This window comes from Triticum dicoccoides, chromosome 3B, assembly GCF_002162155.2.
Source record: "Triticum dicoccoides isolate Atlit2015 ecotype Zavitan chromosome 3B, WEW_v2.0, whole genome shotgun sequence".
NCBI classification, from domain to species: domain Eukaryota; kingdom Viridiplantae; phylum Streptophyta; class Magnoliopsida; order Poales; family Poaceae; genus Triticum; species Triticum dicoccoides.
Genome location: NC_041385.1, coordinates 719,836,254 through 719,908,342, shown reverse-complemented (window position 1 = coordinate 719,908,342; position 72,089 = coordinate 719,836,254). Strand labels below are relative to the sequence as shown.

At 46.1% G+C, this 72,089-nt stretch overlaps 1 protein-coding gene and 2 long non-coding RNA genes across 5 annotated transcripts; 1 reads left to right on the top strand and 2 right to left on the bottom strand.

The window, feature by feature from the left end:
• Positions 1–29,536: 29,536 nt before the first annotated feature.
• On the bottom strand, positions 29,537–35,333 carry LOC119278088. Of its 2 annotated transcripts, none has more exons than XR_005137530.1 (2): positions 34,953–35,333; positions 29,537–32,916 (listed from the first exon to the last, which is right to left on the bottom strand). It is a non-coding gene; the product is annotated as an uncharacterized LOC119278088 (long non-coding RNA). The 2 variants fall into 2 exon arrangements; XR_005137531.1 differs by having other exon boundaries at positions 29,537–32,913.
• Positions 35,334–37,431: 2,098 nt separating this feature from the next.
• Positions 37,432–40,122, bottom strand: LOC119281951 (protein FAR1-RELATED SEQUENCE 5-like). 2 transcript variants are annotated; one of them, XM_037562340.1, is made up of 3 exons: positions 37,980–40,122; positions 37,796–37,897; positions 37,432–37,718 (listed from the first exon to the last, which is right to left on the bottom strand). In XM_037562340.1, exons 1-3 carry the CDS (start codon positions 39,981–39,983, stop codon positions 37,674–37,676), a joined length of 2,151 nt encoding a protein of 716 aa, XP_037418237.1. In that variant the 5' UTR covers positions 39,984–40,122; the 3' UTR covers positions 37,432–37,673. The 2 variants fall into 2 exon arrangements, with proteins under 2 accessions (XP_037418237.1, XP_037418238.1); XM_037562341.1 differs by having other exon boundaries at positions 37,796–37,894.
• A 676-nt stretch (positions 40,123–40,798) lies between these two features.
• On the top strand, positions 40,799–43,589 carry LOC119278087. Its single transcript, XR_005137529.1, has 2 exons — positions 40,799–41,341; positions 43,259–43,589. It is a non-coding gene; the product is annotated as an uncharacterized LOC119278087 (long non-coding RNA).
• Positions 43,590–72,089: the final 28,500 nt, after the last annotated feature.

The following is a 72,089-nucleotide window of genomic DNA, read 5'->3' as shown; positions in this document are numbered from 1 at the left end:
GTCGGTTACAAGGAAGGAAACACAATATCTAGATCGCCAAGCTTGCCTTCCACGCCAAGGAGAGTCCCATCCGGACACGGGCCCAAGTCTTGAGTCTTGTATCTTCACTCTTCAATAGTCCGGACGTTGTACTCAGTCCGGCTGTCCGAATATCCCCTAATCCAGGAATCCCTCAGTAGCCCCTGAACCAGGCTTCAATGACGATGAGTCCGACGCGCAGTATTGTCTTCGGCATTGCAAGGCGGGTTCCATCTCCGAATACTCCAAAGTACCTGTTACGACGAATAGTGTACGGCCTCCAATCAATGTTGTGCTCCTCGGCTTTAGTGCCTCAATAATGACCACCTCCACGTGTCGAGCGAATGTGACGAGCCGAGGCATTTTTGCATTTGATACCCTCAATCCTCCGGGCTGACCGCCTATTTAAAGGGACGGGGATTCTCAGATCCAAACCTCACTCTTCCTCTCTGAGCTAGCATCCGGTAGAGCACTCCGCGAAAAACCATTCCAACATGGCCGGCCGTCGCAGCTCTTCTGCTTGCCCTCCTCGTTCCAAGTCGAGGGATTGGGGAGAGTGTTCAGTTCCTCATAGCCGTTTGATAAAGTTACAAACCCAAGGGTTTCTCCCACCGGCGTTCATGGTCCCTGTTCGAGCCAGAATAGCCACTTATGACGGAGGGGAACAAGCGGAGGGATCTCCAAACCTGTCTCCAGAGGAGCGCGTATGCCTCATCCCGCATCTACTAAGGGGCGTCGGGTTTACCATCCACCCGTTCCTTCGCGGGCTCCTGGAGTTCTACGGTCTCCAGTTACAAAACCTTACCCTGCCTCCATTCTGCATATAGCGGGGTGCGTCGCACTTTGCGAGCTATTTTTAGGCTGCGAACCTCACTTCGGATTATGGAGAAAGTTGTTCTGCCTTGTTCCCCGCACCCAGGGAGAATCCCTATGTCAAGTGGGCGGGGCCGAAGTATGGCGCATTGCCGAAACTGGATACCTGTCCGGCACTCCTAAGAAGGCACCAGAAAACTGGCCTTCGGAGTGGTTTTACATTGATGACGTTCCCCTTCTGGATCCAGTCCGGACCGGTCTTCCCAAGTTCAGCAACGCCCCGGTGAGAGCACGCCTAAGCTAGCGCCCCCGGGGCCCTCAAGAAGAGGATACGAGGGAGATACACTTCCTGATGAGCAGGATAAAGTTGCTGGCCAAGTCCGGACTGACGACGGTCGAGGTCATGGCAATATGCATAATGCGGGGAGTGCAACCGCTTCAATATCGGGGGAAGCCCATGTGGCACTACAACGGGGAAGACGATGCCACCCTCCGCGGCCGTAAGGGTCCGGACTCCGCCACTGCTCTGGCAAGGATATTGTCCGATTTATACAAAGGGGAAGAGGAGGAGTTCCTGCGCATTAAACAGTAGGATGGATTTTCCATGTACAACACCCCAGAGTGGGTAGGTCATCATTCCTTTCCCTGTTTTACTTACTTTAGCGTTCTTCTGCTAAGATTGTCTGCATTGATGTTTCCGAGCAGGAACTGAGGAGGGCCGTGGAAGGGATCTTCAGCCCCTCCCCACAGCCAGAGGACCCCGGAAGAGCCCTAGATCTAGGACTCAAAGAAGATCCAGATATTACCGTGGACCTTGTCAACGGGGTATTTTATCAAGCAAGCTGCGACGGTGCCTCGATGGCCATTACAACCGACTATCCCGGACTACTCCCTGTGTCGCGTGTAAGCCGAACTAAAAAACCCTATCCTCCGAAGAGGACTTCCCACAGGCATTAAGCCTTACCCTTAAGGCGTCATGCCATTTGCACGGACGACGGTCAGAGCGCGGGGCCAAGCCCCTAGGGACTCGCCCACAACGGACGTCCGGATCGGGCAGGCTCAAGAGGAAGGCAGTGAGGGTCGACACACCGCTGCAGAGGTAAGGTTGTAACATGTCCTGCGATTATAGTATTTGAAATATAACAACGCCCTTTGTGTCTGGCAGGAAGAAAAGCAGCCGGACTATATCCGGGGATCTCGCCAATCACGCCTCCGCCAGCCGGGTTCTAGAACCGGCCCTGAGGGCGGAGACGAACACGGGGCCAGTACCGCATAGTTCTCCGACAGAGGATGCTATATGTGTTCGGCCACGAACTCCGAAGTGGAGAGCGCCATGAATCACCGGCGCCGGAGGGCCTAGCTTCAAAACAACATCTTTTTCGAAAAGGCTTTTAATGCCTTCAATTCGGCAGACGCATACGTCCGAGCTGCTCAAGGTGGGCTTGCTCAAGCGACGAACCAGTACACCAAAGATATATGGGTAAGAAATTTTGACAAGTATGTATAGCAGTAGCCCCTGAGACTTGAAATAGTTGGAACAACTGTTTGAAGGATCAATTTATGCATAGGTCCTTGTAGAGAAGAATGAACAGTTGACTCGGGAGCTGGAGGAATGCAAGGCCCAGCTGAGGGACACGATTGCCAAGTTAGAATAATCCCAAAAGGCCCCATCTGGTAACATTTGTATCAATTGTACGAAGATGCACCAGTTAGTAAATGGCTGGTATAACTAGTCTAACAGAAAATTCTGTAGACAATCCCGGGGTGAATCCGGAGGGCGTAACGGATGACGACTCGTATCTCAAATGGCAGCTAAAGGCTGGCGAGTGCATCCTTACGCAAGTGACGCTAGAGAAGAACAATCTTCAAGATGCCAATATTTGGCTGGACGTGGAATTAAAAGACGTCCGCGCTCAACTGGCGGACTACGTGAAGGAGAACAAAAGGCTTAGACGCGGCATCTATGGTGAGTGCCCTAACGAACTGTATAATAGTTTGGTGAGGAAGTGTTTTGAAAGAGTTTTGCTTGCAGGAATGGTGACGGGACGCCCTGAAGAGGAGATGCCCTCATCTGCAAGTGATTTACTTCAAGAACTTTCACAGTTGCACGAGCGACCTCGGCGGGTGATGCACGGCATTGCTCAAGCCTTGTGGCCATCAAGTCTCCTGCTGAATGGCATGGGGGAGCTTGCAGACCTGCTTCAAGGAGCCCGGCGGCGCTTCCGTTTGTGGAAGATATCAGCATGCCGGCAAGGTGCAAGATAAGCCTGGGCAATGGTTAAGACGCGCTACACCAAGCTGGGCCCGAACCATATGGCCAAAGTAGGACCGGCGGGGCCCGATGGGCTAGAAATTCCCGTAAGTCTGGTATATGACCAGGTAGCGTTAGCCGCTAAGTATTCTCAACAGGATTTTAAGCTAGATAGCTAGTTAGATGGAATAGAGGAGGAATATAGTCAGTCCATGTGACTGTGTAATTTAATGGGCATAAGTAGCCCCTAGCCGGATTAAAATCATTTGTCATGGCGGACCTTTTCGCTTCAGCCCTCGGATCCTACAGTCTGGGGTGTGTCCGAATACCCGCTCAGTTATACAAAACTAGGGTATGCGTGGAGACCAGGCGTAGGGGTCATAAGTGCTTGAACAGACAAGTACCCAACTAGTTATGTTATATTACATGGATAGTAAGAAACATCTTCCAGGGAGAATAGTTCCGTTAGGGGTTCCTTTCCCTGGGTATGCATGCGGCAATGCGCATGTCCGGACTGCAAACGATGGCGCGGGATAAAAGACTTCTGGCGTTTTATGTTGTAATAAACTAAAACATCTTTCGTTCACCAATCGAATATTCTCTTAAGGAAACTAGCTTTTGGCTTCACCTAGTCTAAGGTACACATCCGGCTTAACCGGCAGTAACAATCGCAGAGGTGCTCCCCTTATGCCCTAGCCGAATTAACGGGAACATAGGGCATAAACACAAGAGCCAGGCAACCTAGCTTTGCCACATCTTAAGTCATATCGATGCATATAATGGTGAAGAAAAGACACATATGAGAAAAAAAAACTCGTATGTGACGGGTAAAAAGCCATTTGCGTAATTATGTTTAGCTTCCGTATAGGAAGCCCCCAGGTATTGCTTACACACGGAGTGCGGCCAGAATAATCCGGAGGTCCACACTGTATCAAGTACTTTGTGTGAAGAGAAAAAAGGTCGAGAAAGGAAAAGTGGGGTGGAGCATAAGTAAAAGGCAGGGGGTAAGGAGACGAACACTGAGTTCGGCGTTAGGCATAGAATCTTCGGAGTCTGGCCGCGTTCCATGGGTTCGGCTCGAGTCTGTTATCGGATGCATTACGTAAGCGGTCCCTCCTCTGGTGAGAACTTTGTCAATGATGAAGGGACCTTACCACTTGGGTTTGAGTTTGTCCTTCTTCTTCTCTGGTAGGCGTAGAATGAGCTCGCCAATATTGTAAGTTTTTGCCCGCACTTCTCTACTTTGATATCGTCGAGCCTGCTGCTGATAGAATGTGGAACGGGCTTTTGCGACATCGCGCTCCTCCTCCAGGGCATCCAAGTTGTCCTGCCGATCTAACTCGACTTCCTTCTCTTCGTACATGCGTACGCGTGGCGAATCATGTATTATGTCGCAGGGTAGTACTGCTTCCGCACCGTACACCATAAAAATGGTGTATATCCTGTGGTGCGATCCGGCGTGGTCCGCAGCCCCCAGAGTACAGAATCGAGCTCCTCCACCCAGTGTGTATCCGATTATATTAAAGATCGCACTAGTCTGGGTTTGATTCTGCTCATTATGAGACCGTTTGCCTGTTCGATCTGGCCATTTGTTTGGGGGTGGTAGACGGAAGCGTAGTCGAGCTTAATGCCCATTTTGCCGCACCAAGTTTTCACTTCATCAACTGTGAAATTTGAGCCATTATCAGTGAAGATGTTGTCGGGGACACCGTATCGGTGTACGACCCCGGATATGAAGTCTATTACTGGTCCGGATTCGGCCATTTTAATTGGTTTGGCTTCTATCCATTTGGTGAACTTGTCCACCATAGCCAATAAATATTTTTTCTTATGGCTTCCCCCTTTAAGAGGTCCTACCATATCCAGCCCCCAGCCCGCGAAGGGCCAAGTTATGGGGATTGTTTGGAGAGCGGTAGGGGCATATGACTCTGATTGGCAAAGAGCTGGCAACCGACGTAATGTTGGACAAGGTCTTGTGCATCTGCTCGGGCCGTCGGCTAATAGAAGCCTGTACAGAAGGCCTTGCTGACCAGCACTCGAGCCGCGGCGTGGTGTCCGCCCAGTCTGGCATGGATTTCAGCCAAGAGTTGCCGCCCTTCCTCTTCAGAGATGCACCTTTGGAGCACTCCGGTCGCGCTTTTCTTATAGAGTTCCCCTTCGTGGACTTTGTAAGCTTTAGAATGCCGGACTATGCAGCGTGCTTCATTTTGGTCTTCGGGGAGCTCCTGCCTATTTAGGTAGGCCAAGAAAGGCTCAGTCCACGGGGCGATTACGGCCATGATTTCGTGGGTCGAAGATGTTATTTCGGTGGCAGAGCCTCCGATTGTGTCTGATGGTTCGGAATCTAGGGGTGTGTTCGGATCCGTGCTGGTATTGCCGGACTCCCCTTCCCATACTACGGATGGCTTGAACAACCTTTCCAGGAATATGTTAGGTGGGACAGGGTCACGTTTGGCTCTGATACGGGCGAGGACGTCTGTCGCTTGATTGTTTTCTCGAGCGACATGGTGGAATTCGAGCCCCTCGAACTGAGCTGACATTTTGAGGACGGCATTATGGTAGGCCACCATTTTCGGATCCTTGACATCAAAGTCTCCGTTTATTTGTGATATTGCGAGGTTTGAATCTCCGCACACTTCTAGGCGTTGAATGCCCATAGAGACTGCCATCCGAAGACCGTGCAACAGCGCCTCATATTGGGCTGCATTGTTGGAGTCTGTATATAGTATTTGAAGGACGTACTGGACCTTGTCTCCGGTGGGAGACGTCAAGACTACACCTGCTCCCAATCCGGCCAGCATTTTGGAGCCGTCGAAGTGCATGATCCAGTTGGAGTACGCGTCGTACTCTTTAGGGAGTTCGGCTTCTGTCCATTCGGCGAAAAAGTCAGCCAGTGCTTGTGACTTAATGGCTCGTCGTGGTTTGTATATTATGTCAAACGGAAGGAGCTCGATAGCCCATTTAGCAATCCGGCCCATAGCGTCGCGGTTATTTATTATGTCATTGAGTGGTACTTCGGAAGCCACCGTAATCGAACACTCTTGAAAGTAGTGTCGCAGCTTCCGGGATGCCATGAAGACCGCGTATGCTATTTTTTGATAGTGTGGGTATCGGGATTTGCATGGGGTGAGGATCGTGGATACGTAATAAACCGTCTTTTGAAGCGGGAATTTGTATCCATCCGCCTCTCGTTCGACAACGAGCACTGCGCTTACCACTTGCTGTGTTGCAGCTATGTACAATAGCATAGGTTCGCCGATGTTTGGCGCTGTTAGGACTGGATTACAGGTCAGTAAGGTCTTTATTTCATCGAGTCCGGCCACGGCTGCATCCATCCATACGAAGTGTTCGGTGCACCGAAGGAGGCGGTAAAGAGGCAATGCCTTTTCTCCTAACCTGGATATAAAGCGGCTCAAAGCGGCCACGCATCCAGCTAGTTTCTGGATGTGCTTGAGGTCTGTTGGTATAGCCAACTGCGATAGAGCTCAGATTTTTGTCGGATTCGCTTCAATTCCTCTATTGGAAACAATGAAGCCCAGCAGCTTCCCCAAGGGGACGCCGAAAACACATTTTTCTGGATTCAACTTGATGTCGTATGTCCGGAGGTTATCGAATTTAAGCCTCAAGTCATCTATTAGGGTTTTGATGTGTCTCGTTTTTATGACTACGCCGTCCATGTATGCTTCCACTGTTTTGCCGATTTGTTTTTCCAGGCATGTTTGAATCATGCGTTGATAGGTTGCGCCGGCATTCTTAAGTCCGAAAGGCATAGTGTTGAAGCAAAAAAGGCCATATGGCGTTATGAAGGTTGTTGCAGCTTGGTCAGAATCTGCCATCTTTATTTGATGGTATCCGGAGTATGTGTCGAGAAAACACAGCATGTCATGTCCAGCTGTGGCATCAATGATTTGGTCGATGCGAGGGAGGGGAAAGGGATCCTTGGGGCAAGCCTTGTTGAGGTCTTTAAAGTCGACACACAGGCGCCAGGATTTGTCCTTCTTTGGTACCATTACCAAATTTGCCAGCCAATCCGGATGTTTAATATCTTTGATGAATTCGGCCTCAAGTAGCTTGGCTAGCTCTTCCCCCATTGCTTCTCCTTTGGGCTCTGAGAATCGCCTTAGCGTCTGCTTGACAGGTTTATATCCCTTTAGTATATTAAGGTTGTGCTCGGCCAATCCACGCGGGATGCCCGGCATGTCCGATGGGTGCCAGGCGAAAATGTCCCAATTCTCACATAAAAAGTCTCATAGTGCGGCGTCCATTACGGGGCTCAACTGTGTCCCGATGGAAGCTATCTTAGTGGGGTCCGTTGGATGGACTTGGAATTTGACTATCTCGTCTGCGGGTTTAAATGAGGTGGACTTGGGTCGCTTGTCGAGTATCACGTCGTCCCTGTCCACGGTGACCCGTAGTGTTGTTAATTCTTCGACTGCTAGGGCCTCGTATAATGCTTCCAGGGCCAGTGTTGCGGTTTTGTTTTCGGCGTGAAGTGCGACGTACAGATCACTGGCTAGAGTGATGATTCCATTGGGCCCGGGCATTTTAAGCTTCATGTACCCGTAATGGGGTATGGCTTGAAAGCTCGTAAACGCGTCCCGCCCTAAAAGGGCGTGGTATCCGCTGCTAAAGGGAGCCACCTGGAATGTGATTTCTTCGGACCTGTAATTTTCCGGGGAGCCGAATACCACATCGAGTGTGATTTTTCCCGCACACCGCACTTCCTGACTAGGGATAATTCCCCTGAAGGTCGTGCCGCTTTGTTCAATGCGGTTTTTATCAATTTCCATCTTGCTGAGTGTTTCTTCATAGATCAGATTCAATCCACTTCCCCCATCCATGAGTACCTTTGTGAGCCGGAAGCCATCTACGATCGGGCTAAGGACCAGAGCGGCTGGTGCCCGGACAGTCTGGAATCGATGTTCATAACTGGCATTAAAAGTTATAGCAGTGTCATTCCAGGGGTATATTTTTGCCACATGGCAAATTTCAGCGGAGCTTCGATGAGCTCGCTTGCGCCTATTGTTTGAGGCGAAAGTCTCGAAGAAGGTCAATACCGCATTGTGTTTGTTGGCGGGATGTTGCTCTGCTTTATGGCTTGCAAGAAGATCCTCGCCACTTTTTGCAACCTGCCAGAGTATCCAACATGCTCTAAGGCTATGAGTTGGTGTCGTGTCCAAAGTGTTGTGGAGTTTACATGGTCCATTGAGCCATCCTTCCAATACAGTTCCCCGCCCTGGGGTATGCTTTGGTCTCTTGGGGATAGGATTGGACGACTTACGGGAGTTCGCCCGTTTAGTTCGGACAAGGGTCTTGGTGAGAGTCGTATTGTCCCAAAATTTTGTTTGGGTTTTCCAGGCGCTTTCCATCGCACAGTACTTCTGTACTATGATTGCCAAATCCGCAAAGCGTACTATGTCACGACGGCTTATAGCATTAAGGAGCCCTTTGTCCGTGCAGTTTTTGCAGAAGAGTAAGACTATATTCTCCTCGCGGCAGTCCTTGACCTTGTTAAGCGTAAGGAGGAATCTGGCCCAGTAGCAGTGTACAGTCTCCTGGGGCTCTTGCCTGATGCGAGAGAGGTGGTTTAAGTCCAGGTGGGCGTTGTTAGTTGAATCTGGATTTTGATCCGATCTAACACCCAGGGGCGCGGGAGGTTCCGAGCTTAACAACTTAGAATCCGGAGTGCTGCCCAATTTCTTTGGCCCAATGCCCGATTCTAAGTCCGGGACCTAGGTCATGTCTTCCTTGGAGCAGGTCTTTGGCCCAATGAGTTCAGTGATCCGGACATAATTTGTCCTCAAAGTCGAGGGACGGTCCGTGTGAGGTTCCTCCACTATCGCTATCTCTTGGGTGGCTGGCGGGGATCTGATGTCCCTTTGGTCGGGTTTAAGCCCGATCCGGTCATAGTCTATAGCGACTCCCAGAGCGGCGATGCGATCCAAGAGCTCATTGAGGGAGGAGAGCTCCATCGGATCTATCTGTTCGGCGAGTTCCGAACTGATGCGAAGGTTATGATTTATGACCCGAGAGGCCATTGTCGGCACTACCGCCGATGGGGCGGCCATGATAAAGCCACCGAGTCAAAGAGTTTGGCCTACAGCCAGGGCTCCCCCCGAGGTGATGTCATCCTTGACGACGAGACGAGCCATCGAGCCTTGCAGCGACGACACAGAGGAACTCTCAATGAAAGCACCAATGTCGGTGTCAAAACCGGCGGATCTCGGGTAGGGGGTCACGATCTGTGCATCAAGGCTGATGGTAACAGGAAGCAAGGGACATAGATGTTTACCAAGGTTCGGGCCCTCTCGATGGAGGTAAAACCCTACTTCCTGCTTGATTAATATTGAAGATATGGGTAGTACAAGAGTAGATCTACCACGAGATCATAGAGGCTAAACCCTAAGAGCTAGCCTATGATGGTATGATTGTAATTGTGATCGGCCTTCTAAGGACCAACCTTTCCGGTTTATATAGGCACCAGAGAGGGCTAGGGTTTACATGGAGTCGGTTACAAGGAAGGAAACACAATATCCGGATCGCCAAGCTTGCCTTCCACGCCAAGGAGAGTCCCATCCAGACACGCGCCCAAGTCTTGAGTCTTGTATCTTCACGCTTCAATAGTCCGGACGTTGTACTCAGTCCGGCTGTCCAGATACCCCCTAATCCAGGACTCCCTCACCGATCGCTCATCTCGGTGGTACCAAAACGTTATGAAGGGAAACACAGAGATTACAATCCCATCTCGGTGAGACCGAGATCCCTATCGGTGAGACTGATTTGCCTAGGGTTTGTGGCAGTGGCTATGACATCTGAAGTCGGTGGCGCCAGATAGAAAGAATCGGTAGGGCCGAGTTTGACTTTTGGTTTAGGTCATATGTGGATGTGAGAAAGTAGTTGAGGGCTTTGAAGCATATCACTAAGCATTTTGAGCAAGTAAGCCATTAAGGAACACCTCATCCCTCCTTGATAGTATTGGCTTTTCCTATAGACTCAATGTGATCTTGGATCACTAAAATGTAAAATGTAGAGTCTTGAGCTTTGAGCTTGAGCCAATCCTTTTGTTCTCAGCATTTTGAGGGGTCCACTTTTCTCATCCATGCCATGCCAATCACTGAGCTTTCCTGAAATGTTTATCTTGTAATAGCATTAGCTCAATGAGCTATATGTTGTTAGGAATTACCAAAACCACCTAGGGATAGTTGCACTTTCACACGGCCGTGTTATCGCCTCTTCTGTTGCATGACGGCTTTGAGCCGCCACTTCCAAACCATCAGAGCGCCCTTACTTCGCTTACAAGGCCGCAACAGGAGCGGTCTCTATGACCCGGCCTTGTTGCTTTAAACCGGTGCCCCCGGGCTGCCCCCTACAAGTTGCCATGGCCGCACGCTGTTCCGAGCCACAAGCCACCTTAACTTCACCATGCTTTGAACCGGCCACATTGCCGAGACGCCGTCCACCTGCCTTGAGCCATCCTTCGCGGATCTGAGCCGCCCAAGAGCTGTTGTTTGCTGAGCCGCCTGTCATGCAACATCATTTCGCCTCTGCCATAAACCTTAAGCCGGATCACCCAGGTCACCGCGTCCGTGCCCGATCGCCGGGTCACCGCGTCCAAGCTACAAACGACGAACCGGCCCAGCCGCAGCTATGAAGATGCGCAGGTCGACTTGGCCGCGACTGTCTGAAACTGCACAACTCTGAAGAACCAACGGCAAGATGGGCTGGACGCATGGTGGTTCATCCACGGCCACCACAGCAAAGGACAGCAATATCTTCACCGTGGCCTGAAACCGTCTCCTCGAACCACTATCATCTATAACTCGCCGAAGTCACCATTCTCCAATCAGAGTCACTGCCGCGGTCTCCACCTCCTCCACGGAAAGGCCACTATTGGTGTTCCGCCTCTGTCCGGTTCACCGCGCATTCTCTATGTTGTCGTGAATCGCCCCATGGTGTTCCGCCTCGCCTCTTCCGAGTCGCCTCGCGCCCTCGCCTCTTCCGAGTTGCCCCGCGCCCTCGCCTACAAACCGCCACCGTGCCCGCCGGACCGCCCACTTGCTCCTTCCATGACTCGTGTGTCGCATCGCGAGCACGCTCCCTCGGGCTGCCGTGGATGCCGTCCACCTCCGCCGTGAACCGGTTTCTGCTGCTGCTGACCCGGCCTGCCCAACTACTGCCGCGAGTCGCCAACACTACAAAAAAATACACTTCCGTGATGATACGTGTTTGTCATAGTAGGTCGCGTTTTTTGCCATGCATGTACATCCATGACAAATTTATGATAGAATCAAGATAGTCATACCTGTGTTGTCGTAGAAGTGTTCCATGACATTACCAAAATTATCATCACGGAAGTGTCCGCTTCCATGACGATAAATCATGCGTCACAGAAGTGCTTTCGTCAAGGGTGACCGACACATGGCATCCACCATAACGGAACGCCGTTAAGCTATCGGGTCGGGTTTTGGATCCGATAACCCATTAACAGCCCCGACCAATGGGGATTTTCCACGTGTAAAATCATCATTGGCTGGAGGAAACACGTGTCGGCTCATCGCTGGGACAGATGTCATCCACTCATTGGACAGAAGGCGCCTATGATACGTCGACATGTGGCACGGCCCAACAGAGGCCCATTGCTGTGAAAAGGCCGGCCCGTTTGACTTGGTCAAAAGGTTGTGGGCTGGCCCATGGAAAACATGTTAACGGCATGTTCGCATATAGCCCATTTACAGCCCGCTAACCAAAGGCCCGTTATGCCCTATTCGAATTAGGCCCAGTAGCGTCATCTGGGCCATCCAATATGATTCCAGCCCGTTTTCACTTCTGGCCCATGCATGGCCCATGACGTCTTTCGGCCCATATGAGGCCCTATGTAACTCTTGGCCTATTAACGGCCAGTGGTGAAACTGGCCCGTAATGAACAGTGTATCACTTTACACCCATTAACAGCCCGTGGTGAAACTAGCCCGTATAGAACAGTGTATCACTTTATACCCATTAACAGCCCGTTATTCCGTTGGGTCGTTTCCAGCCGATGTTATCTTTTGGCCTTCTCAGAGCCCATTTATTCTTGGTCTCATTTCCAGCATTCGTTTACTTACGGCCCCTTACTGTCATTTTCTGCTTGTGGGCGAAATTCAGCCCATGGTTACAGTCGGCCCGTTTGTGGTCCGTTAATACGTTGGGTCGTTTTCATAGCGTCATCAAATACGGGCTATTAAAGATGGCCCATTATGGTCGGCCCATGAATGGATGATTCCAACTCTAGCCAGTTTACGGCCAGAATGCGGTATGTTTGGCCCACGTTTGGCCAATCGATCATACGGCCCGTATAAGGCCCATTGATGATACGGCCCATAGAAGGCCCATTGTTTCTATGGCCCATAGAAGGCCCATTGTTTCTACAGCCCGTAGAAGGCCCACTGTTTCTACGGCCCGTAGAATGCCCACTATTTCTACGGCCCGTAGGTCCAGTGTCACTACAGTAAATATTAGCCCATGGTTATTATGGCCTAGTTTTAAAAAATAGGTTATTGCAGCCACTAGCAAACCACAAAAAAAGAACTGCACTGACTACAAGCAAACAAATAAACAAGACAACAAGGAAATAAATAAGCAAGCAACTTACACTAGGCTATCACGGCTATTACACATATTACATCCACTGGGCATCAAAGTTTGCCACTAGTGCAAATATAGGGAACACAGCAGCATATAAACGCCACAGCAAAACAAGTCCAGAACTGAAACCACTTCAGAAGAGCTCAAGAAACAATATCCTAGGTACCCATAATGCTGGCAAAATGCTTAGCAAGCTTATTAACTTTCTCTTGTTTGGCGCTTAAGTCCTCCAGTGCTTGCTGTTGCACCAGAAAGTATGCATCTGAATTCTGCAGGGACTTCCTTAGTCCTTCGGCTTCCTATCGCATAACATCTGATCGATGTCTTTCAACTTGAAGTTGAGACTCAAGAAGCCGAACTGATTCAGGCAACGAGTTCGAAGAGCTGGTGCCAGCAGTGGTAGCCAGTAACTCGAACACTACATCAAGACAGGACTTTGGGGTTGTCTCAGTGTCTTCAATATAGCTTTTATCAGCTTTCTTGGAGACCAACAGGGATGTCTCACTATCTTGAACCTTATCTGCATTACTTCCTTTACCATTGCATAATAGGGTACTCTTCTCCAATATTTTATCCGCGTTCTAAAAGAGAAACAAACAAACACATCTCAGGTTTACAATGTAGTATATGAAACTCATTTTGGTAAACCAGTTCAGTAGTAAGGTGGACAGGATAACAGCATGAAACAAACATATATCTACGTAGTATGGTCACTGTATGGTCTATATCATTCTAGTTTATGTTGCCAAATCAAGATAGATACAGTTCGAATCATATCTATTTAAGACAAAGCAGCATAGACAGAATATAAGTGTGGGAAAGTACACAGCAATAACAACACTTGTAATGTGCATGGCATGAGAACATAACTGTTTATTCAATTGAAACTGAAATCAACATAGAGCAAGTTACAACAGCAAACAGCCAAACACGTTGAAGAAATAGGTTTAAAACATACCTGTTGCGCCATTGGAGTTTCAATTGCATCCTTCAAATTTGAAATTGGTTGGTATCAGTAAATACAGTGATGCAAGAGCAAAGTAGTATGAACCATAGCTACGGAACCTGACCTGAGAACAATTCTTCTTCTGCTTTAAGCGTTGACTTCGTGTTCGGAGTGGTGGTCCTCGTGATTTGGGCACTGCAGTTGCCTTACTAACTGCTCGTGTTTGGGTGCTCTGTGGTGGAGACGGTGTTGTGTCAACATGAACTGGGTGTCTATCTGCTGGGGTTGGGGTTAGAAGGGGTGTAGCTGGTTCTTTGTCCAACTGGGTAGGGGTACAATCTGCATGAGTGTGGGTTATGTGTGGTGGGGCTGGTTCTTGGGCAAGTACAACCGTGGTTCTATCTGCATCGACAGGTAGCATGATCTTTTCTAAAGACCGTGTTTTTACTCCCATAGATATTGCCATCACTCCCTCCAATTGAAATGGCTGATAAACAAGAAAAGTAATTGAATGTACAGACATTGTAAGATAGACAGGTGCAATGGATAGTAGGAAGAAAACAGGGCATGAAATAATTCACATTTATGTTGTCTAAGCAAACAGAATAGCAGGACATAATATCACATATATGATGGCTAATTAAACAGGATAGCATGACACAATTTCACATGTATGATGGCTAACTAAACATGATAGAATGACATACTTCAAAATATGATGACTATGTAAACAAGATGACATGATATAACTATACGATGTGTCTATTAAAGTAGTTGGCATGCCATAAATCATAAACATGTCGTCGATGGAAACATGATGGCATGATATAATTCACGGATAGAATGACATAATTTAAAATATGATGACTATGTAAACAGGATGAGATGATATAACTATATTATGTCTTTAGAAAATGGGTTGGCATGCCATAATTCAAATACATGTTGTCTATGTAAACATCATGGCATGACATAATTCAAATATATGATTTATATACTAAGGAAGTGAGCAGTGGGCAATCGCATATATGATGTGTCAACTAAGGAGATGGCATTCAATATTGTGTATATGATGTAAAAACTAAGCATTGCAATACAACATATGCATTATATGAGTAATATAACCTTGCCAAGTTTGAGCATACACCTCAGGGGGATAATAGGACTGGTCATCTGCCTCTGAATCCTCCTCTGAAGAGCTATCTGTAACCAGCAAGATATCTGCTTCAGCAGGTAGCATTGTCTGCTCTGAAGACCTTGTTTTCACTCCAGATTTCTCCATCACCAATTCAAATGGCTGATGCACAGGAAGAGCAGTTGAATATACAAACATTGTCGACAAAAGCAATGAGAAATACAAAAAAAGGACGGCATGATATAATTCACATATATGATGCTTTCCTAAACAGCATGTCATTGCATAATTCACATACATAATGCCTTGCAACAAGATAACATTGCATAATTCACATATATAATGTCTTGCAACAAGATGGCATTGCATAATTCACATATATGGTAATTAGACACTAAACAGGTGGCATTCACACAAAGCATGTCTAAACTAAGCAAATGACATAGCAATGCAAGATACCATACGCACGATATGAGCAACATAACCCTGCCAAGTTAGGGCATGCACCTCGGGGGGGGGGGGAATATGACTGGTCATGTGTCTCTGAATGCTCTTCTGAGGAGCTATCGGTAACCAGCAAGACATGCGCTTCGTCAGATAGCATTGTCTGCTCTGAAGACCTTGTTTCCACTCCAGATTTTTCCATGACCGTGCCGAATGGCTGATGCACAGGAAGAGTAATTGAATGTACTAAAATTGTTGACAAATTTAACACGTAATAAAAAAATGATGGCATGATATAATTCACATATAAGATGACTGGCTAACCAGGGTGGCATTGCAAAATTCACATATATGATGCCTGGCTAGACAAGATGGCATTGCATGTTTCAGATATACGATAAAGAAACTAAACAGATGACATTGACACAAAGCATGTCTAAACTAAGCAGATGACATCTTTAATGTATACAGTAAGCAATGCAAGGCACCATATGCATGATATTACCAACATCAGCATGCCAAGTTAGAGCGAAGACCTCATGGGGTAAATAGGAGTGGTCTTCTCCTTCTGAATTCCCCTCCGAACAGTTATCTTCCTCTTGATTACGATCCGAAATGGGTGGAGGGGGGACTGCCTTTGCGCCCACCATGGAACGACGTCTGCATGAAATTTTATTGCGACGCAAGGCTCGTCTCTTTTGCTCTACATGATCAGTTCCATTGTGTACAATAACTGGCATGCATAGGAATAAAACATAGTGAGATTATGTAAGGAGTGCATGCACAAATCCAGAGTGATCGTAGCAAAATGTGGATAGACCCAAAACCAATGATAGCAGGCATAATAGCTTTAGTTAAAAAAATACAGATAATGGCTCCTTTAATGTTTGTTTGCACCCAACATGAAACTCATAGTAGACACCGGAGATTAACCAGACAGTAGACAAATAGTACTGATTGCTGCCCCAATATGTACCCCACAACCATATAAAAACTCAAGATTCAGCATTAGTTTGGACCTGACTCAGAGTCTAATAGGTGAACACGAGGATAATGTAGCATGTCATCATATTAAGAGACGCATAACGTAAGCAGACACGGAAGAGTGCGACCTCTCTTGCGGACCCGTGTAGTCCTCAAGGTCATCTGCTTAGTTGATGATGGTAATGCAGTTGTCATGGCTGCCGGCGGCAGGGAAGAAGATCTGAGGCGGCGAAAGACAGTCTGGAGAGCGGATCCCTGCTGCGGTGAACCCTTCCGTCCTTGGAGCAGCTGAGCTAGGGTGGAACACGGCGCCGTAGGAGCAGGACAAACCACACAAGGTTTTCTTTCACACATATCTATAACAGAAGTAGTTGAGTAAGGGCTTGTTTGAATTTGAGGATTCTGACAATGCAGGGATAGGAAATAGACAGGAATAGGATAGGAATGCACGTGCGAAACAGAGAATTTAAAAACACAGGATTTCTGCCAATCTGGGTGTTTGATTCACAAGAATTGGAAGATCACAGGATGCAAAAAAGCATGGTGAGATTAAGTCAAAGCACAAGAAAATGTACGGTTATAATGCTATTATGCTACTATCTCTTAGTCTTGTGCTTGATGAATAGGAATATGAAAAGGAGGAGAAGTGGAAATTAGAATTCCTATGGTTTTTATTTCAAGGACACACTAAAGGAACAAATCCTACAGTTTTCCTTTGCTCCATTCCTTTGCACCAAATTCATGAAAAGTAGTACCATAGGAAACTTTCCAATTTCTATGTTTTTCATTCACTTTTCCTTTCAAGCACTGGCGATTTCTAGTAGGCAGGCTTGAGCAAGGAAAATCCTACACTAAAAAAATGTTTTTGTGCTACTTCTATTACTTTGGACCAGGCCACTGCCATACTAGCTCAACTCCCAGGCCCATCGACAAATGCACAGCTCAAACGCGCAGAGATAAATAATGATGGCGTTCAAGAGAGTCTGTCATGGATAGCTAAGTTGCCTGGTACCTCACTGCTTGTCATATAGTAGGATAAAATAATCATATTTCCCGTTACTACGAGTGCTCAGTGGACAATATATATAACATGTAGAGTAAAAAAGAGATGCAATAAGTGTACAACCTCTTTGGAGAAGCCATGTCGATCTCAGTGTGATTGGGTTGGCCAGTGAGGATGCTCCGGCTGACTTTGCTGTCGGAGGAGGGGAAGAAGATCTTAGGCGTCTGGAGATGGAGCCCGAGGTACTGCTCCGCTCTGATGGAGGGTTTCGTCGTTAGAGCAGCTCCGGTGAGTTGTACGACGCCGAGGCTGAAGCAGGACAAGAGAGACAACGAACAACGTTAACCTGAGTGGAATTCTAATAGCATCTCCAATACATGACGTAAAATACATAACCACAAAGTGCTAGATGTAAAATACATCAGCCGCTCATCTTTGAACTTAACTGTCGAAACTGAACTTAACTGTCGAAACTGAACTTCACTGTCGAAACTGAACTTAACTGTTCAAACTGAATTTTGCTGTCGAAACTGAACGCACTAGCAAGGTGAGGCTACACGTCGGTCGACTGAATTTTTCATCTCTGGTCAGTCGATTTTGCAGTTGTTGGATACGAAAATCAAGGGCATGCGGTTCATCTTCAACCTCCACCCCCCTGAGCCGCCAGCCACCACCGGCCAAACAGCAGCCCCCCGCCGCCCGTGGCCGGCGGTGTGCCGCCCTGCCCGCCCTAAAAACACTCCCCACCGTCGGTCCGCCGCCGCCCTGGCCATCCCTCTAGGCCCCCCGTGCCAAGCTTTTTCTCCGGTGATCCCCACGCCACCGTCCCGCCAACGCCGGTGACCACCCGCCCCCATCCTGAACCCTAAGATAGATAGTGGGGTACCTCTCCGGCGAGCCCCCCTCCCCGCTGCGGCCGGTTCTTCCTTCACCCCGGCGAGCCCACCCTTGAAAATCGACTGACCCAAAAGTCGATTCAGTCGACTGAAGTGTAGCCAAATCGGAGCAGCATTGCAAGCATGAGCAAGAGCGAGAGCAGTAGCGCGAGCAAGAGCAATAGCAAGAGCAGACCAGGCAGGGGACCGAGAGCAAGAGCAGAGCAGCAGCACGAGCGAGAGCTAAAGCAGCAGTAGCTCCTACTGTTGTGGACGTCGCCGCCGAGGGAGCGACTCCGTGGAGGAACTGGCCGACGACGCCGCCGTGGATGGAGCCGCGCCGTGTCGGCTCGGGACCGAGCGCCGGCAGCACCGTGAGATTGAATCAAGAAGAAAATGCGGTGATTAGTGTACAACCTCTTTGGTGGCGCCGATTAGGCCATAGCTACATCCGAGGAAACGGTGATGATGATGCTCTTCCGGCGGTGCGGGTGAAGACGACAGTGTGGGAATGGAGGTGGCGCGAAAGACGAGGGGAACATCGGGGCGGCTCCTTGGAGGTGGAGGACGGGGTGGCTGAACCGGCGGGACGATGAGATCGACGATGGATCCTCATCCGGTACGATGGATGAGAGAAGTCGAGGTGTTGCTGTGGACGACGTCGTCGGGGAAGAAGCTCCGGCTGGGTGGCGGATGGAGCAGGGTGTGGGGTTTTGTCACTGGTTTTCACGGCCTCGGTGTACGAATGGGTGCGCGGATGGGATGGCGGTGGGGAACCATGGCTTAGAGACGCGCTTGTCCGAAATGTGGGTTAAGTTACGAAAGTACCCCCCACCGATTTGAGGCGGTTCTTTCGGTTCAGGGGTACCACGGGCATTTCGCGTGTCGGGATTTCACAGGAGGTGGGAGTTTTCGCGCGTGTTGGAATTTCGGAATAGCAGGGCGCGGGTTCAGATGGAGGGAGTTGTCGGAGCACAACGAGAAAAAAATATATCTTAAATATTTCGGGCTAACAAGGCGCGGGTTGAAGAGGCGGGAGTTTCGCAGCACAATAGACAGAGACGCTAGCTTCAATTTTCGACATAACAAGGCGCGGCTTGAAATTTTGGAAGAATAAGCTTAACATGTGCCCAAAAAAAAGACAATTTGCACCTCAACACGCACAACACACACACAAACACCATTTAGACTAGAGTAAGGTACACGTGCATTGCACGCATGAGATTTGGCAACCAAATTATGAATAAATACCACATTATAGCATGCAAGCTTTGAGCCATATATGCATGATGTAGATGTTCGTTTAATTCTTATAGTTCATTTTATTCAAAATCATCTAGTTTTTTTTAAGAAAGCTAATCTATTTTAAGATTCATGGAATTGTGCGTTGTAAGACATAAAGTAAAAACTGGCAAATCATGTAGAAAAACATTTGGGCAATTCTGATACGGAAGATTCTAGAACAAATAAGAAGTGCTTGTGTTTTGATGTTTCTGCATTATGCTTAAGTTCAACCATGGAGTCTTCTAGATTATACATGTGGCGAAATCTGGTGGAATTTAGATGATATCCAACGGCCAATAGTGCTCAAATTTGCCATCTTTGGACCATCGGATTTGCCTCATCCAACGACCATCTTTCAAAGTTAAAGTTACCCACACACAATATAAAAAATATAATATATATATATATATATATATATATACATATAGGGGTATAGATATAGATATGTGATGCGGAAGCCGCCCATCATCTCCAATTAGAATAGTGTGTCCATGCACGGATGTGACGTGGCCTAATGATGTCTGCCATCAGTATCTCAAATTCAAATCAGTCTGACCTTGTTCAATGTGTATACATTACAACATGCTCGTTTCCAAACCACACCGCGCAGATCTCCGTTATATTCATGCATGCATGGGTTTCAAACATCAGGATCTCTTATTCAAATATTTGAATTCAACTTTACATTGATTATGACCTCACCTATTCTTTTACACCCACACAGTAGTCTTCTCTTTATAATTGTACCACTAACTTTCTCTCGTGCATGCATGCACACACACTACCAGTCGGCATTATCCATCGCACGCATGCAATCTTTTTCTTCAGGTCGGTCTCCCATGAAGGCACACACCCACACACATCCCCATTTCCATCATATCGGGCATTCTTTATCTCTCAAGCATGCATGCGCAACGATCGATGTTCCTCTATGTATGTGTGTATATAGCTAGGCCTTTCATAGTTTTCCACACAAACCGATCAATCGATTATCCAGTGAGGTCTCACCCTCCTTCCCACGTCCACATCGATCAATCTATACCTCTCTATATAGGATTAACATATATAGCTAATACACCCACATTAATTATATATCCAATGTCCCCCTCTCATCATCCATGTCTTTCGCTTCATCTCTCAGACGCGTGCACAATGGCGAAGACAGGGGCAGTAAGGGCACTGCCCCCCCCCCTAACATCACTATATATCGAGGCTAATATGAATGTGATCATTAGACAATTGCTGCTAAAAAAGGTTTAATTTCATGAATTGACCCTCCTCGTAAAGGATTAGCCATGCTTGGCCCCCTAGCTCATTTATTTTTCATGGCTCCGCCACTGTGTGCAACAGTGCATGTGTTCGCCCCCTCTCTCTAAATATCGATCTGCACTTGTGCATTCCTTCATAGTCTCCCTCCACTCGGCCCCTCGCACCATCTTCTAGCCCCCCACCAGATTTTGCCACATGTAAAATCTAGCAGACTCCATTGTTGAACTTAAGCATAATGCACAAACCTCAAAACAACAGTGGTTCTCTGTTGTTCTAGAATCTTCCGTATCATAACTGCCCAAACTTTTTTTCTAGTTAAATTGCCATTATTTGTTTTTACTTTATGCTTTACAACACACAATTCCATGAATCATAAAATAGATTAAGGGCTTCTTTGATTCAAAGGATTCTCAAAGGAATTTTGGAGGATTCTAATCATTGGGAATTTTTCCTATCTTGGTTGTTTGATTCGTAGGATTGTAAACCATAGGGATTTTTCCATATGATTCATTTACACTAGATTTCATAGGAAACATCCCATCCACTCAAACCTCTTTGAAAGAATTCTGCGTTTTTTCCATGCACAATCAAACACTCGTACAATTATGTAGGATTCAAGACGACATTCCACTATAATCCCATGTTTTTCCTATTCCCGCGTTCTTAGCTTTTTTATAAAAACTAAGAGGGTGCTTGGATCCAAGGGACTTATTTTAGTCTGGCTAAAACTAGTCTCTTTAAGAGACTAAAGTTCCAAGCACCCCTGACTAAAGAGGGGCTAAAACTAGTCTTAAGACTAAAAAAATTTAGTCAGGGGTACCCCTACTAAAATATGGATTAGTCCTCTCTATCCTCATTTAACTCCTCTCCTTTAACACGGGCGAGTTCTGGATTGGAGGGTTTGGAGGATAATAAATGCTCATTAACTTGATTTTAGTCTCCTTAGTATTTGGATCCAAGCATGGATGAGGCTAGCATGTTTTATTCTCACTACTTTTAGTCATGGGACTAAAACGTATCCAAGCACCATCTAATTGATTTTGAATGAGATGAACTATAAGAATTAAACGAAGGGCTACATCAGGCATATATGACTCAGAGCTTACATGCTATAGTGTGGTATTTATTCATAGTTTGGTTGCAAAATCCGATGCATGCAATGCACGTGTACCTTACTAGTACTTCGAGTATGTGCAAAACACATAAATTAGAATACCAATGGCACGCTACACAGTGTCTCTCTTACAGTTCATGAAGCCACGTGGCACATGTGGAGGCGTTGTCGCGACCTCCTTGCGTGGATTGATCACAGTGACGTGCTGCTGGTTCCAGAAGAATGTACTCATCCTCCCTGAGCCATACTGGCAGTACATGCATGAAGCAAAGATGTGCACGCACGCCACGCACGCACTCATTCCCACACACGCACACGCGGGTACATGGGCGGACGCAATTTTGTACCAAGATCCACCCCATGTGATAATTTGATGCGTGTAAAGTCGTTCACTTCATTGATGGTCAATTAATACAATGCATGCAAATTGAGTGGACGTGAGGGCGAAAGAAAGACATTATTACTCCACTGCGCGCATGCGAGTAGTTAAATCGTGGGTTGCTAGTAGTACTTCCATTGGTCTCCTTCGTATTTTGTGCCAATTTTTTACAATAACATAATATTTATGCATTTGAGCAGTGTAGTACTTGAAATTTATGTTCGGCTAAACTCATCGGGAGCCATTTCGGGCCTCGAAACCAAAATCTTCAATTAATCTTTACCTTGTTCCCATCACATTCGAAAGCCTGCTCAGACCTACTAGTACGTACCAAACCTGAACGTGTTCCCACTATACAGGTATTAGTACTAGTGCTAGTACTTAGGTTATAAAAAGGGGAACTACCTAACCGAAAATTACTCTACCTTTCCTCCTCATAAGTGCTTCTTCTTCGTCCGTCGTTGCCATGGCCGGTGAGCAGAGCTCTAGGTCGAGAACTACTCGTAACAAGGGAGCGGAAATGTGACATCCAGATAATTAAGCTACAGTAATCCCAAGTTAATAGTGCCACATCACCACTCTTACTGTTGCTAATCCTCGGTTGATCCAAATTGCAATTCAAATTCAAATTAAAGTCCAAAACTCGAAGTTTTCAAACATGAAAGCTGAAATGTTCAAACTGTGGCAAATAATCTCTGGTTATTTGTCTTGTTGAAACCAACCTCTTTTGAATTCACAAAATGCCCCTGAAATTTATTTGTGGTCCAACAACCAGTTATTTGACCTTTTCAATTTCAAAAAAAAAATAGTTGAACACCCCCCCAGATGCATTGAAACTTTTTGTAGCAAGCTAGGACATTGCACTGCATTTTTGTGCCAAGTTTTATATTAAAGAAAACTCTTTAAGTAGCTCAAATATAATGCAAAGTAGGAAAGGTATAAATAAATGAAAAAGAAACTACAAACAATTGGAAAGAAAAGAAAGGCCCCGCAACCCCATATCCCCTGGGCCTTGACCCAACGGGTCCAGCCGGCCCACTCTAACCCCTCGCCCCTGTTTCCTGTATCTCGGGCGCGTCCGACCGAGCGCCCGCTCGCGCTCGTCCCCGTCGAACCCCTTCACCGGCGATGGCCAGGAGGATAAGGCCTCCACCGAGGCACCCCCCATAGATATTTTCTTCCCCTGCCTCCGCCCACTTCCACATGCCCCAGCGCTCTCCACTCACCTCGCTCTCTCCCTCCTCACTGATTCCCCATCTCCCGAGCGCGGCCGTCACCGACCACCACGCTTCGTCGCGGCCACCGGCGTTTCTGCGCCCGCAGCTCGTGTCCACGAGCACAGCCTCGTTCGTCTCGGTCGACTGGAGCCGTCCATTTGAGCCGGGCGATGCCACTGTGCGCAGATCGAGCCGGTCTTGTCTTCTGCATCACCGGCAATCGCCGTCGACCTCGCTCTGCCACAACCACCGGCCACCTCTCGCCCCGCTGTTGCGTCCGCGAAGACCGCCGCCGTCCACTACATCCTCTACGCCAACAAACACGAGCCGGGGAGCACATCTGCGACCACTACGACTCCATCTTCCTCCTTCGACCGCCGCCGATCTCCTCCGATCCCGGCGTCTTCTTCGTCTGCGACGAGCTCTGCAGCTCCTAAACCTCCCGCCGAGCCTTCGTGTGCTCCTAGGTGAGCACCCCGTCCATCCCCTTTCCCTTCTGCTCCTCGACGCACGCGTCCGCCCGACTTTGTCGCGCTCCCGGATGCCCCTGTGAGCCGCCGTACCCTGGTCATGCGCTGCCGCTGCTACCTGCTACTACCTACTGCTGTTGCCTCCTGCGCACGCGCGCTGGCCGCGCCCGGCCCTGCGTCCAGCCGCCCTGCAACCGCGGCCTACATCGGTCCCTCGCCCTGCGTCGCTCAGCGGCCCAGGCTCACGCCGTGCAGCGCCGCGCCCTGCGCCCAACTCGTGTGCATGCCGCCGCTGCTATGCTGAATCTACTGCTGCTGCTAATTACTGTAGCTATGGCTAGCTTTGTGAATATTACACGGACTAGCTCCCTTGGCAGCCTCTAATCAGCAGTTAAACAACTACTAACAGTGGTAAAAATAATATGAGTAGGTAGTCTACTTGACAAACTTCATTTTACCCCACTGGACCAAATTCATTTGATGCATGAAATAAATCCTATGAAAATCACAAAATGCTATCTTTTGTTAGCAGAAAACAGAACTGTGTGTGCGTGTGTGTATTCTGTGTGGTGGCCGGCCGGTTCTCCGTTTGCTAATTAGTACTCCTACTAGTTAGTCTAATCAGTGGTTAGGTATAGTGCAAATGACAGGTGAACCCCCCTCTAAATATCCACTTAAAAAGAAAATGCAAGATATGTGTGAATGACACCTAGGCCCCATCTACAGTTTTGACCAGTCAGCGGTCAAGCAGTTGACTGTTGACTGCCCTGTTGACTGAGTCAACTGGGACCACCAAGACCCACTGTCAGCCTCTAGTGGCCCTGCTGTGTACACTCTGCCGGGTGCACATAGCAATTTCACCTTTTATTCCGAATTAATAATGATTTCAGGAATTGTTTAAATCTTTGAAAAATCATAGAAAATAATCCGTAACTCGGATGAAAAACTTTTCTACATGAAAGTTGCTCAGAACGACGAGACGAATCCGAACACGCGATCCGTTCGTCCGCCACACGTCCCTAGCATAGCAAACGTTGAACTTTTCCCCTCCGGTTCATCTGTCTAACAGACGCCCGGAACCGGAAAAACTTTCCCGGATGTTTCCCCCTTCGCTAGTATCACCTAGCACCGCGTTAGAACACGTCTAGCTTTCCCTGTTGTCATGTTATGCTCTTGCTTGCTATGTATTTACTGTTTCTTCCCCCTCTTCTTCTTCGGTAGACCTCGAGACCGCTGCTGATGCCCCTGTGATCGACTACGTCGATGACGACCCTCCTTCTTGTCTGAGCAACCAGGCAAGCCCTCCCTTTGATCATCCCGATATCGCCCATTCTATACTCTCATGCTTGCATTAGATTTTGCTACTGTTATTGTTTGCTCCTATTCTGATGCATAGCCTGCTTTTGTACCTGCTTATTGTTACCTACCTGCTTATCCTAAACTGCTTAGTATAGGTTGGTTAGTGATCCATCAGTGACCCCACCTTGTCCTTGTTGCCCTTGCTTCATCATCAACGCCTCGATCAACGTGATTGATGACCAGAGCCCGACACCTCACATCACATCACGCCCCTTTTGTTGCTCGACTCTGCAGAGCTACTATCGAGTGCCGAGGGTGATCCCTCATAACGCACTCCGATGATAATTCTGTAGTGTAGCTATTTGGTCGTGGTCATCGAGGGTGATTTCCTCTTTCACCATTCCCGATACGGCTCTGTCGTTCAACACCTCAAGTGTGAACCTCGAGGGTGATCCCTCTTACGTTCACCTTGATGATTACATTGAGTGGAATCCACCGGGGGTGATTCCTCGGGTTTTCCCCTTGATGTTTGGACAGACGGTTACCTTGACTTTACTTGAGACCTTGGTGAAAGTCGGGCGGGCCCGGAGAGCACCCGCAAGATAATGACGTGGCACGGCCGGGCATTCTGAGCCCTTGTCGTAAGTCCACGAGACGGGGCGACGGGGTCACTTTCGATCGTGAGTCTCTGCTCGTCTCCGCAAGCTAATAATACACTATGGTTTGGGTATTTGTTCTGAGTTGGCCTCTGGCCTTTACGCACTAACCACCACGCGAGAATAGATATGGGCCTCGACGTCGCAGTATCAGTCGAAGCTTTGTCAGACGTCCAGTTCAGCAGCGCGGCACGGTCGGATCATGCTGGCCATCTGAGGCGGTGCTGGTATTCACCCTGCGCGCAACGACCCGGAGTGCTGCGGGCGATGGGCCCAAGACCCCGGAGTGCTTAGGATGTAGACCGGCGGGGACCTCTCTGCTGAGCCTAGGTCGGGCTGCGACGTGTTGATCTTCCGAGGGCGGGCATTGACCCCAGAAAGGTGTGTCCGGCCAGAGTGATCGAGCGTGTTGGGTAACGTGGTGCACCCCTGCAGGGAAGTTATATATTCGAGTATCGTGTCCACGGTAATGGACGTTCAGACTTATATCCTGATCTTATACAACTACAAATGGATACTTGAGATATGTGGCTCCGGGTTTGCTTTCTCGCAGGGAGTCGAGGAAGGATCTCTGGGCATTTATGTTACAACATGCTTGTTAATTATAAACTGCTATTCTTTACTCTTCTACATGTTGCAAGATGCTTGGAGCTGCTTGAAGATGCTAGTCTTCGATAGGCTAGGCCTTCCCCCTCTTTTCTGGCATTCTGCAGTTCAGTCCACAGATACAAACCTTCCATTTGATACCAATGCATACTTAGTATAGATCTGATGCTTGCGAGTACTTTGGATGAGTACTCACGGTTGCTTTGCTACCCCTTTTCCCTCTTCTTCTTTCCGGTTGATGCAACCAGATGGTGGATCCCTGGAGCCAGATGTCACCGCCGATGGATGCTGCTACGTGAAGACCGCCGACGACCAGGAGTAGTTAGGAGGTCCCAGGCAGGAGGCCTTGCCTCTTCGATCGTTGTTGCTTTTGTGCTAGCCTTCTTAAGGCATCCTTGTTTAACTTATGTCTGTACTCAGATATTGTTGCTTCCGCTGACTCTTGTGTATCGAGCTTGTATTCGAGCCCCCGAGGCCCCTGGCTTGTAATATAAAGCTTGTATTATTTTATTTGTCTAGAGTTGTGTTGTGATATCTTCCCGTGAGTCCCTGATCGTGATCGTACACATTTGCGTGTATGATTAGTGTACGATTGAATCGGGGGCGTCACAGGAAACCAAGGCTGCGGAAAAAAAGAGGGCTCGCCGCCACGCAGAGACCTCGAAAGATCTCTCACGGCAGGCGATGGCTCCCAGGAGCGCCCTAGCCGCGGAGGCGAACATGCCGAGCCGGTGGAGCTGGAGTCGTTATCCCTCGACGGTATGCCCGATCAGCTCAATAAGCACCTCAATAAGCAGAAGGAGTTCATCCAAGGCTTGATGGAGTTGCTGAAGGAGAGCCTCGACGACATGCCCGCTGAGCTCAATCAGCAGGGGGAGTTGACCGCCGGCTTGGTGATGCTACTAAAGAAGAGCATTGCCTCGGAGAAGAAGGCGACCGGCGAAATCCTACGACTTCAGGAGGACAAGGCAAAGCTCTGCCACGAGATCGACCTATTGAAGGAGAAGAACGCCGGCTGGAAGAAGCTGCATGAGAATAGTAGTTCCTCAATGAAGATGCTGCAGGCCCTCGTCATGGAACAGAAGGAGAAGTTGGCGAAGCTCCGCATCGAGCACCCGGCTGCTGTCAAGGTACGTAATGCGGTCGTGGAACAGATGATGAAGGCTCGCGTCGAGAAATCCCGCGTCATGGACAGAATGAAGAAGATGGCGGAGGAGACGCGCAAGGAGATGGAGGTCGTGGAGGCGATGAAAAAGCAGTTACGACTCCGCGGGGAATTAGATCATTTGGGGTGATAATCTTCCTTCATCTTTTGATTCGGGTGTTTCGCCGCACGTGTCACGTTCTCTGCGAGGCATGAATAGAACAATGTTTTTTTGAGGGAATGAATAGAACAATGCTAACAATGAGATGACTAGCAAATTAGATCATTTTTTATCGCCATATGGCACTGGGCTGTCGTGTTTCGTGCTCCTCCGTCGCAGTACTACTCCGATGGAAAACTTGAGTATACCGCACGGTTCTTTGCTCCTCCTCGATGGGCCAATTCCAGTTCTGCCCCTAACTCGAACCCACTACTCAGTTTTGCCCCTAATTTTTAGGTATGCTCAGTTTTGCCCCTCCGCCATTAGTATCACTTATAGAAATGCCCTTTTGCGCCGTTACCGTCTGGTCAAAGGACTTTGACCACCCAGAAAAAAATAGCAAAAAAATCAAAAAAATCTGAAATTTTGTGGGATCGAAGATAGTCATGTCCGCAAGGCACGTGCAAATTTGTGTGCCATTCGGACACCCTCGAAGCTCGTGGCAAAGGAAATCATAAATTTTGTACGCATGTGAACAGTAAATTCGAAAAAATACAAAAAAATCAAAAAAATATGAAATTTTGGGGGATTGAAGATACTTAGGTGCACAAGATGTGTGCACATTTTTGTTGTGTTTGCACATCGTAGGAGCCCGTAAGAGCTCGTAGGAGCTAAACTTTGTTTTTTTCTCCGCGAGCTCCTACGATGTCCAAACACAACAAAAATGTGCACACACTTTGTGCACCTAAGTATTTTCAGTCCCACAAAATCTCATATTATTTTTGATTTTTTTTCTATTTTTTCGAATTTACTGTTCACATGCGTACAAAATTTATGATTTCCATTGCCACGAGCTCCCAGGGTGTCCGAACGGCACTGCGGGCATGACTATCTTCGATCCCACAAAAATTCAGATTTTTTTGAGTTTTTTTGCTATTATTTTCTAGGTGGTCAAAGTCCTTTGACTAGACGGTAACGGCGCAAAAGGGCATTTCTATAAGTGACACTAACGGCGGAGGGGCAAAACTGAGCATACCTAAAAATTAGGGGCAAAACTGAGTAGTGGGTTCGATTTAAGGGCATAGATGTAAATGTCCCCTCCTCGATCAGGTCATCGGCGCATTTATACGAGCAGTCAAATCACAAGGCCGCGCCTTCCAGCAGTAATAAGTCATCAAATCACAAAGGCCCTCGCCTCTCACTACAAGAATGTTGTTGATCCATGACGACTCCAAACCTTCACAGATCACTGCAAAACTATCACAAACGCACATCGATAACATTTTTGAAAATCATCATGTATTCCCTGTCATAGATTGGTCTTCGTGACGGAGGGCCAAAATCTTCACAAATTATGCTGATCCATGACGATCCTTGGCCGTCATAGAATAACATTAAGCCCTTCCAGTTCCAGTCGGGCCTAGGCCCAGCCCAGGCCTTCGTGACAACTCAAACCATCACAGAATTTCATGACATGGCTTGTATGGACATGACAGCCTTCCAGGCCCATGTTATGGCTGGCCCAATTAGACTTTTGGCCTCCTAATTTTAGCCCAATCAAATCCATTAACTTATTTCCATCAGTCCACTTCGTTGGCCCATTTCAAAAACGTTGCCTTTCTAATTTCAACCCATTTAAGCTTCAACCCATTTAAGCTTCACCATATTTTGGCCCACTGTAATTTTTTCATCTAGTACAAAATTGTTAGGCCTGCTTACTTCAATCTTGGGCCTAGCCAATTTCAGCCCAACTATAGTGCATCACCAAATCAATTTTAGCCCAGTTCTAAACGATCCCAAAATGCTATATATGAAGGTTCTGATCCAGCAACAAATCACGACACATATATGACAACATAAATTAAGTTACAACATCAAATTACATGTTCTCGTCCAACATAAATATGAAACTACAATTACTCTAGTGCCAAATACTACCTACGATAAAATGCTTGCATTCATATCCACAAACAAAATGCATGCATTTTGCAGCAGCAAAAGCATAACAGATATTGCCATCACCTTACAAAAGCATGGCACCAGCAAAAGATCACATATTGCCATCACCTTACAACAATATTGTGTTTCAACGACCACCTTACCCTGTAGCTCAACTTGATCACCTCTGGCTTAGCAAAAGGTCAACTTTTGCGTCCATCTCAGCTTGCTTATTCTTGTACTCCTCTTCTTGTCTGACCCTTGCTTGTCCTGATTCTTCTACCTTCGTAGTCAAGGTATTGACAACCTACCAAGGCTCTGCGTTCTCTTTCTTGTCTGCTGCCAGTTGCCCTTCAAGGTTGATACCACTGGTTCTCTCACACACATGCTGGATCCCAACATGCCGAAGAAACCTAAGCTTCTTGGTGTGGTGAGTGAGCACATAAGATATAACCTCAGTTGCAGAGATAGGTTGTCCATCTTTAGTAGGTTGAGAGAAATTCTTTTCCATATGAGTCTAGCAATGCAAGCAACAAACAAACATGGTTATGAGGTTATGAGACAGCTTTGCCACAAGACACATAAAGACAAACTGGGCAGAACAGCGGACTCCGATGTGCACAAGTATAATGGCATTTGGTACATCCAAATGCAATTCAAATTACTCTTACCATACCACAAAACTGCATCTGATGGCTGTACAATGTTATCCCAGCTCATACGATAAAGCTGCAGAGAATAAATGGATGCCTACAATGCAACATTTTATATAGATAGTACAAGAATTATCATAGGTATAACACTGCTCGTGTGAAATTTATGGTAGCAGCAAGCCCCTCTGACCAGCAAGATTGCAACAAAATTGTGGCCAAAAAACACATGGACCAGCAGCAGCCAAACAAACAAATAAAAATGAAACATGCACCGATACTATGACTCAACACAAAATAAATAGAAAAAAATACGCAGTAACAAACGGACCCAAAGGTCACAGACAATGCACTTTTAACCGAGCGGCCCCACTTAATTGACCAACCAAAGAAACCAACACACACATTACACACTCACACACCCAGCGATAGACACGTCAAAGGCCACACAACCCAGCCACTTGGCCCAAGCTCACCCACACTAAGCACAAGATGGACGAATGAATTCTCTTACCTAGCAGTAAACTTCCCTAAAAAAACTACTCCCTCTGATCCAAATTAATTGCCGTAGCTCTAGTACAACTTTAGTACCAAGTTGTATTAAAGCTGTGACAATTAATTTGGATCGGAGGGAGTGGTATAGACAAGCACACAACCCAGCTTGAAGGGCCCACCAAGCAGACGCAGAAACTCTGGACGCTCTCAGCATTATCCTAGCAAGCCACACTTAAATTTGGAGGAGATAGGTGAGCTCCCTTGTTTGATCACATGTATGTATGTGATTTACAGATGAAGACATCTAACTATGAAAAAGATTATGTTCAAGTAATCTTCTAAGAAATCATGAAAACAAATGTAGCATGTGCATACACAATACGCATCATGAAAACTGCCCAAAAATGGATAAAAATAAATTGAACCCATGTATGAATTGTTGTCTTTGTAGGTAAGATATGAAGATTTCATAAATCATTCAACGGTTGTCAAGTGGTCATATTCATGTAAGAAGCAAAGAATAGTACAGAAAAAATCTAGTCATTTCATTAAAGTGATATGTGCTCAATTGTTTCAAAGTCAAATTATTCTTCTACCTTTCTTTAGGCTGACTTTATAAATTACTGACTATTGTACTACTGGATCTATTAAAAAAAAGTAAGCACTGTTATATGGTTATCACTCCTCGAACCTTGACTTAAAATGGCAGATTGTAGTTGTACGATATCTGTGTACCCTTTCTTCTTGTTGTAGTGGCACTCCTTGAACAAATGCAATGCAGTGTGTTTTTCATCTTTGTATTTTCTCCCTGAAAATGGCATATATGCAGGATGCACCGTTGCTTCAGATTTAGTAACTATGAAGAAAGAACATATACAATACCAAAAGTGAACTTTACTTTATCCATTTGTTCAGGATAAGTTTATCTATGCACTAGTAGATGATCCCATAGGCTTAATTAGTTGACAATATAGCAGATAAACACATGAACAATGGTAAGGAACATTTTCACATGCATAAACAACTCTATGCAGGTAATATTCTTTATCTATTTCTTTTGCTATTCAACACAAGAAAAGTTACTGCAGATGGTTGTGCGCACACTGTTCAAGAAGGCGCTATTAGGCGCTCGCCTAGGCGCGCTTAAGCGCTGGGCGTTGGCATAGCGCCTCGCTTTGGCCCTAGGCGCTCAAAAAAGCGGCCGGCGAGGTCCTCCGGCGAGAAATCAGCCTCTCCGGCGAGGAATCAGCTTTCTGAGGTGAGAAATCAGTCTCCCCGGCGAGGATTCGACCTCCCCTGCGAGGATTCATCCTCGCCGACGAGGGATTCAACTGCCCCGACGACAAATCGAGCTTCTCCGGCGAGGGATTGAGCTTCTCCGGCGAGGGATCGAGCTTCTCCGACAAGGCACAGAGGAAGAGGGAGGGAGGCAGCCTCGTGCAACGAGACAGAAAGGACGAGGGGGGGAGGCGGCGTGAGGAGGAAACCTAAATTTCCTATCGACTGCAGCAGACGAGAGCTTTTAGTAGGAGGATATGAAGATGGGCCTATGGTTTAGTGGGCTAGCCCAGCCCATCTAGCTTATTTCTTCACGTTACAGTACTAACGCCTAATTGCGCCTAATTTCGCCTAATCACGCCTAAGCTAGGAAAGCGCAAGTAGGTGCCCAAACGCATAATTAGCGCCTAAGCTAGGAAAACGCAAAATGAGTGAATCTACACTCTAAAGTACATCTATATACATCCGTATGTAGTCCGCATTGAAATCTCTAAAAAGACTTATATTTAGGAATGGAGGGAGTACATACCATAACCATGACTTGAAGGATATCAAGAATGGATGTTCACAAAATTAAGCATATATTATGATTGAATTGCTAAATTCAGAATCTACACAGAAAGATGCAGTCAATGTGATCTAAAATTAAGATTTAGATCAAGCATATATAATTGATTTGCCGAATTCAGATTCTGAATTTCATCTTATTGTTAAATGTAGATTAAAGTCAGTACAATAACAACTGAAGAGGCTGGTTGTCATCACATTCCTCGTTCACCATCTGGTTGTGCTCAGGCTGGGCAACGAGATCACTTCCATTGGCCAAAGAGGTGTTTTCAACACAATGGACGAGGTCGTCATCTTCTAAAAGAAGGCAGTAAGTGAGAGTGCATTGATCATATAATAAAATCTAATAAACAAGGCTCACTATTTGAAAACAGATAAACCTTCAATACTGGATAATTACAACATATGCAGCATGAAATTACTTAAAAAACTACACATCTAGCTATTCCACTAAAACAGGCATAATTTTATGGATATTCGCTAATCTATGTCCAAAGAAAGAATATGATATTAAAAGGAACAAAGTGCAATGAAGCCAAATTAAGGTTTAGATTAGGCATATATGATTGAATTTCTCAACTCCGGTTCTAAAATTTCATCTCATGGCTAATTCCTATGTTTTTTTTAACAAAAGTGTAGATAAAAGTCAGTTCAATAGCAACTGAACAAACTGGTTGTCATCGCCTTTCTCATTCACCATATGGTTGTCCTCATCAGGGGCATTGAGGTCACTGCCATTGGCCATACATGTGATGGCATCACGATGGACAAGGTCATCATTTTCCAAACGAGGCAGTCAATGTATCATACAATAAAAACTAATAGATAGGGCTCACTAGTTGAAAACAATTTAATCTACAATACCAGCCATTTATAACATATGTAACATGAAATTACTTAGAAAACTATTGCTACCAGGAGGAAATAGATAGACATCTAGCTATTCCACTGAAACAGGAATAATTTCAACTAGTTGCATCATCAAACTAGATGGAAGAAAAATATATGTCATGTAATGGTGTATATTAGACTGTGTTATATGCTAGTATTGTTGTGTCAATCTGCTGTGTGCCACAATATGATCAAGATTTACAGGTGAAGAATAGACATCACTATGTTTTAGGCAACATAGGTAATACTCTCGAGTCGGGGAGCAAAAAGACTGTAAAGAAAGAGCGCAAAAGTCAAGTTAAGTAGTTTCTTAAATTGCGCCACAACACCAGACTATAAATATATCAGTTTAGGCTGTGGTCGGAACAAAGGGAAGGGAAACACGGAAATGAAAAGGAACGGAGGTGCATAACATACAAAAGGAAAAGATTGTATAGATGTGCAGAACTGGAGTTCTGAACATAGGGAAAGAAACCAAGAGAGATCAATTCACATGGCCCTGCTGATGATTTTAAAAGGTTTAACGAATCAAGTCTGATCCTGCCTTGTGAATCTTGGTCCTGACATGTACAAATCAACCTCACATTGGGCCCAATGGTGCATGAGTCAGCAGCTTTTCATTGTGCTGCCTTGGGCCCGTGAGAAACAAGAGATTGCAGTGGATGTTTATTTTCCTCTGAAAACGCAGGTAGGGGAACCTTTCCAAACGATTGATACAGAAAGATTCCTTGTACTGAACAGCCTAAAAGCTAACAATTCCTTAGGAACAAGTTTCTTTCAGTTTTCCGGTAGCTAATCGATCATGTCTTACATACACAGAGTGCAACCGTGGCTGGGCAGCGCCAAGGAAAGCAGACGTACGTGTGGCTTGATGCTGGAAAGGACTAGAAACTCAGTTCCAACTCCCACTAGGATCTGGACTATGGCCAAAGTACTCCTCACAGGAACACATGCGCCAAATATGCAGGTTCACACATGACACATGCTCAGAGCATGTGTCTACATTACATACGGTGCTTACCTAAGGCCGGTGCTAACCCAAAGGTCAGTAGGTGAGCACGTGACTTTGTCGCGCTCAATATGAAGGTGCAATGCTTCATGGTGATATATAGTTAGTTCACTTGTCGCTTTGTATTTTATTTTTCTGTGAATCACTCTCGCTTAGATACCTCTGTGCTTTAATATTTGTAACTCAGGCCACAACTTGCGTGATTAATGTCGATCTAATTAACCTGTCTTGTCCATATGTAACCTTCGTTCCTTAGTTCTTACTACTATACATCGACGCGCACAGGCTGTAACTGTCAGAGTATACCTACGCCAACATTATGCTACAAATACCTTAGAGGTCTAGTACTTAATTAGAGGATTGCTTATTCATAGGAACGAACAGAGCTCTAATGAAACACAAGCACTAGCAAATGAAATCAAACTACACATACATGTGTACGAGCAGTAGATAGGCAACCGTGAGGTGGGTTAGTGCGCATCTAGGGTTTGGTGGAGGCGGAGGGGAATGGTGAGGGAGACGTAGCCAGACCGGATCCAGAAGGGGGGCATGGAGGTGGACTGCTGGCCGGCATTGGAGGCGGCGAGGTGGGGTCGTGACCGGCGGTGGAGGTGGAGTCGCGGCCGTCCGATGGTGGCGGGAGCGAGCCGCTTGGTCAAGGGGTCTGTGGAGGCTGCGGGGGATGGGAGGAAGTAGCCGGCGGTTGAGGCGGAAGGGCGCGGTGGAGTTGGAGCTGAGGCCTGCTGCGGAGGTGGGGTGGAGGTGGAGCCGTGGCCTGCGGCGGAGGTGGAGTCGTGGCCGGCGGTGGAGGTGGAAGGGGGATTTGGGCGATTTGGGGACTCGGGGCGGGGTGTGGCGTGGGGTTATGGAGTTTCTGTGCGTCAATTACTAAAATACCCTTCGTATAGAGTAGTGTAGTAGTACTACCGTAATTTTTGGCAACCTGAACATGGGTAATAGGGTCAATTCACGTCGGTGCTTTTTTGGCTTGGCGCCGTTTGCGGCGAAAACTGAACGCGTGCGCGCGGGTTTTCTTGCCTCCGATATATTGAACTTTCTTTTTCGAGGGGAATTGAATATACGTAAAGAAGTCTAGAAGATATACTCCCTCGGTTCATGAACACAAGACCTTCTAGAGATTTCATTATGAATTACATATAAAGCAAAATAAATGAATTTATACTTTAAAAATATATCTATATATATCTTTATGTACTTCATAGTGGAATCTCTAAAAGGTCTTATATTTAAGAATATTAGAGTATTACACAAGCACGTTATATTTGACATTTCTTATACTATGTTCTATAAATAATTACTACTCCCTCCGTAAAGTAAGAGTGTTTAGATCACTATTATTAAGAGGGTACGGTTTAATCTCAACTCTTTCGGCTCTTGTGTGCCTGCATAGCCATCTAGGATGAATGTCGACTTGTTTGTCAAAAAAAGGATGAATGCCCACCCGATTACTCCTCAACGCATGCTTAATTACCCCTCGACACACTAGGTCGTGCCTTTGTTATCCCTTAGCATACGAGATTGCGACTTGATTACCCCTCAATGTCGGCTCAACTACCCATCGGTGTCGGCTTGATTGCCCATCGGCACATGAGACCACAAATTGATCACCCCTCGGCATAGCAGACTGTGGCTTTATTACCCCTCGACGCTGGCTTTATTACACCGTGTCAGCTTGATTACCCATCAATGTCGGCTTGTTTGCCCATTGGCACACGAGACCACAGATTGATCACCCCTTGGCATAGTAGACTGCGATTTTATTACCCCTCGACACTAGCTTGATTACACCGTGTCAGCTTGATTACCCCTCGACACAGTAGATCAAGAATTGATTACCTCTCGACGCACCATATCGATAAGACGACACTAAGCGGCCTTCCTAAGGAGGATCATAGAAGGCGGTAATGGGATCGAGTCATCCCACACTCGGATGTTGAAGGGAGAATAGGTGATTGGTGTCGACCGTCGATCGAACAACAAGGGTTCAACCCACACGCTCCTTGAGGTCCTTGATTATTGTGCCCATGCCAACGGTATGGAACTGAATAACCGAAGAAGATAAAATCTAGCTTGATTACTCCTCGACACACCAGATGGCAGTAAGGGAGAGATCATAGGGCAGCTTCCTTACAGCGGTTGAACACACTGATGCTTTACTCCATGAGGGAAGGAGAGGAGGAAAACCACTAGTCGCCCCATAAGAGTCCCCTCTCCTCCCCACCACCATCGGCGACCGCCTCCCTTGTAGTCACCATTGCTCATCGCTATTCCAGGGCAAAGGTGTGCTTCATTGTGTGCTAGTTTCGACATTTAAACAAAATCACAATGTGATACACAGTCAGGCTTGCCAATCTATGTTAGTTCGGAACGCTTATATTGCTTTCAATACCTGTTGATTCGGTATGTTAAGAGAATCAACGATTTTACCTAGCTTATTAGCCTTCACAAATCACAAGGAAGAGAAAATCCATGAACAATGCAACTTAGAGGAAGGTGAATCCGGTGTAAAAAAATTAGAAAGAAACCAACGCCCATCGCAGATGTGAAGTTTTTTTTCGAGGGGCACATGTGAAACTACGAACAGTGCACATAGATGCTCTCCCGCCTATTTTTTGACGGACCGCGCGCTCAATCTTCGGCTTAGATTCTCTAACTTGCTTATAGCAAGTCAGAGGCAGCCTTGAGGCAGCTGGATGCTGTTTCTTTTCCATCGTGTGTCCCCTGCTCTGTTTCATGTTTCCTTCCCTCACACAACACAGTTCAGCCAGGCCAGCCCACATAAGCGACAAGGGAGGCCCATCCGGGAGCAAACAGCCCAGCTGCAGCGACAAGTGCATCTATGGACAGTTAACTGAATGTAAACAGCAGAATAGAATAGAACATATTCAGACTGGATAGAAACCTGTAAAAATACTCCGTTTTCAACCAGAATTCAACCAAAATCAACCAGAATACAAACATTAGTCATGATACAAATAACCATAATAACCTCCAACAAAATATAGTACTAGAGCTGCAGGTTCTACACAAAAGAACACCATTTTGCAGTGTTTTTCACAAATTTCTTCAAGCTGAACATATTCAGGCCAAAAGAAGAAGATGGACTATCTTCTTCTTGTCATGAAATAGGAACCTAAAGAAGATCTCCAAAATCCATATCATCAATTCCATTAGAACCCTGCAAAGAAAGAGGATCAAAATGAAACATTGGAATAGAATAGTAGTTTAGAGAAGATACAACAACATTTATAGTACCATTAGCAAGTCTGTGTAGCTCCTGAATGCATTGCTGGCATTATTAGCATTTTCAGTTGTTGCTTGAGTTTCTCCACCAACTTGATTCTCTTTCTCTTGCTGCTGCACAAAGAAACCCAACAAATTTATATATGATGTAGTAATAAATAAGTACACTAAATTGCAAGAATTTTCAGCAACATACGCTAGATTCCTTTGGGTCTTTCTTTTTGTACTTGCGTGTCTTCTCGATCCAAGGTTTATGTCTCTTTGAACTTTTCGGTTGAACCTCTTTTTTCTTGAGGCGTGCAGAACTAAGCAAACCCTCATCTTGTTGAACATTAGGCCGCACATTAGAGGATTCACTCAAAATACTTCTAGATATCCTCAGTTTTTCCCGTACTTGCTTGGCAAGGATGTCCAATGCATTGTCCACCAACAAGATACATTCCGGATCGCTTGCGGCTTCACTTGCAAAATCATGAAATTTGTGAGAAACAAACTTGTAGCGCAACATAGCATCCAATTTTGGATCTTCAATTATATCCCTTCCTTTGGTATCTTGTATAGTTTCAGATTTTGCTTCTCGGGTCCATCTCTTTAAAAGATAATGGTTTGGCAATAACTTGATATTCATCAAGTCAAGAACTTTTAAAGCATGCACACACAATACTTCGGTCCTTTTAAACTGAAAACAGCTACAAGAAGCCGTTTGCTCCAAGGGATCACCGACAACTATGCGCTCTAGTTCGGAACTCAAATCACCATTAGCCCTCACAATTGTAACAGCATATGTATTATCTCCATCCAATGCTCTACTACATGCAGCCATGGATCTTCTATATTCAGATTTGAATGCTTCAAATATGGTCGGTGTGTAAGCTTCGCTTGTTTGCAACAACATAGGAGTCTCCATCCCTATTCTAGGCAGCTTTTTAGTAGCTTCAAATTCTGCATCTAGCTCCTTGTTTCTTTTTCCTCGCACAGCCCTTTCAAAATGTTTTAAGAAGCGAATGATGTCAAAATCTGATTTGAGATGTTTTTTCAAATCACTATTGAAACTCTCACTTAATTGTGTGCTTCTCATTCCCAATGTGAAAACATCCCTCATGTAACATTCAGTCCACTTTTCTTTTAACTTGTAGATGCTATCTAGCCATGAGGCCTTCTTCTTATCCACCTTATTTCTCATGATGTCAAATGCCTCTTCAAAGGCTGCCTTGTCCTCAATATTATACATACAAGCGCTGAAATCTAAGAGGATATGAGGTTCTTCATCTTCCTCTTTTTTTGATTCTTCAACTTTGCTATTGCACAAGTGCTTGACGGCATTTTGCATGATGTGGTAGGTGCACAAGCCATGCCATGCTTGGGTGAAAACATCCCCAACAGCCAATCCCATTGCCGTGTCTTGATCGGTAAATATAGCTCTAGGTTGCTTTCCGTTGTGTGCCTCTACAAAAGCCTCAAATAACCATTTGAAAGAGCCACGTGTTTCATCAAACAAAAGAGCAGCACCAAAAATAACGGTCTCTCTAAAATGATTGAATCCGACGAAAACACCAAAAGGCCTATATTCTTTGTTTGTGCCAAAAGTAGTGTCAAAGGCGATAACATCTCCAAAGTATGCATAATCAATGCACATCTTTGCATCAGCCCAGAATATAGTACTTATTTGTTCTTCGGAATCCAATTGTAAAGTATACTGGAAAGACGGATTCTCAGCCTGACCATATGCTAACTCTCTTTGGCGCCTGCTCTGCAAGTGATTTTGTTGAAAATACTTCAACATGCTTCCCGCCTGACCATATGCTAACTCTCTTTGGCGCCTGCTCTGCAAGTGATTTTTGTGATCACGAGGCGTGTAGCTGAGATTCATTGGCCCCCCAACAAGGCGACTAGCCAAGTCATGTGCATGCCTTGGCCTAATTCCAGAGTCATCGGCAGCCTCAATTTCAACGGCTTGCAATTCTGAAATCCTCCGTTGTGATGACATCAAATGGAAAGTTTGTGGTAAGTAGACACCATGATTGTGAGCAAGCACTACCTCCACCACTTCATAATGTCCTGCCACTCGATCTAATGAAAGACACATATGGACATCACAATCTGTTCTTGTTTCAGCTCTAGGGTTCTTTGTGAGATGATCCCTCTTGTCTTGTACTCGACGACCCTCCTTTGCACACACATATCTACATGAAGTTACCATTCCATCAATTTTACTTTTCCAGCTTGACCTTTTTCTGACCTCAAAACCTGCCCGGCCTCCATAGTTAACCCAAAATGACCATGCCTCAGCCAAGTCTGTGAATTTCTGACCAACTTGAGGTAAGGACGTACGAACCACATTCTCCCTGCACCAAAATAAATATATAGGTAATTCTAGTGTAAGCCTAACTTGCTATAGATCTAGATGTCAGCAAAGAAATTCCAGTGTAAGCCTAACTTACTTGTTGGTTTCTGCCATTATCTCTTAATTTGAAGACATGAACCCAATAATTACTGCAGGAATCATGAACAAATACAAGTAAGAAAATTTCCAATTTGTGAAGAAAATACAAGACAAAGAGGGGGGATTTGTGGTTGCTACCTGTAATCTGGAAGGAGGAGGAGGAGGAACGATGGCTGGAATCGATCGCCAAAAGTTTTCCTCGATCGGCCAGCTGATTTCCTTGGAGTTGCCGCAGCGATCGCCTAAAGCTGAGACAGCGCGCGACAGAGCAGCGCAGCACACGTTTCCCCGCCAAAATCCTCTCGTGCTCCCGCCTGAAGTTTTGTTTTCTCTCCATTGTGTTGAAGTAGGCCTTTAGGTGGGCTATGAAATCTGGGCTGGGCTGCTTATTTTAGGCTGAGTGAGGGATCGAAAGAAGCAGCCGACCGATCGAGAACGAGCGGCATCTGGCGTGCGCTGGGCTGCCTCTGACTTGCTATAAGCAAGTTAGAGAATCTGAGCCGCTCAATCTTTCCATGGCCTGCCCCATATTTTGATGTGGACCCACTTGCGCATTGAGATGGGAAAAGAGGTGACCGCCCTTGTCAGGTCTCCTCCTTTGTTCTTCCCCTCTCCCAAAACGAGCGCCGCCAGAGTTCCAAAATCCCCCCTTCTCAAGCTGATCTCTCCGCACCCTCTTCCCCCTCCCCAGATCAGAGCCTCGGCCCGCCCCCGCACGCTCTTCGCCCCCTTCTCCGCCTATAGGGCTCGATCCACGGCACAATCGCCATCCCACGTCGATCTCGGTGACCCCGCTGCGCCGCCCGTGGAGATTGACCATACTGCCAAGCCCGCGGTGACAGCACCGTACTCCGCCTATTCGATGCCGACCGGTAGCACGCAAGGAAATGGCGGTGCCGGACGCGCGCGTCGCTGATGGTCAGGCTGCCGAGGCAAAGGTTGGAGTCGCTCTTGCAGGAACTCTGGCGGACACTTCGGGCTGGGCGACTTCGATCTCGGCGTCTCACTTCCTGATGTAGCCACCGACTCCGAGGCGCATACAGGGACAACAAGGGCGGTGACAACAACGGCGATGTGGTTCAATGGTGTGTGACTTAGACTACGCGACAAATCAGGTATGGCAACAACGAGATTTGGGACTTCGAGAGTCTGAAATTCAGACCACAAGGCACTAATTAATTGCATTAATTGGTGTGTAAACGTTGACGAGTTGTGGTAAATCAACAAAGCTATCGTTATTTCAGGTTTCTATCGGTTAGACATATAGATCTGAGTTGGATACCTTGTTTCCCCTGCTAGTTAAACGGTACTCCCATATTACTGTTGTTCTAATATTTGTTTGTGGTCCGTCTGTGTGGTGAGTGATGACTGGGACTAGTAAGGAACTTGTGAACATCTGGAGTCAGATAGTCTACCATGGAAATACGCCCTTTTATTAGAAGCAGGATCAGTTGCAGTGAAGTTGTTCAAAATAAAAATGTTGCCTCTGTTATGGTGGGACAATGGAATGCGATGATTCAGGATAAACGTATAATTAGTATTTATATACCAGGAATAGAACTACTGCTAACAGAGGACGCCGACTGAGGATCTGTATAGCATGTGCAATCATTGTTCTATTTTACACACACCTTTTTCATTTAGAATGTCTGCAGAACATCTCAGGTCACTTGGTTTTAGTTTTCTTGAGTTATAGGAGGAAGAGCATGCAGTACTTCATTTTGCTGTGAAGCTGTACCAATGATCTTCTTAAATATAGGTTTAAATCACTCGAGTGTCGAGTCTGACAAGATTGAAAAGTCTGTATGTCAAGATAGTGCAGGTATGCCTTTACTAAATGCGCTTAATACCGTTGGCAGTGCGTAGTTTATTCAAATATGGCCAGCTAAAATGTTCATTCAAATATGGCCAGCTAAAATAACCATGCAGTGGATATGAACAAACAATTGTCTTAGTTACTGATTCTATTCCCTTATGATGTTGTTATGATTCAATGAACAATCATTATGGTTCCATCACTTATGCACGCATCCTGCTAGCTTTCCAACAGTTGTGCTTTATATTTGTGGCATTGCATAAATTTGTGAATTTGGAGTTCATGGTGATCAGGGTTGTTTATACTTGGCGCCCCTTTAATATGTACCGTTGCACCTTGAATCGAGATAACTTTTGCAATATTCACTGCAAGCGTGCCGTTTCCAACAAAATAATTGTCTGATATTGTTTAACACTCCAATCATTTAACAATTTACTATGGCCGTGACCTATATATCAATATATGTACTGTCATGCTGCTCTCTTGCGAGCCCTTTGGACGAAATATATAATGTTTCAAATCTACATTCTGATTGTACTTAAGAAAAACATTTGACATATGTTTTCCTTATATTAGCATACATGTAATTGATAATTTTTTCTGGAAAAAGGGGAACACACAATCCAGTAAATTTGTAATATTATGTCAACACAAGAAGATATGGTTACATGCATGGATTTCGAGTCGCTCGACTAGTCGCGACTAGTCGACGACTAGTCTATGAGTCACAAAAATATGGTCGACTCAGCTTAGTGTCGAGAGTCGCGACTAGTCACAACGCAGGTTCGACTTCTTCCGAGTCGCTGCCCCAGAGCGACTCGCATGAGTCGCGACTCGAAAACCATGGTTACATGTTACAAGTTTGCATCTACTCCCTCCGTTAGATATATTGAGATTTCAATCTGGACTACATACGGATGTATATAGACGTATGTAGTCCATATTGAAATCTCTAAAAAGACTTGTATTTAGGAACGGAGGGAGTATGTGCACACCAGTAGAACTAAGCAGTTCTCAATATATCTGACGGCTCTGCACCAAAGCAAATGTAGTGGGGCTGTGTGGTATACTTCCCTTTACTGAACTGATATTACTATGTTAGTTCTCCATGTCCATGATTGCTGTGTTACCGCTAATATGATGTAGCATTTTGTGTTCTGCCAAAAATAATTTTCATGTTTTATCGAAGTGCTAAACTTGTGACCATTATTTTCAGCCTCATGCTGTAAGCTCATCAGATGGTCCTCTCAAGACTTGGATCGGCAACTTGATGCAAGTGATCAAGGGATGTTTGGAATGTATACTGCTCAAATGCTAACACTGTGTTGCTGTGTAGTTAATTAGCATTATAGTTGAAGTGTTTTGGTCTAGCAACTCTAGTTGATTTGTGGTCTAGTCTATAGCAGATTGTTTATGCAGATTGAAGTGTTCTAGCAATTTAGCAACTTAGGCTAGCCTTTCTTTGAATTTATGGCCAGTATGAATATGATGTATAATGATTTTTCGCTAATTTATAAATTATTTGATTTATGGCTGATATTAATCCAGATTTCGGTTGTTTTTACTTTGGTTGTGATTGTTAGTTGCACCGTATTCCTATTCTACATAAATTCTTGATCTGAATCCAAATTTATACATTTCAAATTATGGATGAAATGAATCAAACACAGTCCCAACAAGCTGGGATGCTTGCAAGTTGCGCACCTAGCCCACAGGCGCAGCTCCTCCGCGTGGAGCCGCTGTGGTGGCTGGTTGTGCTGTCGTGTTAGCCTAGTGATGATGTATGAGATTTCTTTGAGCACATAGTGCTGGCGACTCCTATTTGGGGCATAGCGTGTAATCCTTCTGGTCGTTGCTCCAGACTGCGTTTTCTTTTCTTGTGTTTTCTCTTTCGCTTTTCTTTCACTCTTGTTCTTTTTCTTTTTCTTCATTTTCTTTTTTGATTTTCGTTTTTTTTCTTTGTTTCTCTTTTTTTTCATTTCCTTCCAATTTTCATTTCGCGAACATCTTTCAATTTTGTTATCATTTCTAGAAATCATGAATATTTTTTTAATGTGCAAACATTTTTTTTGAAACATGTGGACATTTTTTATGAATTGGTGAACATTGTTTGAATCGATGAACAAATTTTTAAATTCATGAACATTTTTTGTTTAGATGTTTTTGAAATGCATGAACATTTCTCTGAATTCATGTTTTTTTGAATTAGCCAACATTTATTAAATCAATGCACTTTTTTGAAATTTGAGAATAATTATTTAAATTTTGTGAATATTTTTGCAATTCGTGGACATTTCTTGAAATTCATGAACATGTTTGGAATACTTAAAATATTTTTTTCATAATTATGAACATTTTTTTGATTTCCCGAACTTTTTTTCAAAGCCGTGAACATTTTCGGAACATGTGAACCTTTGTTTCCAAAACCACGAACATTTTTTTAATCCGCGAAGATTTATTATTTCTTGAAAGAAATTCAGAATCCTGAACATTAATTGAATTCACTATCATTTTATGATTTCTTGAACATTTTTTTCCAAAATCCACATTATTTTGAATTTTGAAACTTTGTTGAAATCCAGAATTATTTTTAAAAATCAAAAACATAAAAGGCAAAAAAACGAAACGAAAGAGCAGGGGGCTTTCTTCCACCACGAAACACATTGGCCGGCCCAAAAGGGTGTGCGGCGGAGCGAGGGTCGCTTCGAACGTGGCCTATCTTGAGAACAACATATCAGCGGAATATATGATTCAGATGGGGTAAAAGAAATTAAGAAAGGAACAAAAGCCCGCTAGTAAATCCATGATGATTTACATATCGGGATTATGACAGTGAGGCAACGTTTGTCATAAAAATCGTCACCCGTTTTCAGAGGCCGCTGGCCTCTTGATGATCCATGATGGATCTAGGCTAACCGTCACTCATCGAGTACCATTGATGACAGATTCTGAAACCGTCATGAGAAATCCATCATAGATTAACAGGTTTCTTGTAGTGTCTCGTGAAACCGACCAAGCTAGACTGCCCCGCCCTCTAGCCTTTTAAAAAATGTATACTTTTGTACAACAGTAGTATCGATGGATTGCGCCATGGAGCAAAACTTGAAATTAAAAAAAAGGTGGTACATGTAGAGAGCGCTCGTCGCCAAATTATGCATATAGTACTATTAAAAAGGCTAGTCACAATAATGGTGTCCAGCACAACCCACCCCACAAAATAAAACTAAGCACCCTGAAATTCTTTGACAAAACTAAGCACCCTGAAATTCTTTGACAACTAAACTGCTGGCTATATGATGTTGGCCATATATATTATAGGCATATAATGTGAAGAAACGAGTGGTAGTACTATACCAACTAAAAGATGAAATGTAAGAAATACTAGTATGTATGTACTGAAAAGTTAAAGTAACAAGAAGAAACATAACATAGTTCTACCGGGGGCTCAGTACAACACACCCCTCAAATTAAACTAAGCACACCTGAAATTAAACTTTGCAACTAATCTGGTAGACAGCACATTAGAATTTTAGAACCACCATGAGCAACGACACTCCCACCTTACTCGGAGTCCTCGTCCACGTCCTCAACTTCGTCCTTGTCCCTCTTCCTCTTGGCCGATACTTCTTTGCTTGAACCGCCAACTTGGCTGTTGCTCTTCATCCAACCCTTGTAGATATTGAAAGAAAGGTAGCCATCCATTGCAGCGTAGTGGATGTGGTCTATATCTAGTGCATTCCGCTGCCATGCATGACGATGAAACATGTATGGAGGTTTCTCCAGTTTACTGTACGAAGGATGAACCATGGCTCCTGCCAGGGTCAACATTGAAGGATGACGAGAGGACACCAGCCGATTCTTTTGGAGGTCGAAGGTGTTGCCTACAATGAGGCCTATCCGACGCAGGACTTCTTTGTCGTTACCAAAGTCTACAGTAACGAATTTGACTAGGTTGCTCTCGAGGAAGTCCTTAAAATCCTGGCACTCAACGTCGGCATGGCATATGTGGTAGACCAAGCATAAGTCATGCACGCAAACCTGGATCACGACGGGCTTCTTCCTCTCTTCGTCCTTTAGATCATTCTCTCGTCCCACGACTGTGGTGTACTCAAAATCTAGCCCAGCGACCCACTCATCATCTGAGTCTTCGAACATGCGTCTGAAGCGAGAAAGGCATCCTTTCACCGTCTCGAAAGAACGGGTGTAGATGACGTCGAACTCATCACCGGTGATGGTTCTAACCTTGTACTCACCGCCGATCGAGGAGATTTGGGACGCCATGGATTTGGGAGGAGGGTTAGGATTAGTGGAACTGTCGTGATGTGAATGGACGGGACGACTAGGAGCGAACCGTCGTAGTATTAAAGGACGTGCGGGGACGAGTAGGAGCGAACTGCCAGCGTGCGAACGACAGGGTAGTGGCTTTCCATTCTCCCATGATACGAGCTTCCTAGAGCCCTTGGATCTGAGATCGAACGGTTGCATGGCGTGATTCTAGACCTATGGGTGAATATCCTATCCTGGAGGGTTATTCTGCAAATTTTCAACAACTTAGCATGCGACCGTTTGATCTCAGATCCAATGGCTGCCAGCAGCCCGTATCATGGTCGCGTCTACCACGACCGTCGCGTCGCTCGCGCGGTGTTCCCTTGGAGATTTAACATGGTGCGTTAGGCTATCTGATGTTGGCATGTCATATAGTCATCACTTAGTCACTCATACTACAACAAGGTTGGCTATAACACTACAGGAAACAGGAGATTTGTCGTCAGTAATGTTCTTTGCCGTCAGCATTTACAGACGGAAAAGAGCTAGCTTTGCCGTCTGTAAATTAATTCACAGACGGCAAAGTCCTTTGCCGTCTGCGATTTAATTTACAGACGACAAAGCTAGCTCTTTGCCATCTGTAAAAAAATAGCAGACGACAAAGAGAAAGCACAACCCACGGATCGATCGCGCGGATTGATGACGTGGCACCATCAGATCCGCATGCAGCCTACCCCAAAGTCACCCACGCCACGATCACTCCCGGCCCCACCACTCTCTCCCTTATGGCCTTATCCACCCCGATCTCTCTCTCACGTACTCACCCCTCTGTCGTCTCTCTGTCAACCACCAACTGCTCGATCTCCCTCCTCTCTTTCTCGCATCACAGGCCGGCGCCGCTCGCCCCACCAGCCGCCGGCGCTGCTCACCCCACCGGCCGCCGCCTCAGCTCCCCCACCCCCTTTCTATTTCTCGCAGTACAGGAGGCCCGCGCTGCTTGCCCCACCGGCCGCCACCGTCGCTTCCCGCACAGGCTGCCGCCGCTGCTTGCCGTACCGGATGCGGCCGCCGCTCTGCCACTGGCCACCGCTCCGGCCACCCCCTTTGTCGCGTATCATCTCTCCCTCCCCCTGGTCCTCTCCCTTGCATGTACACGAGGCCAACCATGGCCGCCCCTCATCAGATCCACGCCGCCTCTGCCATTTGCTTCGCCGCCGGCCGCTCCAACTCCGTTTTCGTCCGAATCCGGAGGTTCTCGCCGTCCTCTTCCCGTTCCAATTGTGCGTCATCGTCGATCCCTGTTCCAGCCACGACCAGATGACGGCCTCCCTCGTCACCTCGCCCTGTTCCAGCTTTGGGCAGAAGAGGATGCCGCCCTCTGCCTCGCGTGTGTTCGTGCCTCGATGACAAATGCGGTGGCCCAACCCCGACTTCGCCGCCTTGTCAGCTGCTGCTCCAACGATTGAACAAGAACTCCAAAGAACGAATGAAAACATCAAACGAACACGAACAGGAACAAACAACTATTTTTTTGTGTTTAAAAATTGTTTGCCGTATGTGGATCTGAGGGGAGACGGCAAAGAGGGGGCATTGCTGACGGCAAAGATGCCGATTTTGCCTTCTGTGAACAAACTGGCTGACGGCAAAAAAAAGTAGATTGGCTGATGGCAAAATCTTTGCCGTCTGTCCGACAAAAAGCAGACGGCAAAGTACTCTTTGCCGACTTAACTTTGCCGTCTGAGTTTGCCGTCAGCTGGCTGACGGCAAACTCTTTGCCGTCTGTATATGCCTGACGGCAAACTAGCTGTTTCCTGTAGTGTAAGTGTATTTTTTACTCCTCTCTATCTCTTTCTTCGTACTCCCTCCGTCCCATAATATACGAACGTTTTTGACACTAGTGTAGTGCCAAAAACGTTCTTATATTATGGGACACAGGGAGTACTAGTATTTATTGCATTGCCAAGGAGTGACCTCTTCCAATTAAATGGTGTTGCTAAGTTTGCTTCATTTAATTAGCTATAGACTCAAAATTGTCTTTTCACCTAGGTAGACGCGCTTAGCACCGTTTCTTCCTTGGGTCACCAAACTAGTCTCTCTCTTCTTGATTAACTTGCCACATCAGACTTTATGCCTATGTGGCAAGCTTAAGCACCTTTAGGAGCAAGTAAGGTGCCCGTCCGTTGCATGGAAGAGTGAAATGCATTGATCGGGGTGTTGTTTATTTTGACAAAGGATGTGGGGGTCATCTCATGTGTAACAGGTATTGATGTCTACTACACAACCTTCTTCTTGTAGACGTTGTTGGGCCTGCAAGTGCACAGGTTTGTAGGACAGTAGCAAATTTCCCTCAAGTGGATGACCTAAGGTTTATCAATCTGTGGGAGGCGTAGGATGAAGATGGTCTCTCTCAAACAACCCTGCAACCAAATAACAAAGAGTCTCTTGTGTCCCCAACACACCCAATACAATGGTAAATTGTATAGGTGCACTAGTTCGGCGAAGAGATGGAGATACAAGTGCAATATGGATGGTAGATATAGGTTTTTGTAATCTGAAAATATAAAAACATCAAGGTAACAAGTGGTAAAAGTGAGCGTAAACGGTATTGCAATGATAGGAAACAAGGCCTAGGGTTCATACTTTCACTAGTGCAAGTTCTCTCAACAATAATAACATAGATAGATCATATAACAAGCCCTCAACATGCAACAAAGAGTCACTCCAAAGCCACTAATAGCGGAGAACGAACGTAGAGATTATGGTAGGGACGAAACCACCTCAAAGTTATTCTTTCGGATCAATCTATAAAAGAGTTCGTACTAGAATAACACCTTAAGATACAAATCAACCAAAACCCTAATGTCACCTAGATACTCCATTGTCACCTCAAGTATCCGTGGGCATGATTATACGATATGCATCACACAATCTCAGATTCATCCAACCAACACAAAGTACTTCAAAGAGTGCCCCAAAGTTTCTACCGGAGAGTCAAGAACGTGTGCCAACCCCTATGCATAGGTTCATGGGCGGAACCCGCAAGTTGGTCACCAAAACATACATCAAGTGGCACATGATATCCCATTGTCACCACAGATAAACACGGCAAGACATACATCAAGTGTTCTCATAAAAGACTCAATCCGATAAGATAACTTCAAAGGGGAAACGCAATTCATCACAAGAGAGTAGAGGGGGAGAAACATCATAAGATCCAACTACAATAGCAAAGCTCGGGATACATCAAGATCGTGCCATAGAGGGAACACGAGAGAGAACACGAGAGAGAGAGAGATCAAACACATAGCTACTGGTACATACCCTCAGCCCCGAGGGTGAACTACTCCCTCCTCGTCATGGAGAGCGCCGGGATGATGAAGATGGCCACCGATGAGGGATTCCCCCTCCGGCAGGGTGCCGGAACGGGCTCCTGAGAGGTTTTTGGTGGCTACAGAGGCTTGCGGCGGCGGAACTCCCGATCTATCTTTTGTTCTGGAAGTTTTAGGGTACGTAGGTATATATGGGTGCAAGGGGTACGTCGGTGGAGCTTCGGGGGCCCCACGAGGCAGGGGGCGCGCCCTAGGGGGGTGGGCGTGCCCCCACCCTCGTGACCAGCTCCCGTATCTTCTGACATAGAGTCCAAGTCTATCCGGTGGCTTTCCTTCCAAAAATAACTTCTCCAGTTGATTTCGTTCCGTTTTGACTCCGCCTGATATTCCTTTTCCTCGAAACACTGAAATAGGCATAAAACAGCAAATCTGGGCTGGGCCTCCGGTTAATAGGTTAGTCCCAAAATTAATATAAAAGTGGATAATAAAGCCCAATATTGCCCAAAACAGTAGATAATATAGCATGGAGCAATCAAAAATTATAGATACGTTGGAGACGTATCAAGCATCCCCAAGCTTAGTTCCTGCTCGTCCTCGAGTAGGTAAATGATAAAAAGATAATTTTTGATGGGAGTGATACTTTGGCATAATTTCAATGTAAATCTTCTTAATTCTGGTATGGATATTCAGATCCGAAAGATTCAAGATAAAAGTTCATATTGACATAAAAATAATAATACTTCAAGCATACTAATCAAAGCAATCATGTCTTCTCAAAATAGCATGGAAAAAGAAAGTTCATCCCTACAAAATCATATAGTTAGGCTATGCTTCATTTTCGTCACACAAAGATGTTCCCAACTTCTATACCCCGATGACAAGCCAAGCAATTGTTTCATACTTAAATAATCTCAAACTTTTTCAACCTTCACGCAATACATGAGCGTGAGCCATGGATATAGCACTATGGGTGGAATAGAATATGATGATGGGGATTGTGTGGAGAAGACAAAAAAGGAGAAAGTCTCACATTGACGAGGATAATCAACGGGCTATGGAGATGCCCATTAATTTATGTCAACATGAGGAGTAGGGATTGCCATGCAACGGATGCACCAGAGCTATGAATGCTCAACAAAAGAAAACTAGTGGGTGTGCATCCAACTCGCTTGCTCATGAAGACCTAGGGCATTTGAGGAAGCCCATCATAGGAATATACAAGCCAAGTTCTATAATGAAAAATTCCCACTAGTATAAAAAGACAACTTATGAGACTCACTACATGAAGAACAAGGTGCTACTTTGAAGCACAATATATGAGACTCACTATATGAAGAACAAGGTCCTACTTTGAAGCACAAGTGTGGAAAAAGAGATAGTAGCACTACCCTTTTTATTTTTTTATTTTCTTTTTCTTTTTTTTGGGCCTTTCTTTTTTTTTCTGGCCTTTCTTTTTTTTCTTTTTTCTCTTTTTTTTGGGCAATGCTCTAATAATGATGATCATCACACTTCTATTGATTACAACATAAGGATTACAACTCGAAACTTAGAACAAGATATGACTCTATATGAATGCCTCCGGCGGTGTACCGGGATGGTGCAATGAATCAAGAGTGACATGTATGAAAAATAATGCATGGTGGCTTTGCCACAAATACGATGTCAACTACATGATCATGCAATGGCAATATGACAAAAGTAATATATGTCATGATGATGATGAACGGAACGGTGGAAAGTTGCATGGCAATATATCTCGGAATGGCTATGGAAATGCCATAATAGGTAGGTATGGTGGCTGTTTTGAGGAAGGTATAGGGAGGTTTATGTGTGATAGAGCGTATCATATCACGGGGTTTGGATACACCGGCGAAGTTTGCACCAACTGTCAAGGTGAGAAAGGGCAATGCACGGTACCGAAGAGGCTAGCAAAGGCGGAAAGGTAAAAATGCGTATAATCCATGGACTCAACATTAGTCAAAAGAACTCATATACTTATTGCAAAAATTTAGAAGTCATCAAAAATCAAGTACTACGCGCATTCTCCTAGGGGGATAGATTGGTAGGAAAAGACCATCGCTCGTCCCCGACCGCCACTCATAAGGATGCACAAGCCAGGTACACTTCATGTTTCAAATTTGTTACACAGCTTTAACCATACGTTCTTGCTAGGGGACTTGATAACTTCAACACAAGCATTCTTTAAATTCATAATCACCCAACTATCATGACTTTAATATCACTACCTCCATATCTCAAAACAGTTATCAAGTATCAAACTTCTCATAGTATTCAACACACTCATAAGAAAGTTTTTACTATTCTTGAATACCTAGCATATTATGATTATTTAAGAAAATTACCATGCTATTTAAGACTCTCAAAATAATATAAGTGAAGCATGAGAGTTCATCTATTTCTTCAAAATAAAACTACCACCATGCTCTAAAAGATATAAGTGAAGCACTAGAGCAAATGACAAACTACTCCGAAAGATATAAGTAAAGATCAATGAGTAGTCGAATAATTGTGCAACTATGTGAAGACTCTCTAACATTAAAGAATTTCAGATCTTGATACTTTATTCAAACAGCAAGCAAAGCTATATAAAACTACATTGCAAGGATAGCACAACTCAAGTGAAGAAGCAAAAAACTTAGGTTCAACCGATACTAACCGATAGTTGTTGAAGAAGAAAGGTGGGATGCCAACGGGGGCATCCCCAAGATTAGATGCTTGAGACTTCTTGAAATAATATCTTGGGGTGCCTTGGGCATCCCCAAGCTTGAGCTTTTGTGTCTCCTTAATTCCTCTCATATCATGGTTTCTCTTTTTATCAAAAGCTTCATTCACAACAAACTCAACAAGAACTCGCGAGATAGGTTAGTATAAACCAATGCAAAACCTTATCATTTTCCACTATAAAAAATCACTAAAATTATTATTCAACATTTAATACTAAATGCCTCTGCATATTTAATACTCCTATCCTCAAATAGAATCATTAAACAAGAAAACATATGCAAACAATGCAACCATAACAGCAATCTGCCAAAACAATACAGTCTGTAAAGAATGCAAGAGTATCCATACTTTCCTAACTCCAAAAATTATAAACTAGATTCCCACTGTAATAAATTTATCAGAGCTCAATATGCAAAAAGATTCAACATTATATCATGCTCTGACTTTTCTAGGGAATTTTTGCAACAACGGTAAACTTTCTGTTTTCAAACAGCAACATGTATACTAGCAAAATAAGCATGGCAAAGGCTATCCTTGACTTATTTATTGAAACTAAAGATGCAAAACATTAATCTAAATAACAGAAAGCAAATAATAACAAAATAAAATGACACTCCAAGCAAAACACATATCATGTGGTGAATAAAAATATAGCTCCAAGTAAAGTTACCAATGAACGAAGACGAAAGAGGGGATGCCATCGGGGCATCTCCAAGCTTAGGCTCTTGGTTGTCCTTGAATATTACCTTGGGGGTGCCTTGGGCATCCCCAAGCTTAGGCTCTTGCCACTCCTTATTCCATAGTCCATCGAATCCTTACCCAAAACTTGAAAACTCCACAACACAAAACTCAACAGAAAACTCGTAAGCTCCGTTAGTATAATAAAGTAAAACCACCACTTAGGTACTGTAATGAACTCATTCTAAATTCATAGGGGTGTAATATCTACTGTACTTCAACTTATCTGTGGTTCATACACTCCGATACTACTCATAGATTCATCAAAATAAGCAAACAACACATAGAAAACAGAATCTGTCAAAAACAGAACAGTCTGTAGTAATCGGTATCAAACGTATACTTCTGGAACTCCAAACATCCTACCAAATTAGGAAGTCCAGAGCAAGAAGAATCAGATCAGAAGCACATTTATGTGAATTAACAAAACTAATTTACTGGGTGCAAAAGTTTCTGATTTTCAGCAGGATCAACACAACTATCACCGTAAGCCATCCTAAAGGTCTTACTTGGCACTTTATTGAAACAAAAGCTATAAAACATGATTACTACAGTAGCATAATCATGTGAACACACAAAAACAGTAGGGATACGTATTGGATTGTCTCCCAACAAGCGCTTTTCTTTAATGCCTTTCTAGCTAGGCATGATGATGACAATGATGCTCACATAAAAGATAAGAATTGAAACATAACGGGAGCATCATGAAGCATATGACTAGAACTTTTAAGTCTAACCCACTTCCTATGCATAGGGATTTTGTGAGCAAACAACTTATGGGAATGATAATCAACTAGCATAGGAAGGTAAAACAAGCATAGCTTCAAAACTTGAAGCACATAGAGAGGAAACTTGATATTATTGCAATTCCTACAAGCATATGTTCCTCCCTCATAATAATTTTCAGTAGCATCATGAATGAATTCAACAATGTAACCAACACCTAAAGCATTATTTTCATGATCTACTAGCATAGAAAATTTACTACTCTCCTCATAAGCAAAATTCTTCTCACGAATAGTAGTGGGAGGAAACTCAACAAAATAACTATCATATGATTTAAAATTAGGATCAAGATGACAAGTTTCATGGTTATAATTATTCTTTAAAGCATACGTGTCATCACAATAATCATCATAGATAGGAGGCATGTTTTCATCATAGTAAATTTTCTCATCAAAGCTTGGGGGACAAAAAATATCATCTTCATCAAACATAGCTTCCCCAAGCTTGTGGCTTTGCATATCATTAGCATCATGGATATTCAAGGAATTCATACTAACAACATTGCAATCATGCTCATCATTCACATATTTCATGCCAAGCATTCTATGTAATTCTTCTTCTAGCACTTGAGCACAATTTTCCTTTTCTTCATACTCACGAAAGATATTAAAAAGACGAAATGTATGAGACAAACTTAACTCCATTTTTTTGTAGTTTTTTTTTATAAACTAAACTAGTGATAAAACAAGAAACAAAAAAGATTCGATTGCAAGATCTAAAGATATACCTTCAAGCACTCACCTCCTCGGCAACGGCGCCAGAAAAGAGCTTGATGTCTACTACACAACCTTCTTCTTGTAGACGTTGTTGGGCCTGCAAGTGCACAGGTTTGTAGGAGAGTAGCAAATTTCCCTCAAGTGGATGACCTAAGGTTTATCAATCCGTGGGAGGCGTAGGATGAAGATGGTCTCTCTCAAACAACCCTGCAACCAAATAACAAAGAGTCTCTTGTGTGCCAACACACCCAATACAATGGTAAATTGTATAGGTGCACTAGTTCGGCGAAGATATGGAGATACAAGTGCAATATGGATGGTAGATATAGGTTTTTGTAATCTGAAAATATGAAAACAGCAAGGTAACAAGTGGTAAAAGTAGCGTAAACGGTATTGCAATGATAGGAAACAAGGCCTAGGGTTCATACTTTCACTAGTGCAAGTTCTCTCAATAATAATAACATAGATAGATCATATAACAAGACCTCAAAATGCAACAAAGAGTCACTCCAAAGCCACTAATAGTGGAGAACAAACGTAGAGATTATGCTAGGGTATGAAACCACCTCAAAGTTACTCTTTCGGATCAATCTATAAAAGAGTTCATACTAGAATAACACCTTAAGATACAAATCAACCAAAACCCTAATGTCACCTAGATACTCCATTGTCACCTCAAGTATCTGTGGGCATGATTATACGATATGCATCACACAATCTCAGATTCATCCAACCAACACAAAGTACTTCAAAGAGTGCCCCAATGTTTCTACCGGAGAGTCAAGAACGTGTGCCAATCCCTATGCATAGGTTCATGGGCGGAACAGGCTGGTCACCTAAACATACATCAAGTGGCACATGATATCCCATTGTCGCCACAGATAAACACGGCAAGACATACATCAAGTGTTCTCATAAAAGACTCAATCCGATAAGATAACTTCAAAGGGGAAACTCAATTCATCACAAGAGAGTAGAGGGGGAGAAACATCATAAGATCCAACTACAATAGCAAAGCTCGGGATACATCAAGACCGTGCCATAGAGGGAACACGAGAGAGAGAGAGATCAAACACATAGCTACTGGTACATACCCTCAGCCCCGAGGGTGAACTACTCCCTCCTCGTCATGGAGAGCGCCGGGATGATGAAGATGGCCACTGGTGAGGGCTTCCCCCTTCGGCAGGGTGCTGGAATGGGCTCCCGAGAGGTTTTTGGTGACTATAGAGGCTTGCGGCGGCGGAACTCCCGATCTATCTTCTGTTCTGGAAGTTTTAGGGTACGTAGGTATATATGGGTGCAAGGGGTACGTCGGTGGAGCTTCGGGGGCCCCACGAGGCAGGGGGCGCGCCCTAGGTGGGTGGGCGGGCCCCCCACCCTCGTGACCAGCTCCCGTATCTTCTGACGTAGAGTCCAAGTCTATCCGGTGGCTTTCCTTCCAAAAATAACTTCTCTAGTTGATTTCGTTCCGTTTTGACTCCGTCTGATATTCCTTTTCCTCGAAACACTGAAATAGGCATAAAACAGCAAATCTGGGCTGGGCCTCCGGTTAATAGGTTAGTCCCAAAAATAATATAAAAGTGGATAATAAAGCCCAATATTTCCCAAAATAGTAGATAATATAGTATGGAGCAATCAAAAATTATAGATACGTTGGAGACGTATCAGGTATCGATAGGTTTCTTCGGATATTATTTCATCTCTAGAGCTCAGAAACATCCGGGTCAAATAGATAAAAAAAGTATCTTTTGCAAACAAAAGCGTTCAATTGTTCAACCTGCATCCAAAACTTGTGAAGAAATAACTCTTATTGTGCTTTGCAGGAAATGGTTCATCATAAGTCTTTCACCGGTACTGTAGTAAAAATTCATACATGGAAGATTCTAGACTAAACCATAAATGGATACACTTTTATTCATGCGCGATACTCCAATAGAGCAAGATCATGCATGGAAGTCTCCACATGCTTAGACAGCGGATTACGTTGAGCGAAGACTAATGATCAACATTTAACTTAGTAATGCATATGTCCAGGTGAACCTCCTTGGAGTCCCCATGCACATTGTTGGGGGTCAAATAATACCATGCGTCTTCCATGTCCACATCGGCAGGAAGGTCCCAGCTCGGCAGAGTCCAAGTCAGCTTGACGTAGCCAGTGTCGCCGCCCATGGACCTCCGAGGGGCAGTAATAGTGAGCACACACCCGTACATCGGCCTCGTGTCAGTGTCAGCGTCAGCGACGTCGCCCTTGACGCACACTACAGAGATGTGGTGGCGGCCTGCGTGGGCCTCGCCGGTGGCCACGATCAAGAGGAAGATGCTGCCGTCCTCCTTTGAGACTAGCAGGCGACACTGATCCTCCAGCGACTCCGGCACGGTGAACGGGTAGCATGTCTCGTACTTGATGTTCTTCGCCAAGGGCCAATAGTGATCACCGCACGCCTGCGTCAGGTGATGCACGATGTCTGCCGGCAAGCCCCAACACGGCACCGGGCACTCATAGCAGTAGACGAAGGGCTCCTTGGAGGCATCGACCAGGCCGTCCATGAAACAGGAGTGGTTGTAGGGGACATTCCGCCAGTTGAATATATGAGCAAGTTACTATGAGATTTACTACAAAATAAATCATGACGGCTATAACAGAGATTAAACTAATCATGCAGACTAGCATAGTAGATGAACAGATCGAGTCTAGGATACAGACTAGAAACATGAATTCTACCACAATTTCGAACAGGAAGGACAGAAACACATACAGTGCAACGGGAGCAGCAGCATTGGTGTTGAGGTTGTCGCCTATGTCATTGAGGAAGAGGTTGCCGAGGTCGGGGAAGAAGTCGTCGTCGGTGAAGTCGTGGCTGCTAGCAGTCGCGAGAGTGCGCTCCCCAAATGTCAACAGCGCCTGCCGAATGGAGCGCAGGAGGGAGTGGCTGTAGGGGACGTTGCGGCCGCCGAATGGAGCGCAGGAGTATCCCACGAAGCAGTAGACGGTGCTCCTCCCTAGTCTCTATTCTTATCTCTATCTCTACTACTCTTCTTTGTATTTTATAATATACTAGTTGTAGTTGTCAAATCAAATAGTACTGCGCCGTCCACTGCACGCCCGGCTGAACACGCCTCCTCGCCTCCATTAAACCCGCATGCAAACCGAGAAACCTACTCCGGCCCGCGGGAGGAAATTTGCCGGTTGCCGCGGGAGGGTTATTCTGCAAATTTTCAGCAACTTAGCATGCGACCGTTTGATCTCAGATCCAAGGGCTGCCAGCACCCCATATCATGGTCGCACCTACCACGAGCGTCGCGTCACACGCGCGGTCACGCCCTTGGAGATTTAACATGGTGCGTTAGGCTATTTGATGTTGGCATGTCATACATAGTCATCACTTAGTCACTCATACTACAACAAGGTTAGCTATAAGGTTGGCTATAAGTGTATTTTTTACTCCTCTCTATCTATTTCTTCGTACTCCCTCCGTCCCATAATATAAGAACATTTTTGACACTAGTGTAGTGCTAGAAACGTTCTTATATTATGGGACACCGGGAGTACTAGTATTTATTGCATTTGCCAAGGAGTGACCTCTTCCAATGAAGTGGTGTTGCTAAGTTTGCTTCATTTAATTAGCTATAGACTCAAAATTGTCTTTTCACCTAGGTAGACGCGCTTAGCACCGTTTCTTCCTTGGGTCACCAAACTAGTCTCTCTCTTCTTAATTAACTTGCCACATCAGACTTTATGCCTATGTGGCAAGCTTAAGCACCTGTAGGAGCAAGTAAGTACAATAGTGCACTATACATGGCATTTTTGCATATGTGGAGGAAAGAGAGGCAAGGAAAAAGTGGAGAAGTGGGCTCTCATGCAAGAGCCAACCTCTACTACATGGTGGAGCATTGGGAGAGGCACCTGTATGGAGGTGGTCAGGAATCAGGAGACTCACGCTAGTCGTAGCGCCGCAGTTAAAATGATAATGGCAAGTCAAATCACGGGGCCCCACCTGTCCAGCAGTAACTCGCTGTCAAATCACACAGCCCTACGTTTGCAGCAGCCTACTCCCTCGTCTTCTTGCATCTCTGGTGAACCGACTAGGCAGAACTGCCCCGCCGCCTACCGCGTAGGAAAAGCCCCGCCCTCGACTTTTAAATACTAGTATACAGTATACTAATTTTGTATCCATGGATTGCGCCCGCGCCATGGAGAAAAGTGTCTAGAAAATGGCGGTACACATGTACGGAGTATACAGCACGCCCGTCGCGTTCACGTCGCACCCCAGATGGTCGGTCGGTCTGGCACGCTGCTCTCCGAATGGAACACGCGTCATATTGCGTTCGCACACACACGTGGGACGGAAATTGAGAATCGACCATAGGCACACTCCCTGGCCCCACAAGTCGGGTGACTTAATAGAAGAGGGAGACGAGCGATAGTACTAGAGAAGTGTTGTACTACGTTGGTGCCTGGACGATCCCTGCAAGACACGGAAGATCAGTTCGTCCATGCATGTGACCAGACTCCAGCAGACATGCCTGGATTGGCTATCGTCTACATATCATGCAGGCTGTGTTGTACATGTCTGTAGTTGTGGTGAGAAATCTAAAAAAAGGTTTCTTATCATCTCGCAAAATTAGGTGTCATGTGCTTCAGATCACTGCGAGGGTTAAACAGGGAGAACTGAGTTGGGCTAGTCATTGGGGGCACATGCACGAACAGTGACTGCTCGGCTGCCATCTAGGTCAAGCCGGCTATGTTACTTAGGACATTTATCGAAGGACCCATTTTCTACGAGTTTATCTTTAATTTGAGCTTTGTTCCTCGTCTAGTTTGTCCGTCGGGATTCATGTTGTCTCCTTTGGGCAGTGAGGTTATGATTTCTTGTCATGTGGCATTTTTTTGTGTTATATGTTATAATCCAGCGCTTCAGATCAAAATGAAGACAACTGAGCCTCCGGGCCATGTGCATGAAGACTTCTCGACAGTCATTGACGAGGTCAAGCCGGCTCCGGTAGACAAAAGAAAACTAAGTACTACTCCACTATATCGGCAGGAGCCTCCGCGCTTGCTTGCTAGTGTTGCTCTCTTCACACTGTCTTGGCCTCTCCAGATCTAAACACGACAGCGGTGGCCACACTCTCTCTCTCTGCTCACCGCTGGTCACAGATCCAGCCGGATCCTCTCCGCCGGGGAAGGTGAGAAGGTGCAACGTTCACGCGGTCGTCCTCAGCGACGACTCTTACCCACTGCTGGGCGCATCCCGATCAGCCTGCCTTGCCGTTCTCTCCCAAGCACCACTGGCGAGGGAGGGCCTCCAACCCCTTCTTCCTCGCTGCCGTAGTGTGGGCAGATCCGGCCTCCCGCCGCCCACCTAGCGATATCCCGGCGACCATCAGGTATAACTTCCTTCGAAACCGGCCTTGCTCTACTTCCCGAGCTCCCGACATCGCTGCATTTGTATCTTTTACTATTTCTCAGGCCCCCTCGTAGATAGGATCGATCGGCTGTTCGAAAACCACCTAATTTTTTTACGTTTAAGAGGTAAAACTAGTTCATGCACTCGAATCTAGTACTACTTGGTTCAAACAAGGAAGAAAGGGTGTGGGAGGTGGGGGAGGATTTGTTACCTGAATCTAGGACTTGGTCGAAATAGGAAATAATGGGGGCAAAAAGTAGCAGAGACTGGCTATCCAACTGGTCTCTAGGTCCAATAGGGAAATAAAGGGAAACGCAGTACAAACTCAATATAAACCCGATCTATTGGTTGAAAAAGGAAAGAAAGTGGGGACTGGGGGACAAGTCAACAGAGTAAGTCCAGCACTAGATTTGCTAGCCTCACACAGTATAAGGTGGCTATACCGAACAAAAATGGGACCAAGCCAGATATCCTGTTCTGATGTTTGTTGCCCCGAGCCACTCTTATGTAATGCCACTGGTAAAATGTAGCAGTCGCACTGTTAAAAGTAAGGACACGTTAAACCAATGTTGTTTTCAATGTAATGCCTCCAGTAATATGAATCAATGGCACTTCTTTACATGTCCTGCTAAAATTTCCCATTAAGATAAGTTGGTTCTTTTTGTTAGAAATGCAACTGTCCTGGTCCGCCTACTCTCCATTGCCCAAAGTAATGTCGTATTTAACGGTTGTCATGGTTAATCCTAATGCCCACACTAATATCTAGCAATGCCACTGCTTTAGAAATTGCTACTGTCCTTGTAGGATTGCCATTCAGATAAGGAACATGCTTATTTTCATTTGATGCATGTTTCATCACTTGTTAGTCACCCTCCTTTCCACCTTTTTTGTGCAAACAGAGATATACATTTCACGCTCGATCTTAGTTGAACTACACAAATGATATCCAAATTATAGTTGAGCATTCCAGGAGCTTCACAACCAACCTTGATGTTGCTCAATTTTATTGCAACTAATGAAGAAGAAGCTCTGTGGGTTTCGTTTTCTGATGGAAATGGAACCGGGGCTGGAGCCCTTTTCTTAAAAAAAATTGAAGAAGCTGCTAGCTCATGGGACATTGCTTCATTTTAGGTGAACTGCACCAAAAGGTCCCATGAATTGAATCATCCATGTTGGTGACTGAAAGAGCCAGCTTCAGCATCCCAGTCTAAGCACCCCCGACCTCCATCCTTGCGACGCACGGTACACCTCGTTTGCCACCTGCTCGACCCTAGTGTCACCGATAAAATGAAGTAATAATACAATTAAAATAGAGCGAGTGTCATCTCTATCATTTCATTTCCAATGTAGATAAAGAAAGTGCTTCTCTTTGTTAAAGTATGTTTCATCAACTAGTCCCATTGTTAATGTTTAATCATTTCTACAAACTGGGCTGCTTAATTTTAGTTGATATGTACAAAAATAGAGATTTGAATGTCTCAAGGCGCCTCCTTGTACTACCGCTGTACACTGATGTTCATCACTGGCAGAAGGTGTATCTGGGAGACTTGGGACGATGTCCAGTATGAGGCGTACCGTATGAGGCGTCGTAGGGCCCATCTCGCCGTCGCAGCATGACATACTATGATACTATCGCAATATTTTCTTCTATTTATTTTTTGTGTTTCATCAACTAGTGCCACTATAATGTAATCATGCTTTTCATTATCTGTGTAAACAGGGTTATTCAGCTGCATTTTGATGGAACTGCACAAATGTGCATATGGAACCGGCATATATGCAGAGTGCGAGGTGTGCCAAGTAAAAATTACTGACACCAACCATGCTGCATGCATGCATTGGCATCCACCACCACCAGTGGGATGTGTGGCTCTCTCTGTGCACGGATCTTTCTCGGCAGCAAATCCTCTAACCAAATACTAGTAGCTTATATTGGCAGTTTTCTAGGGAGTACTCTTTTTTGAAAGAAGCACCAATCTATTTTTATTTATTTGTACACTGTGTCACAACTTTGACCCAAAGGTCCGGAGCTATTTTAGGGTGATTGGTGTAGTACTCGGAGACTGATTGTAAGCATGATTTTCATTAGCTGTCACACTGATTGTAAGCATGAGCAGGTGGAAGATTAGGTTAGTGCGAACCTTACCTTAAACCATACCGCCGCCATTGAAACAAGGCGAGCGTCGAGGGAACCGTGGAGAACGGCGGGGAAGTGACGTCGCACCATCCGGCCTCCTCTTGCGGTGGGAGAACGAATACTCTTGTGGCTCCGGCTGGCTCTGCACCCTCACGAACGACACACCATACTCGATCAATTCATTATCCTCTGGGTGCTCGACCTTCGACCTGTACGCCCACCACCTCCGCTTGACTGTCGCCTCAGACAAATCTGTCTGCTCCATCGCCCATAGGAGATACTCGATGAACTCAGAGGACTGCGGCGTGACTGGCGCCGAGGAGTACATGTATATCGCCGCCCTCATCGCCGCCGTCTCGCTCTTTCGCATACATTGCCACATGGCCCACACCATCCTCGAAATCTCCCACTCATTGTCAAACCAACTAAGGATCTCCTTCAACCTGGCTAACTTTGCCTGGTCGCCACCGTCGATCTGCCTGATTCGCTGCTGCATCCTCTCCATAGATGTCCTTCTGAGTGGTCTGGTGCTAGCTTTGGAAGATTGGAGGAGAGACGATGGTCTTGCAATAGAGAAGAGGGAGAGGCGAGATGGTGATTTTGGAATGGAGATGATGGAGAGGAGAGGAGGTGGTTTTGCAATGGAGAAGATCAGAAGAGGGAGAGGCGAGATAGTGGTTTTGGAATGGAGATGATGGAGAGGAGAGGAGGTGGTTTTGGAATGGAGATGATGGAGAGGAGAGGAGGTGGTTTTGCGATGGAGAAGATCTGAAGAGGGAGAGGCGAGACAGTGGTTTTGGAATGGAGATGATGGAGAGGAGAGGAGGTGGTTTTGCAATGGAGAAGAGGGAGAGGAGCGTGCGGTAGCGATTTAGGATTGGGCGAGAGGACAACGCGCTGTGACTGGATCAAAATCAAAATCAATTAGCCCTTCAATTAAGAAAGCGACCCCACATTAACTAGTCTCCCTTTTATTCTGGGTCATAATTGACCATGATTTTCGCACATAAAATATATGTTATACGTTGCAAAAATAATATAATTTGAAAGTACATTCAGATACGAACCAAATGATACAATTTTTGGTGATATGCATTCACATTTTGCTTGTCAAATACAATACGTGGTCAAACTTTGACCCAAAATACGCAAAACAACAAAAAAATACTTCCAAGACCAGCGCCGCTCTTCCGCTCTTCTCCTCTTAAACCACCGCCGCTCCTCTCCTGTTCCAATCTAAATCCAGCGCCGCTCCTCTCCTCTTCCATTTCAAAACCACCACCCCTCCTCTCCTGTTCCAGTCCAAAACTAGCGTCGCTCCTCTCCCGTTCTAATCCAAAACCAGCGCTGCTCCTCTCCTCTTCCATTCAAAAACCACCGCCGGCGAGTGAAGGTGCTGTGGAGAAGTAGATCGATGGAGGAGTACAACCGATACGTGAGGATCGCAGGCGGCGACCCTGTGAAGCTAGCTAGGATGTTGGAGATACAGTCTTGGTTTGACAACAAGGACCAACTAGCGGCAACGGTGACATCCATGGCCAAAATCTGCAACAGAGTGAAAAGGTGGCGATACTCCCGGAGGGAGTCATGCCGGAGTACATAGAGCTGCTCCTGTGGGCCATGGAGCAAACAGATTCACCGAATCCGATCATGAGGGAGCGGTGGTGGGAGTATCGATCCCAGATGGAGCATCCACCAGAGATTGAAGGATCGAGCATCTACAGGGTGCCGTTTGTGAGGGTGTCCTGCCAGAGCGAGCCGGTGGAGTCTGCGTCGACCGAACCCAACTACAAGAGGAGAAAAGAAGTTGGCCCGACGACGCTTCCCCACCATCGTCTCCCTCGCCGTTCACATCGTCTCACGGGGCGGCTGTCTGCCGCCGAGGAATAGGAGGGGGCTGCCCCCCCCCCCCCAGCCCAATAGTCGGGCAGGTTGTGAATTGTCAGGAGGAGCTTAGGGTTGTCAGTATTTGCAGGTTGTGAATTGTGTTTTGTGTTGTGTATTTTGAGAGTACTTTCAGATATGAATGTCTTTTGAATTTCAGATTTGCAGTATTGAGCATATGAAGAATTTTATGAATTCTAGAGATCTATTTTTAGCACTTAAAAAAATGTAGTTTCACAGGAGTATAAAAGTGCAGACGAGAAGAAACTGCAAGTTTCAGTTTCAGATAAGAAACTGCAAGTTCAGTTTCAGATAAGAAACTGGAACTTTCAGAGGCAGAGCATTTATATTAACACAGCCTTTTCAAACAGGGTTAACATCATGTTGGAAGTTTTATTCATGGTCGAAAATGGAACTACCAGCCAGTTAACATCATGCTGATCAACATTCATGCATAGCACATCTTCATATGATGCACAGTCAAAATGCCCACACAATGTCGAGTGTGCGAAACACAGAGAAAACGAGGGACGAAGTTTTGGCAGGTGTTGGACATGATTTTGGGCTGCCCCGTCTAGGCTTTCATTTTTAACATGCGCAGCCCACGACCTCGGATGGGAGGGCCTGTTTGTATTTTCTTAGGGCCTTCATGTATCGACCAGCCTATGGACCTCCCATCCGAGGTTTTATTTTTGGCAGCCCAATTTATGTATTTTTTTGAAGAAAACGCAGAGGCCTGTTCTATTTTTCTATATAAGAATAGGAACGCCTGGTCCAACTTATGTTTCCCTTCTAACTATATTATATATATTTAAATTATTTTATATGTGGCAGCCCAATTTAGTGTCATCATATATTTAACAGATACTTACATATGTAAGAAAACAATATCCCACGTCTTATTAACTAATAAAAATAATTTCTTAACAAATAAAATCCTGGATTGTTTTGGCACGAAAATCCTAGTGATTGCGTACAAAAGCTTGGTAAGATTTAAGGACAAATGTAATAATATCACTTATTATTTAAATATATTTATAAAAAAATGCTCAACCCCTTTTTATTTTTTGATAACATTGCTGGCCCAACCCAACATTATAATTAGAATCAGCCCAGCAAAATCGTGTATTTCGAGAAAGTGCAAATGGCCTGTAATTTTTTAGGAAATAAAATATATGGGCCACATGGACACTACATTATTTGTTCACCCAGCCCAGCTAATGGCTGTAATTAGAAAAGAAGATCAAATTGACTGTAAATTCTACCGCACAAAAAAAAGACTGTAAATTCTAAAAATTGGGTTGAATACGTGCCACATTTTTGGAGGCTGAAATGTGGGCCAATAGGTCGAAGCCAACGCAAGTCATTGTCAATTTAGTCAACAAATGGTTCTGACATGTTAGCTGTTGGATTTACATCCAACGACCGACATCCATCTTCAATCTCTCGTCTTCTTCCTCCAGCGCCGCCGGGACCACCTCCCGCCTCCTGCTGCTAGCAGCTCTGCTTTGCACGCTTTGCTATGGAGCGCTACTCCACCGTTGGCCAGGCCATCCCTCCACCCCTCCACACCTCCTATTCTTCTCTACCGACTGCCGAACCACACTGCACTAGAACCAGTTAACCCTCGTACACCTCTCTGTCTGCGACTCTACTCCCGCGTCTGCCAATCTCTGGCTCGTTGCTGTCCGGGGCCTCGCCGTCGTCCACCACCTTGGATGCGCTCGGCGCGGCGTGGTCAATGTGGTCAACGAACGACACCATCGGAAGTAGACTGTGCATGGAGAGGCTGACAGCTGGGTCCATGGCCGCACACAAGGAAATGCCTCCTTATTACGCGCAAAATAATGATTCCTCCACCTGACATCTGGGACCCACCGGAAGGGCCTCTGTATTTCGCGAAAAAATGTGCCCCCCGCTGACATGTTGGACCCACCAGCTATCTTCGCACGCAAGGAAGTGCCTCCTTATTACGCACAAAAAAATGAATACTCCCCCTACCAGTTGGAACCCAGCATACTGGGAGGCTGACTTGCGGGCCTACCAAGTTGACGGGGATGGAGAGCTTTGTCAACTTAGTCAATATGAACGATTCTAGCTTCCTGTTACCGTACGATGTTCATCCAACGGTTGTAGTGCTTCTTCAACCTCTGGTCTTCTTGCTCCAGCTACCCAAACCAGCGCCGGTCGTGCCGCGTGCTCCTGCCTCCCATGGCCGGTTGTGATGCCGCGGAGGCCTCACCGCTCCCTACTACTCCCACCGCTGGCCAGGCCATCCCTTTACTCACCCACACCCCCTGTTATTCTGCGGCGACAACAACCTCACACCGCAGCCGAACCAATGAACCCTCGTACTCCTCTTCGCGTGGGCATCCACTTCTGCATCTTCCCCGGCTCCGAGTCGTCCCCTTCCTAGGCCTCGCCGTCGTCCACCGCCATGGTGCTCTCGGTGCGGCGTGGTCAACGTGGTCAAGGAACGACTTCCATCGGATGTGGACTGTACGTGGAGAGGCTGACAGCTGGGTCCATGGCCGCGACAAGGAAGTGCCTCCTTATTACGCGCAAAATAATGATTCCTCCACCTGACAGCGGGGACCCACCGGATGGGCCACCGTATTTCACGAAAAAAACATTTCCCCCTGACAGCTGGGACCCACCAGCTACATCTTCGCACGCAAGGAAGTGCGTCTGGGCCAAAAAACGATTCGCCCCCCTGACTGCTGGGACCCACCAGCTACATCTTCACAGGCAAGGAAGTTCCTAACAGTCGGGACCCACCTGGTCAAAGCGTACGTAGCGTTGTCATTCTGGTCGCGAATGTGTAAGCACATACTGGTCGATGTAGAGGCGCACACGTGTCGTAGTAGTGGTGCACACGTGTCGTAGTAGAGGCGCGCACGTAGCATGTACACGTACATACATCGGCGAGGGTGCAAGAAAGAAAATACGGCCACGTATGTACATACGGGCAGGGTCACAAATGCCTACTCGCGCATACGTACATGGCTGGGTCGGAACGGAGAAACAACATCGTCGTCGTGTTCATGGGGAGCCAACCGGCTAGGTCGGAACGGAATGCGTGGTCGTGTTCATCGGGAGGGCTTGGACGGAACAGGCGATGGAAACGAGGCCTGGCGTACCGCACAACGGAGGAAACGGACCTCCTACGTTCGGAATGGGGTCCTGTTGATCGGGAGGGGTGTGGCATACCGCAAAACGGAGGGAACAGACCTCCTACGGTCGAAATGGGGGTCCTGTTGATCAGGAGGGGTGTGGCGTACCGCAAAACGTAGGAAACGGACCTCCTACGGTCAAAACGGGGTCCTGTTGATCGGGAGGGGTGTGGCGTACCGCAAAATGGACGAAACGGGGGTCCTGTTGATCGAGAGGGGTGTGGCGTACCGCAAAACGGAGGAAAGGGACTTGTGTTGGAGCGCTAGAGTCAAAACGGGGGTCCTGTTCATAGGGAGAGGTGTGGCGTACCGCAAAACGGGACTCCACGGGATACTGTTCATCTCCACCGTCGACCTCCTCCAGCCTCCAGGGGCTACCGTTGACCTCCTCCAGCCTCCACGGGCTCCTGTTCATCCGGCCTCCATCGCGCGCTACTCCACCGGCTACTGTTCAACCACCCCTCCACGGGCACCCCTCCACCGTCTACTGTTCATCCAACCCTCCACACCACGGGGTCCTGTTCAACCACCCCTCCACGGCCACCCCTCCATCGTCTACTGTTCATCCAGCCCTCCACACCATGGGGTCCTGTTCATCCAGAGGCAACGCCACCACTCACTGTTCATCCAACCCCACCGCAACGCTCACTATTCATCCAATCGTCTGGCTTCAGTTAGCAGCAGTAGCGAAGGAATTGCTCGATCGGGTTCAGTTAACAGCCATCGCTCGCTCGCTCGGGTTCAGTAACGCGTAGCCTGCAGTGCAATCGCTCGGGTTCAGTTAGAGCCCAACGCCTCACTTGGGTTCAGTTAGAGCCAACGCCTCGCACACATGCACGCACGTGTACAAGAGAAACGCGCATCGCTCGGCCCTCGACCTCCCACCGTAACCGGCAACTCCCCGAAATTCACCCCCCTCGCTTCTACCATGATTTTCTTCCATCATGGACGGCCCAAAGAATGTCATGCAGCTGCGTTTCCGGCCCGCCCAGGACGAAAAGCCCATTTTCTGTCATGATTTTTTGTCATAGAAGTAGGTGCCCACCACATCTATGATGATACCGGGTTTTGTCACAATTATCGTCATAGAAGTGTCATATCTATGATTTTTTCGTTCGGCCCAAAATGTCACGAATGTGTCTTTTTTTGTAGTGCAAGGGCTCCGCCTCACTTGCGAGTCGCCGCTCCCGCCGTCGGGGACGATTCAATCGTCGGCAGCCGCCGGTTTTCCTCGTCTCTGCCGCGAGTCACCGCGGCCGTCTATCGCCAAGATCACCTCTGCCTCAAACCGCTTCTGCCATGTGTCGCTGCCGCGCTAGGTCGCCACACCTGCCCTGAGCCACCGCGTCCGACTCGCGCCGATGAGTGCTTCCTGCCGCTGCCCCCGCAGGCGTCACCCCTACTTTGAGTGTTGCCAGCGCTGAGCTACCGGGTTATATGTGACAGTTGAAAAAAAGAAAAAAAAGTGGAGCTAGTGTCACACTAGAAGCATCAATGCAATAATTTCCAGTATGGACAAGCCGGCCAGAAGGAAAGGTCAACATGCATGAAACGGATTAAGTACTGTCTCCTCACGAGAGGAAAGAAACAAAAGGGATCAAGTCCCCAGACTCATAAAGGCCAAAGGGAACGCACATCATCGGATCAACTGACCATCTGCTATCTTTTTGTCTGACAAAAATTACCAGGTGATATCCGTACGATTTATTTCAGCACATATTATTTTTTGTGTAAACAATTATTTTTGTTTGCAATATTTTTGATGCAGGATAGTTGTTCATTACAAATGAGGTGTTGTATTGTGGGTGTGGAGTATGCGATAGCAGCATTTTTGCACCGGCGTTTCCTCTATGTCATACCACCCGGTGTGTGAACCTGCGCAAGTCACCGTCCCTGTGGCCCGGGTTTCATCAACTCGCCTATCCGCGCTGGTTTACAACACCGTGGCCAGTACATCTATCTGCTCTCGCGGCCGACTCGGTCGTGGTTAATTTCAGCTTCACGATGGTGATCATCAACACCGCGGTGAATATTAACTGTCCTGACATATCAGGTGAAATCCATCCAGTATATTTTTATATTATATATTTCTTTCTTTAAAAGTGCAATTACTCTGGCTTGCAAAGTTATCTAATGCAGGACCCTAAACCACCATATTGGTGAAAAATTAAATGCCGTCAGAAAATTTCTGGCTGAAAATGAAGATTCCGGTTTAAAATCTAGTTCAAGGGAAAGATGTCTCCCACAAAACTTTGAAGCTCTCAGTATCCGGTTTTCACATCCGGTTCAAGAAGAAATATCTCTCGCAAAGTTCGAGTTCTCAGAAAAATCACTTGGGGGCTTGGTTGTATTCGAACCATCTCTACACCTCTTGATCGGCATAAGGCCATGAGGGAAATCACTTGGGGGCTTGGTCGTAATCGAACCATAGCTACACCTCTTGATGGGCGCAAAGCCACCAAGGAAATTACTTAGGGGCCAAAGAGAGTGTTGCAAAAGCACAACTCAAACATAGGCACCCACTGAGCACAGCTCAAAATATTGCTTGGAGTCTACACTTGCAATAGGCTATCAAGCCACGACTTGGGAGCCAGGTGTATTCACCTTAAACCCCTGGTTAACCTGCCTTCATCAAGTAAGACACTTCGTCTAGGTAAACCTGATATGACCCGCCAAACTTTTGACAAGTCAATCTCATAGACCCTGAACTTGTCAAAGTTAAAACGATGATTGGTTAAAGATTGAGTGTAACGCCCCGGATACAACTTTTCATATTCGTAACTCCGACTCTTGCCTTTTTCCGGAGATGTGATTTATTATTTCCTCCGTGGTTGGGTTTTTGTCTGTTGTTTTGCCTTTTGTTCTTGTTATGCATCTCATCTCACAGCATCATGCACATTGCATCGGCATCGTTTTCATAAAACTTGCATCCGTTCTGGTTCCGCCGGTTCTCTCCGTTGTCCGTTCTGAGTCCGACCGCACTCGCACGCGCCCGTGGCACCTCCAAAATATTATTTTATAAGTGGCATAAAAATGTTCTCGGAATGGGATGGGACTTGTCGTGCGGTCTTATTATAGTGTAGACAGGCCGTCTGCCAAGTTTCGTTGCATTCGGAGTCCATCTGATAGCCCAACCGTTAAATGTATAGCGGTACCATTGCCGGTACCTTCGTCGGACGTTTTCGGTCTCCGAAAATCGTGCCAGGCTGCCTTCTCCTCTCTCTTCTCAGCCCAACCCCCTCTTTGCACAACCACAGACCCCCTCGTGTGCGCGCCCGAAAGTTGTCCTGAACCCGACCCGCTCTGTCGTTACCGTTGGATCTGAATCATCCCCAAACATCCCAAAAGTATCTTCGTTTCTTTGTTGGTTTCTCCCTAGTCTATTTTTTCCGTCCGTCCGATTACGATCGGACGGAGGAGATAGCCCCTAGCCTAACCTACCCGCTATATATACTAGTCTAAACCGAGACCAAATCCCTAATTTCTAGGGATCCTCCTAGCCGCCGCAGCCACCTCTCTCCCGCATCCACCTCGGGATCCTCCCATTCCCCATCGAGCCAATCGCCAGCCTCTTTCCCGATCCACCCCTCGCCGAGCCTTCGTACAGCAGCCAGCCGGCGCCTGATCCAGGATGGACCGAGGCCACGGTTTAGCACGCCTCTGCCCCCTCTGCCACCGAGTGCGACCCGCCTTCATCTCCTCCACCCCGCCGGCGAACCCAGCCACCAGAGCCACGCCGCCGGCCTCGTCCCTGCTCGTGCCTCCTCCTCCCTTGGTCCTGGACACGTCCGGCCGCCCACAGCCGTCGCCGTCCGCGCCCGCAGCAGCCAGCAGCTGCAGCCCGAGCTCCTCTGCTCGCGCACAAGCTTCGCGACTCCGACGGCCCCTTCGTCAGCCTTGTCGCCGCCGTCGACCCGCAGGCCAGCGCCTTGCCTCCTCCTCCCGTCTTCTCCTTCGGCTTCATCTCTCTCTCTAATCCCTCTCTCTCCCAGATACTCCGTCGCCATGAATGCCCGCCGCTGCTTCGTCCTGGAACGGATCCTCGTCGCCCCGAGCTCGTGCAAGCTGTGGAGCCCCGCCGCCGCCAGGAACGGGCTCCCCGCGCCCTGGATCCGGTCGATCCGACCTTCCCCATGCCCAAGACCTCGCCACCCCTTCGCTCTGCTCCCAGTCACCGGCGCCTGCGCGCCTCCTCTGCATCGCCCTGCTTCCCCGGCATCGAACGAGGAGACGAGGGCCTCGCCGTACCCATTGACCGCTCGACCTCCTCTGCTTCAGCATCGATCCAGAGATGAACGCCGACCGCGCCCAGGCCCAGCTGCTTCCCCAGCGCTGCGTGGCCCAGCACCGCGCCAAGGCCCAGCCCAGCTACCGCAGCCCCATGCCGGCCTCCTCCAGATCTGACTGGGCCGAGCCCATGGGTGAGGCCACTCCCCCAGCGCCTCTTGTCTTTTACTGATGGGCCTGCTCCAAGTTCAGTTTCGGCCCGTGTAGGTTTTTTTTCAGTTCTGTGATTTTAGCAATTATCCGAGGATTTGCAGTTTTGCAGAATAGTCCCCCTAGTTCATGCATTTAATAACTCACTAACCGTGCATCGGTTTGAAATAAGTTATATATGAAACTTGCTCAGAATTTCGTGTAGATTAATAATATACAACTTTCATCCATGTTTGAAATGTCTAAAATGATGTTTGCATTAATTTTCTCCTATGCCATGTTAACATGATTTAATTCATAACTAAATAACCGTAGCTCCAAATCTAACAAACTTTATATGTAAATGGGGTAGAAAAATGCCTAGTTTAACATGGTGGCTTTACTTTGCATGTTTAAAAACTATAAAATTATGTTTAGGGCAGAACAGTACC

Bases quoted from the DNA above. Each gene is read 5' to 3' on its own strand.
- LOC119281951 (XM_037562340.1), bottom strand. From the start codon at position 39,983: ATGGTAACTTCATGTAGATATGTGTGTGCAAAGGAGGGTCGTCGAGTA. The intron at 37,898-37,979 runs GTATGTTGCTGA...TTCTTTGTGCAG, and splicing joins AAGACCCAAAGGAATCTAGC to CAGCAAGAGAAAGAGAATCA. The intron at 37,719-37,795 runs GTACTATAAATG...CTTTCTTTGCAG, and splicing joins GCTACACAGACTTGCTAATG to GGTTCTAATGGAATTGATGA.